The sequence below is a fragment of the Xenopus laevis genome, chromosome 5L, assembly GCF_017654675.1.
Source record: "Xenopus laevis strain J_2021 chromosome 5L, Xenopus_laevis_v10.1, whole genome shotgun sequence".
In the NCBI taxonomy this organism is placed as follows: domain Eukaryota; kingdom Metazoa; phylum Chordata; class Amphibia; order Anura; family Pipidae; genus Xenopus; species Xenopus laevis.
The window spans coordinates 148,736,404-148,808,492 of record NC_054379.1 but is presented as its reverse complement, the minus strand read 5'-3'; the positions used below and the strand labels follow the sequence as shown (position 1 = coordinate 148,808,492).

Below are 72,089 nucleotides of genomic sequence, written 5' to 3'. Positions count from 1 at the left end.
CCCTTGTGCAACTACAAGGTATATGCTGGCCTTTGCCTGTTGGTGTTGCCTAACGTGCAAATGTGAATTACACATATATTAAGGAATGGCATCTACATGCCTCCCCTCGCCCCTTATAAATACAGCTCTGCTAAAAATGGGCAGCACTGTATTCATGGGACAAACAATCATAGGTCTCTGCACTCACAGACCTGCAGCAATTCTGTGCAAAGTGAATAAAACATGGTAGATTGCTACTCTTTTCTTGCACTTTGCATCCTCCACTGCAAGTATTAATGGACTTGCTGCAAGATCATACATATATTAATCGATGTCTGTCTGTGCCTTTGTTTATTTCTGTATTTAGCTCAACCCTTCACAGTGTCAGACTGGACCAGCCCAGTCCCGCTCTCCCAATCAGCCGTCCCCTGAAGAAAAGAAGATTACTGGCGCGGCACGACGGCGTACATGCAGAGGGGGGGTGAGTTTGGAAGTCGTAAGGGATGCCCCAGTGGCTGCCAGGAGAGCCCTTGGTGCTGCAGCCCTGGTGGGGCTCCAGTGCGACGCTGACCCTTCAAAATAAAGCCATGCGCATGGTGGTCATAGACGTAGAGATCCGCTCGTTTGGCATTGTCGCCAAACGAGCGGATCACTCCCCAATTTGCCCACATTGAAGTGGGCGATATCGGGCTGATCATATCATGAGCCCTAGGGCCCAACAATCGAATCAGAATGATCCAATAGGGGCGACCGCATAGAACCTGCCCGATGGAGATCTGGCCGACTTTCGGGGCCTTTAGTTTAATGATGATTGTCTGATCGTCCAATTTACTGACCAATTTCATTGTTTCACAACTAAAATTTTTAAACCTGTCTGTTGGAACGATGTGGTCTGTAAATTTTACAGTGGTTGCCACCCCATTGATGTAGACAATTTTATCTGATCATCCTAAAGCTGTAATTTCACAGAACGGAATCTACCCGTGTATGGCACCTTAAGACAGGAAATTAAAGTGGATGTCAAAGCTGATGTGTGAAAGGGAAAACCCCCACAAATCTCTGAAAGGTGTCAGCAAATACAATTCTGGTAGGGTGTATGCATAAAGCATTGAATTCCTGTAATTCTGGCTCTGTATCTGCTACTGGAAATCTGGTGAATCTGAGATCAAATTTCAAGTCCTGGCCCAGTTTTTCAAGATTTGACAGGTCCTTTAAAACAAAACAAAAGAATAAAGCACACCTGATTTATCCTCTAAACAAGTTTAATAGCTTCAAGACTATTTTAAATGATCTTTATTGTTTTTTGCTTGGGTGGGACATTTTGCCATTCTCACTGATACTCACTAACCTAAATACCATTTATCCAGGGGCGTAACTACAGAGGAAGCAGACCCTGTGGCTGCAGGGGGGCCCAGGAGGTACAGGGGGCCCCATGAGGCTCTCATTGATGAGCAATTTCAACATATATTGTTAAAACAGGACAAACACTGGATATGTTATGGGCCCTAAAATTAATTTGCTGTGGGGCCCAGCAACATTTAGTTACGCCACTGCATTTATCTCACTTTAAAACCAAATTGGAATCCTGCAAAAAGTGCTGGGATTTGGCCAAATCCTGGATTCAGTACATTCATACGCCAGTTTGTCTAGTTCAAAACTGGACAGGGGGAAACCTTACCTGGGTGACATTCCCTGTGAGCAACTTTTTTTCTGGTCCTGGGAAAATACTAGGCTTAATTTAAAGAGGGATAATGCGCTCCGTATAATGAGCTCCTCCTTTACCCTCAACTAGTGCTAGTTTTTCCTCTCCATTATACTGGGAAGGAAAAACTACTAAATATATAGCACCCAGCATGTTACACAGCACAGCACTTTACAATTAGGGATGCACCGAATCCACTATTTTGGATTCGGCTGAACCCCCGATTTGCATATGCAAATTAGGGGCAGAAAAGAAAAAAGTGAAAAAAAATCTTCTTTTGTGACAAGAAGTCACGTGATTTCCCTACTTGTCCCTAATTTACATATGCAAATTAAGATTCAGATTCAATTCGGCCAGGCACAAGGATTCGGCCGAATCCGAATCCTGCTCAAAAAGACCGAATCCTGGCCGAATCCCGAACCGAATCCTGGATTCGGTGCATCACTATTTACAATAAATATAGCAAACAGGGCTCTTACAGTAATTGAACAAACAAAAGTATATATATATATGTGTGTGTATATATATATATATATATATATATATATATATATATATATATATATATATATATATATATATATATATATATATATATATATATATTGGGGGGATGAAATCAATAGAAGGACATGCAACAAGGTATGGGATTCCTTATTTGGAAACCAGTTATCCAGAAAGCTCTGTTATGGGAGGGTCATCTCCCATAAAGTCAATTTTAAGCATACAATTCTGTTTTTTAAAAGTGATTTCCTTTTTCACTGTAAAACGATACCTTGTACTTGATCCCAACTAACCTGCATGATTGGTGGCAAAACAATCCTACTCAGTTATATTTCATATTTAACTTATTTTTAGCAGACTTAGGAATTGGTGACCCAAATTGCAGAAAGAATCCTTAACCAGAAAAATATCCAGTTTACAAAAATATTGAATAATGGATCCAATACATGCATATTGCCCTTATTGCCTATTACTACTCTGCAGAAAGCTTCTCTTGACTGCTCAACTAAAACGTTTTGGAGAAATAGCCTTTTTACATACATACATGCCATTTACTGTAATTCATATATTAAGAACGTCAGCATGGTTTAAATGAATTACATCTGACAGATCGCTGCTGCAATTTCAGCTAAGAAAATTGGATGGTGTAAAAAGAATCTGAGAATATAAATGGGGTAAGTACAAGCAGGATTTCATTGTAATTGTCAGGAGTTGCCAAGAGAAATGCATTGGACACTCTGGTGTTTTGTTCTAGTATCCCATCCTCTTTGCCCCCTGGGAATCATGGGAGATTTAACTGTTAGCCTTTATGAGATCCCGGTTATTTCTGGGATCCCTGCTGAATCTCCCCATGCACACAGCAGCCCTCCCCCAGCATACCCAGCAAGTATTCAATAGGCATTTGTAGATAAGCTGCCTCACCAGTACATGAGATTTCAGACATTCCTGTGACATCAGCCATGAGTTATTTCCAGACACTTACACTATAACAGCTGATTGAAACCTTGTTGTAATGGAAGTCTCCCTTCTGCTTTGTTTTACAGAGCTAAAAATACGACTGCCTAGACCAGGAGTGTCTCTCAGTCAATAAAATGTGTGGAATTTTTAGCTCTTTCTTGCAAGAGCCTGGAAACTTACGCCAAGGGTGTAATGGGCAATGCAAGAAAACAGGGCTCCCAGTTGAAAAATGCAAATTCACAAATATTATAATAGTCTGTAAGTTTTCTATGTAGACAAATCAACGGCCCTCCCTGCGTCCAGGGCCCCTCCACAAATAGACCCTGTGCTCACAGGCAAAACCAGGGTCAAACTGGGCCAGCGGGACCCCTGGCTTCATGACCCAGTTCCGCTGTCCATGGCACTGCAGATGCTCCCCCGCTGCTCCCTCTCACCACAAGTTGGGGTAAAACTTGGGATGTGAAAGGCGAACGCCAGGAGAGGGGGCCTTTGATGTTGCAAGGGGGGCCTTTTGGTTGCAGACACAGTGGGCCCAAAACAACCAGTCCAATATTGAGCAAAACTAGCTGATGTACAGTAGATACCAAAGCCAAAGCAAGCATTTCAGCCTTTTTTAAATCTTACTGCATTTTGGTTAAACTACTCAACTACATAACTACTAAACCCCCAAGGCCAAGACTGACTTTCATTGCCATTCATGTATTTATTTATATGGTGCCAGCAAGTTACACGGGGCTTTACATTAATTTAACAAACAAGGGTTACATTATATAAATGGGATTAAATGGGCCTGCTCCCGAGCACACCCGAGCCTCCTCAGAAATCATAGGGACCCCTAACTATAGAAATGGAAACTGTTATCCAGAATGCACGGGACCTGGGGGTTTCTGGATAACAGATCTCTCTGTAATTTGGATCTTTATACCTTCAGTCATCTAGAAAATCATTTAAAAATTAAATAAACCCAATAGGCTGGATTTGCTTCCAATATAGATTAATTACATCTTAGTTTGGATCATGTACATGGCACTTTTTTATTATTACAGAGAAAAAGGAAATCATTAAAAAAATTGGATTATTTGTATTAAATGGAGTCCATGGGAGATGTAATCTGGAGCTTGACTAAATCTCCCGAATCTTTGCATGTGTCTCTGCCCTTTGCAAGAACCGGAGTAGTCCTTGATGCCATACATGCCTCTAGCATTTTTTGGAAACGTAAAAGATTCTTAGTTTAGAGCAACATTTGGGGGTTGGCTATGTCTTCCAAGGTGGCCATATCTGTTGTTCTGATAAAGAGGCACATGCGTGTTTGGGGAAGGTACCGGTGGTATGTTGGCAGTTATGCTAGAAAATAAATACAAGAGTGAATGGAAGATTGAGCATGCATTGATGCTCTTCACAAAAAAGTGTGCTTCCATAAATATGCTCCTAGCAACTTGCAGTTAGCACCAGTTGTCTATTGACTCTATTGTAATGATTTAAGTGCAACTGTGCAGATAGACACTAAGGGGTATATCTATCAGAGTGAAGTTAATAGTGAAGTTCCGCCACTACAGTGAAATTCCGCCGCTCTCCATTCATTTCTATGGGATTTTTATAGGCGTATTTATCAAAGGGTGAACTTTCACTTTCACCCATTGATAAATACGCCTTTCAATATCCCATAGAAATGAATTGAGAGCTGCGGAATTTCACTCTAGTGGCGGAACTTCACTCTTTGATAAATTTACCCCTAAGGAACCCAGGAAATACTGCCAACCTGGCCTTGACAGCAATTACAGGGTTCCCCTAGTAGGAAAAAAAATCACCATATATTAAGGGGCAAATATAAGCTCTACTTGCTGGTGTGGCAATGGGTTTTTACAGAAGGGCATTACATATGATTTATCGGATTCTGGAAAAGCACATTCCAAAAATGGAAAGCTAGCAAACAATGGAGCTAAACTGACTCGATCATCTGAGCCAATATGTGTGTAAATGTACATTTCCCCCCAGGCTGTGCTCAGCAGTAAGTTCAATAAAGCTCATTTTACATTGGATGGAAGTCAGACAAGAGTGCTAATTATTGGTTTGCTCTACATTCACTCGTGCATTAGCGCTGCACCTAGAATCAGTTGTAGCAAAATGCACCGAATCCAGCATTCCGTTTGGGGTTTGGCCTTTTTCAAAAGGATTCTGAATCGGCCAAATCCAAGTGCCTGGCCGAACTGCATCCGAATCCTAAAAATCATGTGACTTTTCACACAAACAATGAAGTAAAAAAGTATAATTTGCAAATTCGGATTCAGTTCAGTATTAGGCTGAATCTTTTGTGAAGGATTCAGGATTCGGCCGAATCCTAAAATATTGGATTCAGTGCAACCCTAGTAGCAAGTGGTTTTTAATGGTTTGTGCTCTACTAGATCTACTGCTTCCAAACTAATATCATTGTTATCCAAAGCAAGATGGCGGTGCAGTAGTTAAAGAAGAAGTAAACCTTAACAAAATACTACACCCAAGCTTCCATGCCAGCACAAATATACCACAGGCTTTTAGCAGAGAAGATGACCATCATCTTTTGAGTGTCAGTGGCACTGCACATGCTCAGTGTGCTCTGGGCTGCTTTTGAGAAGCTAAGATTAGGGTTTGTCTGACATCATCAACACATTAACAGAAAACAAGCTGACATTTGTCATAGAAGATGATACTACAGGACTGGACTTAGCAGCCCAGAGAACCTTGTGCATGTGCAGTGTCACTGGTACTCAAAACATGGCAGGTCCAGTGTACAACCTTGAACCCCTGGATTACTATTACAGGTCTGATGAACTTCTGGGTTGTTACAGTAAGCGTACTATAAAAATTCCAGCATTTCTAGTCATATTATCTTTGGAATTCTTGTTACGTAAGGAATCCCAAAACCAGAACAAACCCCAAGGTCCCAGCCGCGGCTCACTCTTCCGGCTATAACCGCCACCTTTCGCTTCGGGAGGAGCCCTCCGCTACTTGGATGCTGCCAGAGGACCAAGGGGTAGTTCTTGGCAGACATGGGAACCAAACGTAAGCAGGAGGAATGGTAAATAAGGAGAGTGGTTGTGGGAAGCTGGGTCAAATACAACAATAGCAAAGTACAAAATTGTGATCCAAGTAGTCAATAAACATCAAAGGTCAGGACAGGCAGCAAACTAGGAATGGTTAGGGACAGGCAAGATCAGGAACAGGCAAGACTTACAAGAAATAGTACCTAGGAACTATGAAAATAGACCTATGATGGGCAGTGAGTTATTGCCTGCAGTCCCTTTAAATATTCAAAATTTCGTGCAAAACGCAATGACGCCAGACACAGCGCTCGAGCATAATCTGTAACTCCATTTTGATTTAAGGTGGAACTGACCAAATGGTGCAAATGAATTAAGGCTAGATCATCTAGATGGTGTAAATCCACATATAATGCAGTATGCACAGTATGATGACTCAAGTTAAATGGAACAATGGAACAAAAGCAAAGCGTGTAATAACACAATATAGTACAATAGAACAGGGAAGGCATGGTTGTTGATGCAGCATTATTTTTAAAAAATGCTTTCCTCAGAATGTTATTGACAGGCATGCAGTTCTTAAACATAAGGATGACACTTCTTGAGCCATTGTTTGAAACAAAAAGAATGTTCAGGTCTAGAAAATGTGAAAAGTCACATAAATGGCCTGTGCCGAGCACACACATTTTTCTGAGCAAATTCATAATTACATCACATTAATACAAACATTAATATCATTGGCCAATATCCTTACTGGAACCTACTGGGCCCCAAAGCATCTACTTTCTTCACTGAACACTCTATACCAGGGGACCTTAATAGTGATGTGTGGGCCGATCCGTTTCCCTCGGGACCCGCAGGTGGGGCGGGTTTGGGTCGGCCACGCACTGCTCCTCGCGGGCGGGTGCGGGTTGAGCTCTTCTCCTGCTCTCCCCGCCCGCCACCTTCAAATGCTGGCATCCGACTTTTATGTTTTATAGTCTCGCGTCTGCTCGCCCTGCCCCTTTTGTGATTTCATTGTGACGTCATCAGCGGGCAGGTCAGCGCAGGTCTATAAAAGGACACCCGGAAGCACGGGTGCAGGCGGGCTGCAGCAGGGCAGGTTAGGGTCGGGTGCGGGTAAGGATAACCCTGACCCGCACATCACTAGTCCTTAACCTTTTTTTACTCGTGAGCCATATTCAAGTATAAAAAGAGTTGGGGTGTAACACAAGCATGAATAATGTTTCTGGGGTGCCAAATGAAGGATAAGATTTGCTATTTGGTAGCCCTATAGGGATTGTAAGCCCATAGGAAACTCTGTATCTATAATTTTGTTAATAGTGCAGGTAAGTTAAACCAACTGTCAATGTGTATGCAGCCATGTCGGCCACTCATTAAGTCTTTCTCTCTCCTTGGTCAAAGTAAACAATAGGCAGATATTAGTATTGATCTATATTTCCAGCCACATGGGATGCTACAAACAGTGGTCATGTTGGGACTGGGTTCTATATGTGTATAAAAGATCTGTATCTGGTGGAGCAAACCAATGGCTGAGTAATTTAATTATTTATTTAATCACAAGACTCATTCCTTTCCTTAATGCCTTTCACCACATCATCACAGACTAAGGGGGTTATTTATTTATTATTATTATTTATTTATTTATTCTGGTCCGACTTTTTGGGGCAAAAACTAAAATTTTCAATTTTTTAATTTATTATGCTGCAAAAAAGCCTGAATCCAAAACCAGGAATCTCAAACCTGTTGAGGTCATGTATAAGTCAATGGCAGATGTCCCTACCCCAATTTGAACATATCGTGGTCTGCGCTGGGTTAAGACCAATAATCCAAAAAATGTGGGGTTTACAGTTCAATGACCCCACAAAATCCATCAATTTGTGAGTAAACTCCAAAAAATGTATACACTCATGGATGGTATTTGGTAAGCTTTGTTTAAATAAATAGATTAAATAATTCAATTAAGTAAATTTGAATTTTAGTAAATAACCCCTGAAGTGTCAGTGACTTGTCTATAACCCTCTTTCCTAATTATTTTTAATGTAGAAGGGGCGGGTGTTGAAAAAAGCCAGAATGTTATACTGTTCCACAGCCTCCAACTTGCTCAGCCAAACAAAGTATGCTCATTTTTACCTCTACTGCATTCAAGCTGCTACTTTATCCTTTGCACGCCATGGTGGGTCATTAGTTCCAGTCCATGGTTTACCTCATCCCTCTACTGCAGTGCTTGGGAAACATATACAGTAAGTATTAGATAATGTGAAATTACTGTGTTTACGAAATCCTACACGGATGGCTTGGCCTACTGCCGGAAGATGCATATCCTCTTTGTTTGCTTTAATTTCCCACACAGTAACTTGTTAATTAAAAACCTGAAGCTTCACAGAATTCCACGCTTAACTCATTAGAGTAAAGTCATCATCATTTTCTCTTATAACCCAACTGCAATGCTGTATTAAACCTCCCAGGATTGGCATTACTTTCAAAAATTCCATGCAGAAGGTTACTCATTGAGCCATTTTAAAGGAAGTAAGGAAACCTATAATGACGACAATAATTGTAACATTATATGGTATAATTTGTCAGTAATAAAGCAAGTAGAGTTCTAAATGAATGCCCAGCCCAGTGTTTGTAAACGTTTGCTTTGATTGGATAGAACCATAACGGTTCATATTTGTCACATAAATCTATCTATCATCTATCTATCCATTATCTATCTATTTATATATCTATCCATTATCTATCTACCTATCATCTATCTATCCATTATCTTCTGTATCTATCTATCTATCTATCTATCCATTATCTATCTATTATCTATCTATTTATATCTCTTTCCATTATCTATCTATCTATTAGCTACTGTATCTATCATCTATCTATCTATCATCTATCTATCTATCTATCTATCTATCATCTATCTATCCATTATCTACCTATTATCATTCTATCTATTTATATATCTATCCATCATCTATCTATTATCTATCTATCTATCTATCAGCTATCTATCATATATCCATTATCTATCTATTATCTATCTATCTATCTATCTATCTATCTATTAGCTATCTATCATCTATCTATCCATTATCTATATATTATCTATCTATTTATTTATTTATATATATCCATTATCTATCTATCTATCTATCTATCCATTATCTATCTATTATCTATCTATTTATATCTCTTTCCATTATCTATCTATCTATTAGCTACTGTATCTATCATCTATCTATCTATCATCTATCTATCTATCTATCTATCTATCATCTATCTATCCATTATCTACCTATTATCATTCTATCTATTTATATATCTATCCATCATCTATCTATTATCTATCTATCTATCTATCAGCTATCTATCATATATCCATTATCTATCTATTATCTATCTATCTATCTATCTATCTATCTATTAGCTATCTATCATCTATCTATCCATTATCTATATATTATCTATCTATTTATTTATTTATATATATCCATTATCTATCTATCTATCATCTATCTATCCATTATCTATCTATCATCTATCTATCTATCTATATATCTATCATCTATCTATCCATTATCTATCTATCCATTATCTATCTATCTATCTATCATCTATCTATCTATCATCTATCTATCATCTATCTATTATCTATCTATTTATATATCTATCCATTATCTATCTATCTATCATCTATATATCCATTATCTATCTATCTACCTATCTATCTATCTATTATCTATCTATCAGCTATCTATCATCTATCCATTATCTATCTATCTATCTATCTATCTATCTATCTATCTATCTATCTATCTATCTATCTATTAGCTATCTATCATCTATCTATCCATTATCTATCTATTTATTTATATATATCCATTATCTATCTATCTATCATCTATCTATCCATTATCTATCTATCATCTATCTATCTATATATCTATCAATTATCTATCTATTATCTATCTATTTATATATCTATCCATTATCTATCTATCTATCTATCTATCTATCTATCTATCTATCTATCTACCTACCATCTATCTATCTATCTATCTATCCATTATCTATCTATCATCTATCTATCCATTATCTATCTATTATCTATCTATTTATATATCTATCCATTATCTATCTATCTATCTATCTATCTATCTATTAGCTATCTATCATCTATCTATCCATTATATATCTATCCATTATCTATCTATTATCTATCTATATATATATATATATCCATTATCTATCTATTATCTATCTATTTATATCTATATCCATTATCTATCTATCTATCTATCTATCTATCTATCTATCTATCTATCTATCTATCTATCTATCATCTATATGTCATCTATCTATCATCTATCTACTTAGCTATCTATCTCTTCTGTATGAAGATATTATCATCATCATTTATTTATATTAGGGATGCACCGAATCGGTTTGGGATTCGGCCTTTTTCAGCAGGATTCGGATTCGGCCGAATCCTTCAGCCCAGCCGAACCGAATCCTAATATGCATATGTAAATTAGGGGTGAGGAGGGAAATCACGTGACTTTTTGTCACAAAACAAGGAAGTAAAACATGTTTTCCCCTTCCAACCCCTAATTTGCATATGCAAATTATAATTTGCATGTGCAAATTAGGATTCGGTTCTGTATTCGGCCGAATCTTTTGCGAAGGATTCGGGGGTTCGCCGAATCCAAAATAGTGGATTCGGTGCATCCCTAATTTATATAGCGCCGACAAGATACGCAGTGCTTTACCTTAGTTATAACAAACAGGGAATAAATGGAGGATAACAAACAAGGGATACAGAGTACAATAGGATTAGTAGGCCCTACAAATGAGAGTTTACAAACTAAAGGTTAGGGTACAATTGAGACATTGGGATTTTAGAAACAATTTTGTGATTTTGTTACAGCAATGATTGATAAATTAAGGTACATTGAATAAGCTTCTTTAAACAGGTGGGTCTTTAAGGAGCGCTTGAAGGTTTGGAAAGAAGGAGAAAGTCTGACAGCTCAAAGCAGAGAGTTCCAGAGAAAAGCAGAAGCCAGAGAGAAGTCTTGTAGACGAGAATGGGCAGAAGTGATCCACACAAATAGACTAGCAAACCTCATACCCACACTAAAACCAGAAGTTGAAGATATGACACAAGGTGAGGCTAAAAGAGAAAATAGCAAAGGCAAAAGAGACATTTTGCAATTGGTTTTAATTTTTTTAGTTATTTAGGTTTTTATTCAGCAGTTTGCAATTTCTGCCATCTGGATGCTAGGGTCCAAATTACCCTAGCAACCATGCATTGATTTAAATGAGTGACTGGAATATGAATAGGAGAGGCCTGAATAGAAAGATAAGTAATACAAAGTAGTAATAACAATAAATGTGTAGCCTTACAGAGCTTTTGTTTTCTAGGTGGGGTCAGTGACCCCCCCCCCCCAATTTAAAAACTGGAAAGAATCAAAGGAAGAAGAATTGGCTACTAAAAGTTTCACCCCTTAAAGGAGACAACTATATACCCATGCCTTTATAATTGTCTCCCACTTACCAGTGTCATAACTAAATATGACTTGGCCCCACAGCAAATTCTTTTTCAGGCCCCAGGTTGACTGCCGGGTCTGCTTCCTCTGTAGTTACACCGAATCCAAGATTGGATTTGGGATTCAGCCTTTTTCAGCAGGATTCGGCCGAATCCTTCTGTCCAGATATGCAAATTAGGGACGGGGAGGGAAATCACGTGACTTTTTGTCACAAAACAAGGAAGTAAAAAAAGTTTTTCCCTTCCCACCCCTAATTAGTAGCAACCTGACCCCATAGGGCACAATAACTAAATAGTAAGAACAACAACACTGCTACTAAAATAGAATAACAATAACTGTAAAAAACAAATCACTGTAAAGGGAAAAGCAGCACAAAGTAGTAGGAAGTGCACCAAGTAATTAATATTGAGACAGGTAATAATTATCCCCCTTATGAGCACAGCTGCTTCAGGGAAAGAGTCTCACAAATTTGCAGCTTCCACTGTAAAATAAAAAAGACATTTTTGCACCTAGGGAAAACGGCACAGGCTATGGATGCATTAGCATTACGATTTTTACCCCTGATTTCTATGGCAGTTGAATGAACAAATGTTTTACCTACATCAACACAGACCTGCTGCTTTCACTTCTTGGGCAGTTTTACCATTTCTCTGTTTTCTGTTCTAGGCATAGGAAATATTTGGTGCAAAAAAGCGACTCCCAGCCTCTGTGTATTAAATGCCAGGCATAATTGTAAGGCACTAACTAAAATCAATACAATGATCTTGGCTTGAATGCTGTTGTTAGAAGAAAAGGTCAGACTTATGCAGACTGGTCTGGAAGAGCCGGGAGCTATAAATGCTGTGAACAGGAGGAGATGATAGTGATATCGATCCATTTTGCTCACCTTTCCTCTTTAGATTTTATTTGCTGTTTTGGGTTTTTTGTGTGTTTTATTTCTTTATGTTCAAAGCACATAGAACACAAATTCACAAATATAACTGTAAATGCAGTGAGATACAAAATTCACTGCGCATTAACAATATCAGTGTCAGACATGCCTACCGAGATTCCTGTAGGCGCAAGTGGCGTTGGTACCTCCTGCCACTAACCAATTTATCTATTTCAGGTCATTCCCTATTTCTGTATGGGAACAAAAAGGCTAGAACAGAGTATAGTATGTGAACATAAGAGGCTAAATTAAGGGGGTTATGTAATAAACGGCACTAAGTTTGCCCAGGAGCAGTAACTCATAGCAACCAATCAGCAGCTAGCATTTAGTGGTCACATGTTTACAAACAAACATCTTATTGGTTGCTATGTGTTACTGCTCTTAGGCAAACTTAGTGTATTTTATTACATATGGGGTAAGGGGGTCATGTAATAAAAGACACTAAATTTGCCCAGGAGCAGTAACCCATTGCAACCAATCAGCAGGAAGCATTTACTGGTCACCTGTCTAAAAGCAAATACATATTGGGTGCTAGTGGTTATTTCTCCTGGGCAAACGTAGTGCCTTTTATTATTATGGGGGGGGGGTTTACCAGAATAAGCTTAGAGATTGGAGAGTAGGCCTGTGGTCTAAGGTTTGTGCACCCGGTGCATCCCAGCTGGACACCACTTCAAGTTACTTCTGAAGAGTAGCAAAGCACCAGCCCAGCCTCCTCTAATGAACAGTGTGCCTGTCCAACCTTGACATTGTGGTAGTCCCAGATTTCCAATAGTGGGTTCCATCAATAGCCAATACTGTTTTGCAACAAGAGTATCTTGCATTCCTGCCTTTATTAATGTCATGCACAATGGCACGTTCAGGCACAGGACCTAAATGCGCCCACATTTGCGGAGATGATGTCACACGTACAACTGCACATGATGTCACTGCCACTACGACTGACATCACGGCCGTACGGATCGCAGGCTGACCCCCATCACCCCCCCCCAGCTCCGCCTCAGGATTTTTGCAGGTAATCTCTAGCGGTGGCTGAGGAGGGTTATCCAGAATGCTCAGGAACTGTGGTTTTCCCATATAAGGGATCTTTCTGTAATTTGGATCTCCATACCTAGTCTACTAAAATATCATTTAAAATGAATTAACCCCAATAGGATTGTTTTGTTCTCCAATAAGGATTCATTATATCTAGGGATGCACCGAATCCACTATTTTGTATTCGGCCGAACCCCCGGATCATTGGTGAAAGAGTCGGCTGAATACTGAACCAAACCCGAATCCTAATTGCATATGCAAATTAGGGGTGGGTCGGGAAAACATTTTTTACTTCCTTGTTTTGTAACAAAAAGTCACGCGATTTCCCTCTCCACCCCTAATTTGCATATGCAAATTAGGATTAGGATTTGGTTTGGCCTGGCAGAATCCTGCTGAAAAAGGCCGAATCCTGGCCAAATCCCAAACCTAATCCTGGATTTGGTGCATCCCTAATTATATCTCACTTGGGATCAAGTACAAGGTACTGTTTTATCAGTACAGATAAAAAGCAAATCGTCTTTAAATATTTGCATTATTTGATGCAAATGCAGTCTATGGGAGAATGCCTTTCCGTATTTCAGAGCTTTCTGCATAATGGGGTTCCGGATAATGGATCTCATTTTTTTCTTATTTGTCTTATTAACAAAGCTATCTGTAAAAAGGAATGTCCAACCAAAAACAGTTGTTGGGTTATTTCCATATAAGGAAAGAAAACAATTCTAAGTGACTTTTCTATGTATATTTATTACAAATCATAAATGTAATTGCAGTTGAAACCACTTTTAGGTTTAGGTTTAGTCAAAAGGGCACTTTTGCCCATGCTTTGGACTTATATGTGCATATGTGGCAATTAAGGGTATTGCAAGAAGGGTGACTTTAGGGTACCAGAGGGTTTAGTGGGGCCCACTACCACACAAAAAAACGTGTAAAGGCAGGTAGACTTCAATATAGTAAGACAGTCAATGAAGAAATAGTCTATTCTTACTGATCCATGGGCGTGCCACCCTGAAGCAACAGCCATAAGATAATGTAAACCATAAAGTCAAATGTAAACACAATACCTACAAACTCCATTAAGGCTTGCGCTTGATGAAGTAGGGTGGAACCAAAACTGCTTACAAAAGCAAAATCACTAATGTTCCCTGTAGATTCTGGTTTGGTTTTGGACAGTTTTCCAAATGGACATGTTTACACAGAGCGCCTCTTCCCCACAAACAAACTAACACCACTCACAAAATACGGCACTCCCTGTCTCTGCCATGAGCTCTGGCAAACAAGCTTAGACATTAGCCCAACAGGATATCCATGGCTAAAAGACGCGGGCAGACAAGGTAATATCTGCCATTTACGAAAGTACCACTGCACTGGGCTTGACTATTAGTTATATATATATATATTTGTATAGGAGCACTAAGATTGTTGATAGTGGCCCTGCCTAAAGCAGTACTTCATTATTACTAAATATCAAGGAAAATCTAAATTGTCTTTGATTTATAACATAGGAAAGGTACATGTGCTTCTCTTTGGCAGCACCGGGCTTGTGCGAGACAGCCAAAAGTTTTATCAGGTTGAGTCAGGGTGAGATCATAATTACTGTACTTGGCAAACGAAGGACAGAGCAGAACTGACTGTGATACCTGAGGTGCACACAACTGATGAAAGTAGCAAACTATAATAGTGATCAAGATAAAGGTATAGGATCAAAAAGCAGATATGTGTGTATATTAATTTTAAACAGAAATAGCCTCTCTAAATAAATTGCCCTTATTGTACTGGCTTGGACTGTGCACAAAGGCAAGGGGTAGTAGCTAAAAACACATGATAAAATACAGAAAAATAAGTTTACGCATATCCAAAGGAACTTTGTTACTCATGACAACCATCAGCACTGAACATTTACTTGTTTAATAGACTTAGAATAATAATAGATCCCATTGGTTTACAAGTCTACAACAAGTATATAGGTCAGTTCTTATAGTCCTGGAGTTATTATTCTTCTCTCTCTGTCTTGTAGAACTGATTTTTTGAACAGGTATGGGACCTGTTATCCAGAATGCTCGGGAACTGAGGTTTTCTGGAAAACAGATCTTTCCATAATTTGGATTCATACTTTAAAGTGATACTGACACAAAAAATGTTCTTTTCAAAATATCTACATTAAAAGTTATATATAGGTAACGTGGATAATTTTTTGCTGATAGTTCTGCTTTTGTAAATAATTGTTACTTGAAGTTCCTAAACCTGACTGTTTTGCCAACCTGACTGTCCCATCTCAGTCTGTCAGTTAGAGTTTCTAATGCTAACCGACTACTGTTACACAAATATGGCAGCCCCCTCATACAGGAACATGGGGGTAAGAAAGGTAATGTAAAAATCAGGCACATACTTTTATGGCAAAATTATAAATAGCATTCAAAGATAATGTTATAATAGATGTAAAAAAAAGGCTATTTTCTGGTGTTAGTATCTCTTTTAAGTCTACTTGAAAAAATTAACCCAATAGGATTGTTTTGCTTCCAATAAGGATTAATTATATCTTAGTTGGGATCAAGTACAAGGTATTGTTTTATTATTACAGAGAAATATTAAGAATTTGGATTATTTGGATAAAATGGAATCTGTGAGAGATGGCCTTCCCGTAATTCAGAGCTTTCTGGATAATTGGTTTCCGGATAACGGATCCCATACCTGTAGTTATCTAGCAGTTATGGCTCTATCTTCCATCTTTCATGAGCTAGCAGTTAGCACACTAGTGACCAGGTTTCCCAGGTATTTAGGTAGCTTTATGTTCTACTTTTTATTTCTTGTTGCCCATGCCAACTCACTCTTTAGGTGTTGCCCTTTGTCTTTTACTACCACTTTCAAGTTATCTTTCATCCAAAATATCAGCTGCCCCCATTATTACATTTCACCCTTGATTTTTACGCCCTTCTGTCCTCGCGGTTGCCCTTTCTCCATCATTGTCCTTCCCAGGACATCATTTTCCATGCTTGTTATTGTTTCAAGACAGTTTCTCCCTTCTATGATGGACTGTGTAATATGGTGTAGGGTAGCATGGTGTTAAACTGCTTTTCTGTTTAACAACTCTCTTTTTTTATTATATAATTTGTTGCTGCATTCCAATGGAAGTGTAAGTCTTCATAGGAACAGCAGAGATTGTCCATTATTCACTATGATGCTGTAAGTTAACACAATACATTGACCAATTTCCAGCAGTGAAAAAGTCAAATCTAAAAATAATAAAAAATTATTAAACATAATTAATAATTTTAAAAGGCTTGTTCACCTTCCCCTTTAATTCACCTTCCAATCCTTTTTTAACCCAGACTTTTTTCCGATACTCTATTTGTGACTGTTTTAAAGCTCAAAGGGGTAGTTCACATTTAGGTTAACTTTTACTATGTTATAGAATGGTTAATTCTAAGCAACTTGTCAATTGGTGTTTTTCTTTATTATAGATTTTTAACTATTTGTCTTCTTCTTTTGACTCTTTTCAGCTTTCTAATGGGGGTCACTGACCACATCTAAAAACAAATGCTCTGTAAGGCTACAAATAGAGTTGCCACCTGGCCGGTATTTTACCGACCTGGCCCGTAAAAATTATGGTTAATCCCAATTAAAAGGGAAAAAAGATAAATATACAGGAAGGCCGGTATTTTTTTCCAGAAAAGGTGGCAACCCTAGTTACAAATGTATTGTTATTGCCACTTTTTATTACTCATCTTTCTATTCAGGCCTCTCCTATTCATATTCCAGTGTCAAATCAGTGCATCCAAATTACAGTCAAAATTACCCTAGCAACCAGATTTCTGAAACGGCAAACTGGAGAGCTGCTGAATAAAAAGCTAAATAACTAAAAAAACACAAATAATGAAAAAATGATCTCAATTGCAAATTGTCTCATATTATCAATCTCTACATCATACTAAGGGGCACATTTACTAAGGGTCGAATATTGAGGGTTAATTAACTCTCGAATTCGACCCTCGAGGTAAAATCCTTCGACTTTGAATATCGAAGTCGAAGGATTTACCGCAAATCCTACGATCGATCGTACGAAGGAAGGATTTTAATCCATCGATCGAAATTTCCTTCGATCAGAAAAAGCTTAGAAAACTTATGGGGAAGGTCCCCATAGGCTAGCATTGTAGCTCGGTAGGTTTAAAGTGACGAAGTATGTAGTCAAAGTTTTTTTTTAAAGAGACAGTACTTCGACTATCGAATGGTTGAATATTCGCACGATTTTTACTTCGAATCATTCGAATCAAAGTCGAAGGTCGAAGTAGCCTATTCGATGGTCGAAGTACCCAAAAAAAACTTAGAAATTCAAAGTTTTTTTACTTCGGATCCTTCACTCGAGCTTAGTAAATGTGCCCCTAAATGTTAATTTCAAGGTGAACAACCCCTTTAAAGTTTTAATTTTCACCTTATGTCTTTCTGAAGCACTTCTGGGTCACCCACTCTGTAACTTCTAAATTAAAACATTAATTGTATAATTTCCTGATGCTGCTAATAAGTGTATCAACTAATTTAACAAATTGTAGCAATTCAGCACCTGGATTACTGAGCTGCCAGACTGAAACAACACCGAAACAGGAACATTAAACTTTAAACTTCAATTTTAGAAAAAACAATTGAAAGCAACTCTGATGGGAAATCTGAAAGCAACTAAACTGAAAAAGTATTTGGAAGTAAATCCAAAATACACTGATAATTAAAAAACAATACTTGAAAAACAATAGTTAAAATATATAAGTAGCTAATTAAATTATGAACAAGCACTTTTTGAAAAAAAAAAAAAATTTTTAAACATACCTGTATGGCAGGTGAATGTAATGTAACAAATAATAAATACAGTATAGTATACAGTATATAGCTTATATGTGGAGTCTCAATATTACTTAGTGAAGAGAAACTAGGATAGGTAGGGGATAAAGGGATGACAATGCAGAAAATTAAGAAATGAGCATTAAGGAGAAGGTGACAATTATTAGTTTGAATAGGTGCCGTAATGAGCTGATTATATAACTTTATAACCTCTTTTGCTAGGCCGGCTTATTATTATCAGAATGAATTATATTATTTGTAGATAGCGCTGGAGGCTTTATTAGATTGCTCAATAGTCTTCTTACCTTTCACTTGTAGCCAGGAAAAATACAGCAGCCTTCAATGTAGAATCAAGCTAGGATTGCCAGACATAAAAGCTTCCTACACAAGTTTACAATTGTGATGCAGGGATGCATCATTTTAGCTTAACACTGGTCGGTTTTTTGTTTACTAGTATCCAGTTTAGTTTATTCTCCAGATGCTGTATGGGAAGCTAAGGGAGTCAGTCATAATATTGATATAATTCCTTTGGCTGCAGTCCATATAAGGGCTATGGCGGCCCTAGTATCATAATGAATATGAGGAATTCCTTGTATGTAAATGTGCCTCCTCTAGATATATCTCTTCCACAAATTAATAACTTTAGGACAATGCCACCATATACAAGTATGGGATCCCTTATCAAAAAGGCTCCAAATTATGGGAGACCATTTTCCATACACTCCAAGCAAAATAGGAAAAATAAAGCAATACTTGATTCTTATTAAGCTGCATTGGTGCCAAAACAATGGTATTGGGTTTATTTAATATTTTGAATTTAAATTAGTAGACTTAAGGTATGGTGATCCAAGTTATATAAAGATCCCTTCTCTAGAAAATCCAGGTCCCAAGCATTCTGAATAATAGATCCTTTACCTGTATGTAGTGCCCTTAAGCAGAATAAACTGTATATAACAATGTTCACCTATCAGTAACTTTAAAATGTATTTCTCAACTGGAGACACTCTGGATGGAGAAAACAATAGTATTTTTTGCAACTGATGACATTACTAAGCACCATTTAGTACTCTACCTTGTGAAATATATAGAGTGCAGGAGTTCCATGACCATATAAAGGTGCCAAAGGCAGAGTGCTTTTATATAGGTCATGCAAGGTGAATTCCAGGGTCATAGTGGGTCAACCCAGACCCACTCCCCGTGCTGCTCCCATACCTCCCCTCCTTTCCTGATCGTCTTGCATCTTGAAGGAGGAAAGGTACACGCAGGCCCATTGGAGATGGGCTGTGGTCTCATGTTTCTTCTCCGAAATCCACCCCAGTGTGTTCTCGCCAGAGCCGACACAAGGCTTCCAGACATGAACAGAGATGAGGATTCTGCTAGTGGTGAGGGGCTGAAATCTGTCTGTGGATGTCATGCCACACCAGAAAAAGTTTAAATGCTTACCTGCCTGGAATTTAACATTTTATGGCCCTGGCTGTCAGGATTTTCCTGTGACATTTGTGATGTGTTTCTATTAAACTCATATGACATGTGTCTTTACTAAAGTGGAAGACCTACATCAGGGCTGTCAAATCTATTGAAGATTCAAGTGTTTTTGATATCCATAATGCAGGAATTATATCTTATGCACAGGATCTCACTGAAATGAGGGTTTCTGATTTACAAAAGTTGGTTCCAAACTGCAATCTGCTTCCAAATGGCTACTAAGAAAATAGAAACTTAAAGCAATGATCTGGCTCGTTTTTACAGTATAACATCTTTGTCTGTAAATAAGCCCTATTTTCAGCCCAGTTTTTTAAATGAAGAGTTGCCATGTTTATTGTGAGCAGAAAATCTACAGAGAAGATTCAAACTTTATAAATAATCAATGATTTACATGCCTTTCTCCATCTTGGGTTACCAAATTGAGCCACGCATATCAAGTGTAACACAGTGCATGCATATAATGGAACAGGGATGTGTGCGTAGAAGCTGCAGAAAATGGGCCTTATTTACTAAAAAAAAGTACAAAGTGCGAAGAGCAAAAAAAATGGTGCCCTCCACCATGGTTTTTCCCCATATTGCAGTATTTTGCCCCATAATTCTAGTGTCTTTGCAGCAACTGCAATTTGCTTTAATGAGCTGTAGCTGTGTGGTTGCATGTTCTATTTTATGTTGGTAATAACACAATACAGTACCAAGGTATTGTATTAATAAAAGGTACACAGAAAGACAGCATACTGTATTTAGACCACGGCAAAGTTAGCAGTGAGTTTGGTCCTGTATTTAGCCATAAATGCTGCTGTAGCTCTGCCACTGAAAATTTTTTGTTTAAAGATATCTATCTTAAGATTTCCCAAGTATATTACATATATTGCTTCTTGCACTGCCAGCTCCTGATCTTGTACCTATATTTTCATTGTAATCATTCAAGCAGGGTATTTACTAGTAACTGGGTAATTTTTCATGTAATGCGGAGTGATGCAGTTGCTTGCATTTTCTCTCTTTCTCGCTGTCATGCTGTGTATCTTTAAAAAACACATATAGAAGTACAAATTACCCTTCCTGCAGACATGGCTATGCCCTGGGCTTTTGTGCCAGAGTTTTAAAAATGCACTGAGTGAGCATTGCAGCATCCTTTAGTATTTATACTACAGCATCAGCTCTTCATGAATATATTAGCAAGACCTTCTGTATGCTGCCATCTGTATTTATAGCTTTGCTGGGTTGTCTAAGATTAGTGTTTTTAACTATTTGGGGCACAATAATGCACCACATTCTTGTCTTTTTGACTGTGCAGGCAGGGCAAAGGTTCCTAAAATAACAGGGAAAATAGCCTCTGAAAAGTGACTGTAACTGTTGGAAAACAGATATAGTACAGAGAGATGGTGCCTATAGTATCAGTGGGTATAATAGTCTCTGGGAAGGGACTAACTGTGGCTGTGGGATAGCTGGTATAGTAGGGAGAGATGGTGCCTATAGTAACAGTGGATAATAGTCTCTGGGAAGGGAGAGTGACTGTGGGATAGCAGGTATAGTAGGGAGAGATGGTGCCTATAGTAACAGTGGGATAACAGTCTCTGGGAAGGGAGTGTGACTGTGGGATAGCAGGTATAGTAGGGAGAGATGGTGGCTATAGAAGCAGTGGGATAATAGTCTCTGGGAAGGGACTGTGGCTGTGGGAGGTATAGTAGGGGGAGATGGTGGCTATAGTAACAGTGGGATAATAGTCTCTGGGAAGGGACTGTAACTGTTGGAAAACAGGTATAGTAGGGAGAGATGGTGCCTATAGTAGCAGTGGATAATAGTCTATGGGAAGGGACTGTGGCTGTGGGATAACAGGCATAGTAGGGACAGGTGGTGCCTATAGTAGCAGTGGGGATAATAGTTTCAGGCAAGGGACTGTGCCTGTGGGATAGCAGGTATAGTAGGGAGAGATGGTGCCTATAGTAGCAGTGGGATACTAGTTTCTGGGAAGGGACAATGGCTGTGGGAAAGCAGGTATAGTAGGGAGAGATGGGCCTATAGTAGCAGTGGGGATATGGATGTGGAATAGAAGATATAGTAGGGAGAGACTGTGCCTATTGTACAATAGGGATAATAGCCTTTGGGTATTTGTTGGATAGGTGGTTTAGTAAGGCGAGGCAGGAGCTTGTAGCAATCAAGATAATAGGTTCTGGACATGGCTGAACTGAGAATCAAAATACACCCTGTGTTGGTATAAGCTTTTGTTGCATATACTTTCAGTGTTTGTTTTCATTACTCTTAAGGATATGGGCACCTTTGGCCTCTATTCAGCTCTGCCCTCAGGCAGAAAAAAGTGGCAGGCAGAACATTTCCATCCACTAGTCGCAAAGCTTCCATTGAAATGCACTAGGAGAACTTTGGAGCTGTCCACCCCTCAGAAAGCCAAATTACCATTTTGACCTTTGCTATTTTCCAAAGCCTTGTGCTTTGTGAAATTACCTTTTGCTTTGTTTTTGCTTTACAAACAATGGAATTATGCATTATTTCCTACTCAGGTTTCTGCGTTATTGGCATTACTTTGGATGGTCAGTTCATTGCCTGACTGCGCTAGCACATGTGTTGACTGCTCATTTCAAATTTAAAAGAATGGGGAGCACAAAACTGTATATATCTTACAGTTGTCCCTTATGGGGGTTGATGATCACAGCACCACAACACAAAACCATTAAAATATTTTCTGGGAGGAGTGGCCTGCAGGCCCGAACTGGCAATCTGTGGGTTCTGGGGAATGCCATAGCCTAGGACTGCAGTAAGGTGCCATAGAAAGTCAGTATTTAGTGCGCTGGTGGGGGCTGTTTGTGTACACAGGGACGGATTTACATAGTCGGCACCCCTAAGCCCACTGCCGTTTGTCACCCCTGTCCCCTCCCCTTTATTCTTGCATATTTTCATCATCTGGATGGGAGCAATGGCGATTGGTGCATGGGCGCAATTTAAAAAATGATTGTATCTCCATCGGATCACCTGTGATTTTGAACCAATGCGGGTGTGGTTGGGCAGCATGCCGCCCCCTAAAATCCTGCCGCCCTAGGCCCGGGCCTAGGTGGCCTTTCCACATATCCGGGCCTGTGTGTACATGAAATGCCAGGGCCTATTTTGATTCTCAGTCCAGACCTAGTGGCCTGGGATATATCCATATATAGCATTGGCTACTTGCGACTTACACAACAGGGTCAGGGCCTTCGCCAAGTGGAAGCTATCCCTTTAAGATGTAGTATAACTGCATAACACAGGCTATTGCATATAAAAATATATTGATTGGACGCCAGGAGGTTCTTAGTGAAACAAAAGAGTTGTATTTATTGTAGACAAGGCACAATAAAAGTGACGACAGGTTTACTCACGCAGGAGTTGTAGCAGGTATAGCATATCACAGAGGAGGAAGGATAGCAGAATGATGATGCAGCATGATAGAGACAGTCACTCCCATAGTCAAATAGTCAAGAAGACCTCTGTCCCAAAGACCGATATACCAGTGAGGGGATCGGGATCAATCAGGTAAGGTACAGGCAGTCCAATGCTAACCTAGATTCCCTATCACTGAGTTCCCTGCTCTAAAGGCAAACAAGAAGCCTTTGGGAAGCTACTCCCTGCTATTGTCCTTGATGGAGCACACAGCTGCTCATGCTACACAACGCTGACTATCTCTCTCTCTTAGAGAGACTATTACAGGTCTGCCCAAATGATAGCTACTCCTCATTCATGATATTGCCTGGTTCCCGACTTCAGCACCAAAGGTACAGGTCTCTTTGGGGTAAATGGCTTTACTGGGGCCTTGGTGATCCCAGGCTCAATGGGAACACCTAGCTGCACAGACACCAGGAGCCAAAGAGGAAGAGGCCACTCCCTGCACAACAATATATAGCAGTGTGGCAGGAAATGGTATTGCATCCTTTGGCCTATAGCTATAGCTGTTACACTTACATGTCATAAAAGCTTTTGCCCAATAAACAACAGCTATAGGGAATGATACAAGAAAGGTAGGTAATTCTATTGGAGCCTAATAGATCCTATAGGTCCCTACAGTACTATGCTGGGAGTCAAAATAGGCCCTGGCATTCCAAGTACAGTGAGGCCCAGACAAACCCGGATTTGTGGGCAGGTCACAAAGGCCCAGGCCTAGGGTGGCAGAGAGGCATGCTGCCTGCTGGCTGCATTTGAACTGGGGACTGAGCAGGAGATTTGGCAGTTTTAATCTCCCGCCCATCTAGTCCCCAGCGCTAGCTAACATGGAACTACCAAAGTGATGGAGGTGAGCAGTGGGGCTCTGCAAGCAGAGTAAGTCGGGTATGGGGGATAGGGTTGCCACCTTTTCTGGAAAAAAATATCGGCCTTCCTATATATTTTACTTTTTTCCCTATTAATAACATTGGGATCAGCCATCATTTTTACCGGCCAGGCCAGTAAAATACTGGCCAGGTGGCAACCCTAATGGGGGATAGGGTTGCCACGTGGCCGGTAAAAATTATGGCTGATCCCAAGGTTATTAATAGGGAAAAAAGATAAATATATAGGAAGGCTGGTATTTTTTTCCAGAAAAGGTGGCAACCCTAATGAGGGAGCAGGTCGAGAGTGGGTCTGGTGCAGGGGGTATAGGGTCGGGTGCGAGTGGAGCAGGGGCTGGAGAGGGTTGCGTGGCCAATGGGCACACAGTTTCTAAATCCAGCCATGGGCCCAAACAGCCTTCACCAGCCAAAAGTGACTGTCTATGGCATTTGTCAGAACTCACTGATTATCAATCTGAGCCTGACCAAGACCCATAAGGTTTATCACCTGTTCTTGTGCCATTCATATTATAGAATGTCTTGTTTTTATCACAGACTAAAAAGGGAGGGACCCTAAACTGTCATTTTGCATTATTGTTATTGAAAGGCAATGATACAAAAGCTAGTATTTTCTTCAACAAAATGTGACCACCCTAGACTATAGTGCCCTGATATTAATGATTAAAAAACTCAGGTTGTGCGTGTGTGTGGTGTTACAATGACAGAGCATAAAGCACACATGGTGAACACCTCTGCAATAGGAAAAGCGCGCCACTCCCTTGCTGGGGCTGCTCAGGGTGTGTAGAGAGGAAAGGCAAAAGGAGGGGGGTTAGCAGCAACTCCGGTTGCTACGGAAACAGTGATGTCATCTCACCCTGCATCTTATTGGAGGAAACCCCGTGGCCCAAGCCGCAGCCTGCTGTTCAACCTAACCCACCCTTTTTTCCTCCACCCCATACTCCCGCCTAACACTCCCGCGCTACAGCGCCATTGGCTGTAACAGCTCAGGAAACGCGGAATTGACAGGCGCCCCCGCGGCTTCTGATTGGTCCTGCAGATGAGAGTAGCATTCCTGTTTGCCAACGCCTGGTAGGCAGGTTTGGTTGCGCAGGACAGGGTTTCTTGTGCGCTGCGCCCGAAGTCGCCGCCTGGTATTTCTTGTCCTCAGTCTGCCGGCCGCGTTGGGTGAGGAGCGCAAGGTGAGTTCGGCTCGGAATCTCTGCGTTATTCGACGTGGACGGTGGGGGGAGACTCGGGTTTGTGTCCGATTTACAGCATATTGTGTGTCTGCAGCTCGCCCTTCCTTATGTCTATGGATTCTGCTTATGATATGGGCGATACCATTAACTAGGGGCAGTGATTGTCACTAGACAGCCCGTCCTTGGTATTACATTATCAGGGCGGGCAGCAGTTCCCTCAGTTCTGTTAACTGGTGAAGGATTATGGGAATTGTAGTTCTGCAAGGGTTCTAGTTGCCTTTCCTGGAAGCAGGTAGAGAATCTGAAACACTGCAGTGAATGGGGTGATGGATTATATAGTGTTATCATTGATTCGTTTTATTTTTAATCTTATAATTATGGCTGGGTATGACAGTGGTGTAACCCTCCCTTTGCACATGCTTCTCCTCTTTATCTACTTCCTTGAGGGACCCGTGTGCTTTCATTGAAACTGCATTTCTAGGAAGAGCCCACTATATATACATTTATATCTGTCTCGGCTTTGATATTCCTTTGAAAATTCTCATCTTGCATCAGTGGAAACAATTGAAGCCCTAAAATAGTATTTTGCATCAGTGGATACAATTGTAGCCTTTGTACAGTATTGCTGGGAGGCTTGAGTCGCTATTGTATGGCTGTGGGCAGCGATGAGATGACAGTTGCGTGAATATGTAGCGTGTAACTGGGCAAGGCAGATGCCGTGTCTGCTCCGTGACACTATGCGGTGTCTTCTTGACATTGGGATGTGACATCTCTCATTGGTGCCATGTCTGATTCTGATGATTGCTTTTTTTTTTTTTTTTTTTGGATGTACGTATATAAGGTTTCGTATATTTGCCGTCGGCTTTTAGTTATGGGCTCAAAAGACCTTTTAGAAACCTCAGTCTTCTGGTGTGGTATTGGGTGCTGGTCTTTTCTTGCCAGAGCGGTTGAAAAGAATCTTAGATCTAGAAAGGACCCAGCCTAGAGTATTTCCTTTAAAGAGAATAAAAAAAAAATCTTGCATGTTGCAGTGCTGGGAAGCCTGGTTCCCTTGAAGGGAGGGAGGAAAAGAGGGAGAGGCAGCCAGGGCGGGGAAAACTAGGAGCCTCCAGACAAAAGGAAGGGCATCCTGATCCATTCCTCCTCCTTTCTACGGTCTAATGTTCATTGCAGGGCTCCTCCCTCTACACTTCTCTCTTTCACCGCTCTCTAGCTGCAAGGAGCCGTCTTCTCGGCCGGGTTTTCTTGAATTTTAAGCGCACGTCTGCCATTGAAGCTCTGTAAAACTTGCCTAAGGGCCTTTTGTTTGAAGCAAATACCCTGAAGTTTTAATCTCCCCTTAGCATGGTGCGGAGAATGAGGATTAGAGAGAGGCCGGCTTGGGTGTGGGTGCAGGTCAGTAGACCCTGCTGATTTGATCTTTGATGGAAGAGATATATTTAAAGGGATTCTGTCATGGTTTCTATGATTTTAGTTTTTATTTCTAAATTACACTGTTTGCACAGCAAATAATTCACTCTACTATATATAATTTCTTGAACCAGAAAGTGTGTTTTATTTTAGTTGTAATATTGGTGTGTCGGTGTATTTCAGGTCATTTTGCCTGGTCATGTGCTTTCAGAAAGAGCCAGCACTTTAGGATGGAACTGCTTTCTGGCAGGCTGTTGTTTCTCCTACTCAATGTAACTGAATATGACGAAGTGGGACCTGGCTTTTACTATTGAGTGCTGTTCTTATTATTATTCTGTTGTCTTGTGTTAAGCTGGCCATGCACTATAAAATTTGCTCGTTTGGCAACATCGCCAAACGATATGCCCATTAACGGCAGGGCTATATTGGGTTAAGACAAACGTTCAGCCCTAGGGCCGAACGATCGGATTACAGGAGCAATGGGCTCTGATGGGTCGATTGCCTGAAAAATTTAAACTTCCCGATATATATCATGGCCAGATATCCCCCATACACAGGCAGATAAGCTGCCGAATTGGTCTAAGGGCAGAGACAGGCGAGAAGATTCGGGTAGATTTAGACCTCGTGAGGCGACTTTGGAAAACGAAGCGCACAGAGTGCCATCCCACTGGCGATTTAGATTCTAGACGGTGAGGAGGCAGTTCAGGGAGATTAGTCACCTGAAGAAGAGTCGATTTGTCGCAGGGCGACTAAATCTCCCCGAATCTTCTCGTCTGTCTTTGCCATAAAGGACCGATATTGGCATCTTTAATCTGCCCATGTATGGCCACCTTTAGGGAGCTGCTACCTGGTTACCTTCCCATTGTTCTGTTAGGCTGCTGGGGGCGGAAAGGGAGGGGTGATATCACTCCAACTTGCAATACAGCAGAAAAGAGTGACTGAAGTTTATCAGAGCACAAGTCACATGACTGGGGGCAGCTGAGAAACTGACAATATGTCTAGCCTCATGTCAGGTTTTAAAATTAAATATAAAAAAATCCATTTGCTCTTTTGGGAAATGGATTTCAGTGCAGAATTCTACTGGAGCAGCACTTTTTAGGGAAAAAAACTGACAGTATCCCTTTAAAGTTTTTAACACCATTACTTATTTTTTTTTTCAGGTTACAGCTGTCCGCGCATCAGATTCACCTAGAACAGCTCTTGTCGGTTGGCAGACTTCACCTTTTCCCTCCTTTCCGCCTATCTGACTTCCTCCCTCAGCACAGCCATGGACAGGACCGCACAAATCCAGAAGGCCAAGCTAGCAGAGCAGGCTGAACGTTACGATGACATGGCAGCCAGCATGAAAGCCGTGACAGAGTGCGGCACGGAGCTGTCCAGTGAAGAGAGAAATCTCCTTTCTGTTGCCTACAAGAACGTGGTGGGCGCAAGAAGATCTGCCTGGCGTGTCATCTCCAGCATTGAGCAGAAGTCGGACAATGAAGAAACAAAGCTGAAGATTGCCAAAGAGTACAAAGAGAAAGTGGAGAGTGAGCTACAAAGTATTTGCGAAACTGTTCTGGTGAGTTAGTTTAATAAGCACTAACTGTATCACTAGGCAGTAGAGTAAGTATAGGCTCTTGCTAACCAAACAGACCTGCATTTAAAGAAACAGTAACATCACAAAATGAGTCTATATAAGTAATACAAATATAATTCAGTGTTGCCCTGCGCTGGTACAACTGATGTTTGCTGCAGAAACACTATTCTAGTTTATATAAATAAGCTGCTGTGTTGCAATGGGGGCAGCCATTCAAAGGAGAAAAGGCTCAGGTTACACAGCAGATAAGCTCTGTAGAACATAATGGTGTTATCTGTTATCCACCATTTAACCTGTGCCATATAGCCTTTTTTTCAATTTCCGACATTGCTACTCAGCAGCTTGTTTATATGAACTACAGTAGTGTTTCTGAAGCAAACACATCAGTTTTACCTGTGCAGGGCACCAGTACACTTTCATTTTTTTTTTTAGAGTTACTATTCCTTTAAATTTTGGTCCCCTACCAATCACAGGTCCTACTATTCCTGACCTTACAGGAAACCACAGGTATTTAATAGGGTTTTTTTTTTTGTTTTTTTTTACAGCATACATACTACTTTAAGAAGGGGACTGCCTCTTGGCAGTTTAGTCCTTTGCATAGAGTAATCTATAGGTATATTTCATAAACTATGCTCACCTGTTTACTGGACCATATTTGGGTCTCATTTGACAACACAGAGCGTGTATAAGAATGTATTCAGGGAATGTGTTGGGGATCATCATTCCTAGAGAATTAGTTGTCTTGAGTTCCTTCTGTCCATGTGCAGAAAGTCGCATACATAAATGTATTCGACTAGGACCAGACACGGCCAAAATGAGTTTGCTCAAATCTGTAGGCTGGTTTCAGACCCTCACTGCAAGCAGTATCCTCTTCTTGCGCATCTGGAACACTCGTCTGATCTGGCACAAACACACTCTGCTGATTGAAGTTGTTTCACCGGGTGTTTACGCTGGAGCCGACACAAGGACACGGATCTCTATGATGATATAATAGCTGTTAAGGGTAAGGACACACGGCAAATTGGGGGGAGATTAGTCGCCCCCGGACTGCATTCCCCTTCCTTCCCGCCAGCTATAATGATAAATCACCAGCAAGATGGCACTCATGGTGCTTCGTTTTTGCGAAGTTTCGAGCGACTTCGGAAAACGAAGCGCCGCAAGTGTCATCCCGTTGGCGATTTTTCATTATAGCCGACGGGAAGGCAGTTCAGGGAGATTGTTGCCCTGAAGAAGAGGCGATTTGTCGCCTGGGCAACTTATCTCCTGAATCTGCCTGTGTGTCCTTACCCTTATAGCTAAAGATAGTTATCTTCTGTTATCTTTAAATAGGCAATGAGTGAATAGCTTGTGTGCAGACAACCTTTCGCCAAAGATGAACACCCAGCATTCCTAGGTGCTTCGCTGTCAAGGGTTTCCCTTGACTGTAACATCAGGTACCTCAAATGGTTTTTACAGTTCTAATTTGTCTGTTGTTCGTCTGCAGCTGCAAGCAATGCTGCAGATCATAGCTATAGGTAAAGTTGCAAATTAAATTATATTATAAGGTATACGGTTTACTCAAGCATTTAACCCCCTCCCACCACAGTTTGCTCGATCGCTAACCGCTTTTAGTCCTATGTGGTAAGTATGTACTCTCTTTGCATACTGGAAGTGATTTGAGGCTCATTCTTCCAGCCAAGTTTACTCTAGTTTGTTCAGGGTAGATGGGTATTGCTAGTGCACCTCAATTTTGAAAGTTATGTATTTTCAGTTGTATTAAGATCAGGACTTTGACTCGCTATAGTAGGACCCTCACCTCAGGCACTCAGGTGTTCTTTTGCCCTTGGATGTGGGATCATTGTCTATTAAATAGTGAACATTTACCCAAGTTTCAGGTGAAATTACAGCATTCCTAGACCAGGCCAATGAAAAGCAAGCACACTGTATTTTTAGCAGTCATCTTACTGTACATGTGCTATTTGGAGTAATGGCTTTATTTATGTCACCCTTTTGTCCACACCAGGGTATTGCAGAGTTTCTGGTATGAATGATGGTGGGCTTTTACGTTGATCGTACATGGGCTGATAAAACCTGGTGACTTGTTAATAATATGTTGAAGACTTGGTCAGGTGGGAACAAGTATTTATAAAATGCCAACAGTGCTGTACAATATATGAGTGTATATATTAAACATAAAGGATAACCCACAAAAAACACCATTACCCAACACAAGAGGTAGAGAGGGCCCTGTCCAAAAGAGCTTAAAGGAACAGTAACATGAAAATAGTGTTTTCAAGTAATTTAAAATATAATGTACTGTTTCCCGGCACCGGTAAAACTGATCTGTTTGTTTCAGAAACACTACTTTTAATTTAAACAAGATGCTGTGTAGCAATGGTGGAAATTGAAAATAGGCTATATGGCATAGGATATAAATAGTAGATAACAACATTGTGTTCTACAGAGCTTATCTGCTGTGTAACCTGAGCCTTTTCTCCTTTAAATGGCTGCCCCCATTGCTAAACAGAAGCTTATTTATATAAACAATAGTAGTGTTTCTGAAGTAAACCCAGCACTTTTACATGTGCATTGCAAAACTGCAATATATTTTTATTACTTGAAAACGAATATTTTTTTTTTGTTACTGTTCCTTTAAAATCTAAAAGGAGAACGGGTTAAGACACGAGGTGTGGGAATTAGCCAGATCAGAAGTCAGCAACGAAAGAGATGTGAAATTGAGAGAGCATTTAGCTAATTTTGCTTCTGTGGCTTATGAGATCTTGGAAAGAGTGATTGGGAGAAAGTCAGACAGACTATGGGAAGTACATATATGAGCTCCTTCTGATACCCTGCCCAACTGGATATCTTTCGGCATGTTTGAAAGTCCTGTCACTTCTATGTGGCTAATGAGTCTGCTTGCCAGCCAACCATAGGATCAGGCAAAGATCTCCTTGTATGCGACCCTTGCTAAACGAGCAGATAAATTGATATATGAACCCTATTCTCAGCTGCGGAACACTTTCTTTACCTCAGTGTGATAATTGGCTTCTCTTTGGATTCTCATACAAGGTCTGCTGCGTTTTGAGCAATGGCTTTTCCAAGGCTGTGCATGTGGATTCCGCCTTTCTGATAATCCAACCAGTATTGGTCACTGGAATAACATTTGCTATGCAGTGCTGTAACCAGTATAGTAGTCCACTATTGTATTTGTTGCTCAGACCCTTGGCTAATGACATTATTTTACTGGATACTTTTTTAAGGCACTGCATTTAATCCTGATCATTCTATGTCTATATCAAACTACATTCTAATTGCTTCTATGAAAAGGGTCTCCTTGTGGCCCTCCAGCCTCCCTTTACCAGCCTGTAGGGTTAGACATAGTGACACAGATCCTCTTAAAACTGGAACGTGCTGTTTTTACTGATGGTGAATTCAGGGCTATAATATGTAGAGCACTTTTTAATTTTTTTTTTTTTAATGAAACTGTGTTTAGAACTCATGGCTTACATGTAGTATGCTCATTGCCTGTACTGGGGCACAACAAAAGCAGTTTAGCATATGTGTTCCCCATGGCTATTATATTGTCACATTTTTGTTTTATTCCAGTCACTATCTGCTCATTCTGAAAGGGCAGAGACACACGGACAGATTAAGGGAGATTAGTCATCCAGCAAAAAATCTCCTCTTCTTCGGGGCGACTAATCTCCCCGAACTGCCTTCCCGCCGGCTAGAATGAAAATCGCCGGCGGGATGGCACTCGGATCGCTTCATTTTCCCAAGTCGTCCGAAGTTTCCTCGTGAGGCAACTTTGGGCGACTTGGGAAAATGAGTTGCTACGAGTGCCATCCCGCCGGCGATTTTCATTCTAGTCGGTGGGAAGGCAGGGTAAAACAGTCCGGGAGATTAGTCGCCCTGAAGAAGAGATTTGTCACTGGGCGACTAATCTCCCCGAATCTGACTGTGTCTCTGCCTAAAGCTGGCCATAGATGTTGAGATTATTAAAAGATCAGATCGTCATCGTGAGACCACGATTATCTCGGAACGATCGTACGAATTGTCCATCAATTAAAAAGACCAATTTGCCAGGAAAACAAAGGGCAGCTGCCTGCTTGGCCCTGCAAACATAGATAGATTGCACTGGGACCGACAAAGATTTTTTAACCTGGCCGATCAATTTCCTGACAGATGTCGGCCGAAAAATCGTAAGATGTTCGATCGTTCGAATCCCACTAACCGCACGATAATTTCGAAGTATTGGTCGGACTTCACTAAAATCAGTCGTTCGGCAAGAGAAGTCTTTGTGTCTATGGGGATCCTCTCTAAGCTTCTGTATTGTGTGTAACCAGCTTTAGGTAACATTGTTTGCTCCATATGTAGTGCCCTCTGCTGGTCACAAAGTGACAGTTGTAATGTAATGGTTTGAACTGCAAATCCTGTTGGCCATTAAACATGCTGCATAAATTTATGTTCAATGGGAAATGGTAAAGTCCTTCCTGTTCCTTTTTGAGCCAGTGGCTAGGCCTGTTGGTAGATTTTTTTTTTTTTTTTTTTTTTTTATGTGGGTATGTCTATCTACATTTGTCCAGAGTGCTCATGATCTGATTGATTAAACACTTTGAGTTGAGTGTTAAGTTGCTCAGCATCAGCTGTTTGGGGCCAGCCACACACACGTGCCTTTCATGGTTTTTGGAAGGTTATTCTTTCATGTTACTTTTGTGCACACAGGGATTTTTGTGGGGATCTAGATGTGCCCACCACAGTCCACTGGACGCAAGTGATTCTAGTTTTGTCCTGCTCGCACAAACAAATCTGCTTTAGAGCATTTTAATGGGGTTGTACACCTTTAAATTAACTTGTAGTACGATGTAGACGGCAATATTCTGAGTTAATTTGCAGTTAGTTTTTATTTGCGTTTTTTGTGTTATTTAGCGCTTTATTCAGCAGCTGTCCAGTTTGCTATTTCAGCTATCTGGTTGCTAGGGTCAAAATATCCTAGCAACCATGCATTGATTTTAATAAGAGACTGGAATAGGAGAGGCCTGAATAGAAAGAAGTAGTAGAAAGTGGCAATAACAATACATTTGTAGCCTTATAGGCAATTATTTGGAGACCTATGACCAACCTCCATAGCTCCCTTTTACTAGAATGTGGAAATGCACTTCAGCCCAAGAGTGAGAGATTTTCAGCCTGATGACTCCTTAGAGCACTCACCTTTGTCCTGCACATTTCTCAATTAAGTTAATGTAAATCTTGGCAGGCAGTTGTGCTTTTCAGCCGTCTGAAAGTGATGCATGCAACATTGGCATGTTCTTTTTATTTTTTTGAGTTGTAATATTGGTGTGTAGGTGCATCTCCGGTCATTTTGCCTGGTCATGTGCTTTCAGTAAGAGCGAGCACTTTAGGATGGAACTGCTTTCTGGCAGGCTGTTGTTTCTCCTACTCAATGTAACTGAAGGTGTCTCAGTGGGACCTGGATTGTACTACTGAGTGCTGTTCTTAGATCTACCAGGCAGCTGTTATCTTCTGTAAAGCTGGCCATAGATGTGAAGATTTTTAAAAGAGCTTTTCGTTATCGCGAGACCGCGATTATCTTGAAATGATCATTTAAAATGTACGATATGTCCATAAACTAAGAAGACCATTTCAAGTGATATTGCCAGGACAACTGAGGGTAGCTGCCTGCAAACATATATTGCACTGGGACCGATACATTTTCTGATCAATTTTCTGACAGATGTTGGACGAAAAATCGTAAAATGCATGATTGTTTAATTCCCACTCAACTCATGATAATTTGACGGATTGGTCGGATTGCACTGAAATCGATCGTTCACCAACGAAAAATCTTTGCATCGATGGGGAGCTGTATTATGGTTACCTTCATATTTTTCTGTTGTTAGGCTGCTGGGGGGGAGGGGTGACATCATTCCAACTTGCAGTAAAGAGTGACTGAAGTTTAGTAGTACGCACAAGTCACATGACTGGGGGCTCCTCAGAAACTGACAATATGTTTAGCCCCATGTCAGATTTTAAAATGAAGTATCCATGACAGTATCCCTTTAAACGGTTAAAAAAAATTGCTAGTATACAGAATACGTAGTATTGTGCTGGAGAGGTTTGACAGAATATATTTTGAAAAGGCTTTTAGCCACTAGTACTAGGGAGAATGTACTGCCTCTGTGTATGGCCTGCTATTGTGTGTGTGCAATTCGTTTTTCCACTTAAAGTGGTTGTTCAGCTTCCAAGAACCTTATTTCTGGTGAACAATCTGAAAACGGAACCGAAAAAATAATTTTTTTTTATTCTAATTACTTTACATTTTATTTTTTACAGTTTTTCCAAAATTGAAGTCTTCATTCCTGTCTCTGGTGTTTGTCTGGCAGCTCAGTGATCCAGTTGCAGATTGTGAACTGTTACATTTAATTGTAACGATTGTTCTAAGTTGCTATATTAGTTGATACATTTGTCAGCTGCATCGGTGAAATATTAGCAACTATTGTTGCTATTAAAGGGGTTGTTCACCTTTAAATGAACTTTTAGTATGATGTAGAGTGATCTTCTGAGACAATTTGTAATTGGATTTAATTTTTTATTATTTAAGGTTTTTGTACTATTTAGCTTTTTATTCAGCAGCTCTTCAATTTGCATGTTAAGCATTCTGGTAGCTAGGGACTAAATTACCCTAGCAACCATGAACTGATTTGAATAAGAGACTGGAAAAGGAGAGGCCTGAATAGAAAGTTAAGTAATAAAAAGTAACAATAGCATTACATTTGTTTTTTAGAAGGGGTCAGCAATGCCCATTTGAAAGCTGCAAAGAGTCAGAAGAAAAAGGAAAATACCTATAAAACTATAGAAAATAAATCATGAGGCACAATTGAAAAGTTGCTTAGAATTGGCCATTCGATAACATACTAAAAGTTACCTTAAAGGTGAACCACCCCTTTAATGAAACTTGGGGATTTTGCTTAGCAGGGAAAAATATAAGAACTAAATGTATCAATTTATATTTATTAAACAGCTTATGGTCTAGGTCTAGGTTTTTTTTTTACCAATGAGCCACATTCAAATGTAAAGAGATCTGACATGGGGCTAGACATTTTGTCAATTTCCGAGCTGCCCCTGGTCATGTGACTTGTGCCTGCACTTTAGGAGAGAAATGCTTTCTGGCAGGCTGCTGTTTTTCCTTCACAATGTAACTGAATGTGTCTCAGTGGGACATGGGTTTTTACTATTGAGTGTTATTCTTAGATCTACCAGGCAGCTGTTATCTTGTGTTAGGGAGCTGCTATCTGGTTACCTTCCCATTGTTCTTTTGTTTGGCTGGTGAGGGGGAAAAGGAAGGGGGGGTGATATCACTCTAACTTGCAGTACAGCAGTAAAGAGTGATTGAAGTTTATCAGAGCACAAGTCACATGACTTGGGGCAGCTGGGAAATTGACAAAATGTCTAGCCCCATGTCAGATTTCAAAATTGAATATAAAAAAATCTGATCGCTCTTTTGAGAAATGGATTTCAGAGCAGAATTCTGCTGTAGCAGCGCTACTAATTGATTCATTTAAAAAAAAAAAAAAAAAAATTTCCCATGACAGTATCCCTTTAAGGGAGCAATACATGCATAACAAATATTCCTGCGTGGTACAAAATAAGTAGGGATGCACCAAGGATTTAGTTCGGTATTCGGCCAGGACTCAGCCATTTTCAGCAGGATTCAAATTTGTATTCATACGAACATTTTTATTGTTATACAAAGTTTTTTGGTTTTATACAGACAGACATACATACATATATATGTATTTTTCATAAAAAACTGGAGTCTTCTGTAGGCTGCCAGTCCACATAGGGGCTACCAAATGGCACTTATTTTTAGGGACGCACCAAATCCACTATTTTGGATTCAGTTGAACCCCTGAATTCTTTGCAAAAGATTTGGCCGAATACTGAATCCTAATTTGCATATACAAATCAGTGAGGGGGAGGGTAAAAGAGGCGCACACTAAGTTTTATTTTTACTTTTGTTTTGTGACGAAAAGTCACATGATTTTAAGGATTCCGTTTGGTCAGGCACAAGGATTCAGCAGAATCCTAGATTAGAGAAAAAGTGTGGATCACACCTCCTTTAAAAAAAGTTTCTCCTTTATTGTTGGAAAAAGATTACATAAAAACATGTAACTCCAGTGTCATGCCTGACATGTTACAGTACACATTGTTTTTATGCAACCAAAAATGCCAAACTTGCAATTAAAATACAAGAAGCTGCTTTGAGGCCACTGGGAGCAAGGGGTTGGCGAGACGCATGTTGGTCTGGTAAAAGTAAAGAGCATTCCAGTTTATAGCCACAGGAGGGCAGTATATTGTTGGTGCCTAAAGGCAACTAAACCAGTGGCAAATTGTAACAAAACACCCTATGGGCCGAGGGGCTAAATGAAACCCCGGCTCAGCCCATAGGGGCTGTTACAATTCGACACTGATTTAGTTGCCTTTAGGCACCAACAATACACTGCCCTTCTTGGATCCATGCGTTATCAGTGGAGTTCTTTGTGACGCAGTCCCCTTCCCTAGTAGTTCCATTACTGCTGACTTGTGGGACATAGAATTACACTGGAAATATTAATAAAGTGATAACAAATAAAATAAATGCAGATGATCATGCTTTAATTTTATTAAATGTGATGCCTGATAATTCCACTATACTCGGGCAGATTTATCAGGGGTTGCATTTCACATTCAGAAAGTAGTTTTTTTATTTATTTATTTTTTTTTTTTTTTGGGACTGTCTTTATCTGTAATAATAAACAGTTGCATGTGCGGTTATGGGATCAGTTATCCGGAAACCCGTTATCCAGAAAGCTCCGAATTACAGAGGCCAGCTCCCATAGACTTTCATCCAAGCAATCACATTTTTAAAGATTTCTTTTCTCTGTAATAAAATGGCACCTGCTATGTGATCCCAACTAGCATATGATTAATCCTTATTGGAAGAAAAACCAGCCTTTTAATGTTTACATGGTTTTCTAGTAGACTTAAGGTGTAAAGATCGAAATTACAAAAAGATCTGTTATCCGCATAACTACAGGTCCCGGGCATTCTGGTTTATTGGGTCCCAGGCAGTCGGGTTAACGGGTCCCATACCTGTACTTGATGGTAACTAATCTGCATCAATCCATATTGGTAGCAAAATAATCTTATTGGTTTATTTAATTTTCTTTTCTTAACAGATTTAAAGGAATTGTTCAGTGTAAAAATAAAAACTGGGTAAATAGGCTGTGCAAAATAAAACATGTTTCTCATATAGTTAGTTAGGCAAAAATGTAATGTATAAAGGCTGGAGTGACTGGGTGTCTAACATAATAGCCAGAACACTACTTCCTGCTTTTCAGCTCTCTTGGTTTCCACTGATTGGTTGCCCTAGTTACCAGGCAGTAACCAATCAGATTTGAGGGGGCGGTCACATGGGTCATATCTGTTGCTTTTGAATCTGAGCTGAATGCTGAGGATCAATTGCAAACTCACTGAACAGTTATGTCCCATGTGGCCCCCCTTACGGTCACTGAATGTAAATGTGTTTTCAAAATCTTACTCCAGGAAGACCAGCTTAAAGGGCAGTTACAGTATGTAGGAAAGCAAAAAGGTATTCTCCCTTAAATAGGTTGAACTTTTAGTATGATATAGAGGGATCTTCTGAGACACTTTGCAATTGGATTTCATTTTTTATTTGTGGTTTGGCTTTTTTTTCAGCATCTTTCCGGTTTGCAAGTCCAACAATCTAGTTGCTATGGGCCAAATCACCCTAGCAACCATGCACTGATTTGAATAAGACACTGGACTATGAACAGGAGAGGGTCTGGATAGAAAGATGAGTTATAAAAAGTAGCAATAACAATAAATGTGTAGCCTTAAAGAGCATTTGTTTTTAGATGGGGTCAGTGACCCCCCATTTGAAAGCTGGAAAGAGTAGGAAAAAGTAAACAATGAAGACCAATTGAAAACTTGCTTAGATTTAGCCATTCTATAACATTCTAACAGTTAACTTTTAAAGGTGAACCACCCCTTTAATCTTTCATCATCTATTCTTTGGTCTTGGCTTGCCGCCCCACCCCCCCATTAATCGAAGCCCCCTTGGCCTGAAAGCAACTGTAAGAAGCCACTGTTCACCCTATCGTAAAACTCTGTATAAATAGAATTATTGCACATTGATTGTTTGTGACATGTTTATTATCTGTGTTCTACAGAATATACTGCACAAAAAATGCATCAAGCTTTAATTTGCCCTTTCTTTTTTAATTTTTAGAACCTCCTTGACAAGCACTTAATAAGCTCTTCAACTTCGACTGAAAGCAAGGTATTTTACCTTAAAATGAAGGGCGATTACTATCGGTACCTAGCAGAGGTGGCAAGTGGAGAAAACCGAGCTAGTAAGTATTTTTCCTAATCTAGACTTGGAGGAAATGTCTTGTCTGTTCTGCATCGATTAACTCCAATTTAATCTTATCAACCTACTACTTCTATATCCGTTACCTGACTTGTGTTTGCACCTGGGTGACCCATGGCAGCCAATCAGTGATAAGCCTTGTAGCTGCAGGTAGAACAATGAAAGCAATGATTTGATTTGTTGCCATGGAATACTGCACTGGGTAAAATTTGCTCACAGTTTGTAAACAAACCCCAGTTCATATTTCATGGGAAAAAATGTTTTTTTTTTTCTTTTTTCAAAATGCATCAGTTAATAGCAGAATTCTGTACTGAAATCCATTTCTCAAAAGAGCAAATGTTTTTTTATTTTTTTTAATATTTACTTTAGATATTTTGGGCATTTCCCAGCTTCCCATAGTCATGTGACTTGTGCTCGGATGAACTTTACTTTTCAGTCACTCTTTACTGCTGTACTGCGAGTTGGAGTGATACCACCCCCCCAGCAGCCTAACTACAGAACAGTGGGAAGATAACCAGTTAGCAGCTCCCTAACACAAGATAACAGCTGCCTGGTAGATCTAAAAACAACACTCAATAGTAAAATCCAGGTCCCATTGAGACACATTCAGTTACATTGAGTAGGATAAACAACACCCTGCCAGAAAGCAGTTCCATCCTAAAGTGCTGGCTCTTTCTGAAATCACATGACCAGCCAAAATGACCTGAGATGCACCTACACACCAATATTACAACTCAAAAATTAAATTTTACATGGTAGAGTGAATTATTTGCAGTGTAAACTAGAAATAAAAACGACATCATAAAAATCATGACAGAATCCCTTTAAGGAAATCTTGATTTGTCTAAATACCAGCATATATCAACTGGCAAAGCCATCCACTAACTATCCCTTTGGTTTAAAAGTTGATCCTTAAGACTAATGGCATCTTAATTTTCCTGTTCATGTACTTAAAATGTTTCGTATTTCACCCACAGAAACAATAGAAGATTCACAAGCCGCCTATCAGGATGCATTCGACATAAGCAAAAAGGACATGCAGCCAACACATCCCATTCGTTTGGGTCTAGCCTTGAATTTCTCTGTGTTTTATTATGAAATTCTCAATAGTCCAGAAAAGGCCTGTGCACTCGCTAAAACCGTAAGTGGCTGAAATGTGATATTTTCCTAGTCTGAATGACTTAAAACGTCCAGTTATTATTTTGAGAATGTAAAATTTAAAAAGATTGATAATAGGGGCCCTTTGATTGCTGCAATGCTGACTTTATACCACTGGAGAGATGGTAACATGATCTGGCTGGATTCCTGCACCCATGCAATGTGTTTAGTTAAAAGATTTTTTTGGGGGACTACTCCATATCCATTTTGGTGGGGGAGGGGGGTAGTCCTCATTTATATGCTGCAAATTTCATAAAGTAATAGCAGTGGAAAATATCCTTATGCACAGACATATGCTATTTAGGATATCTTTTCTTTAATAGCAGATTACCACGTCTATTAAACAAAAAAAAAAGTAATAGCTCTGACTCCTGATACAGTTTAGTAGAAGCGTCTGGTTAAAGGAAATCTAAAACTTAACTAAAATGTCTTGCTTTGTGTTTCTATACCAGCCCAAGGCAACCACAGCCTTTAGCAGTAAAGATCTGTGTCTCCAAAGATGCCCCAGTAGCTCCCCATCTTCTTTTCTGCTGATTCAATGCACATGCTCTGTGCTGCTGTCACTTACTGAGCTTAGGGACCCACTCACAATATACAGCACACATAGAATAGAAATGTTACAATATATGGCTGATTAGTAATTAATACAGATAATTACTACATGGCAGCACAGAAACCAGTGCAATTAGCATCAGAATTTAATAATCAGCCCTGTAGCATCAGCTTATATTACAGACCAACCTCATTTTCTGCTGGATAATTTGACGACCCGTAAGCTTAGCTTCTCAACAGCTGCTCAGAGCCCACTGAGCATGTCACAGACACTCTTAACAAAATTGTAGATGGAAAACTCCTGTGACAAGTTTGAAGGCCTGAAACACAACTACTATAGATATGCTGAACCTTTAAAAGGGCTGGTTCATTAAGTTTAGTATATAAAATATTGCATTTCTACCCATATTAATTTCTAGGGTTTAGTTCTCCTTTAAAAGACCTGGTGAAGAACCAAATTCTGCTGCAAGTCGGAACCATAGAACTGGGATAAACAAATCACTTTCAACTGTGATAAAATTTACAAATGGCTTTAATTATACATTTTTAATTTTGTAATTACTTTATTTATGCAAAAAAATGTATTCACTGGATGAGCCCTTTAATAGTTTTAAGAATCACGTAAAATGTTGAAAGCTGAGGTAAAGTGTGTAATTTACAGGTGACAAAGCTGCACAAAAATTCTTGTGAATATTGATTTAATTGTGCTATGTTTTGTACAGGCGTTTGATGAAGCCATTGCAGAACTCGATACTCTAAATGAAGAGTCTTACAAAGACAGTACCCTTATCATGCAGCTGCTTAGAGACAACCTAACAGTGAGTATACACAAACACACCATCATCAATTTTTTGTTAGTGAGTTATCTGCTGTGATTTTCTGGTTACAGACTTTTCCTGTTCAGATTACTCCAGTGGGAAGGAGGATATGTCTGTCTGCTCCTCTCTCTCCCTCCCACTGAACAAACATGTTTTTAGGGCAAAACAATAATTGACCCTTACCCAGGATGTCCACTGTCACAGCATGCAGCTAAATGAATGCTAACTTGGAAACATGGCACTCTTTTTAAAAAAAAAAAAAAAAAAGAAGGGGGGTGGGAGGATGTTAACACCGCTATTAGCCGTTATCCTGACACCTTTTTTTTTATGCAGTGAGAATATAAATAATAAACAGCTGGTTAATTCCCCCCACAAGGATGGCAGTATTTTGAGTCCTTTACCCTAATAAGAATCATTAAGATGCTTAGGGAAAAATTATATAGGGGAAACGTGCAGAAAACAGATATTAGTTGGAAAAGAATTATAGAGAATGAGATATATAAATCAGCATATCCGTTGCACTATGTAGACTTCATTTAGAGGTGCCAGATTCATAACATGTAAACTTACTTTTTAGGGATGCACCGAATCCTGGGTTCGGGATTCGGCCTTTTTCAGCAGGATTCGGATTTGGCCGAATCCTTCTGCCCAGCCGAACCGAATCCTAATTTGCATATGCAAATTAGGGGCAGGGAGGGAAATCGCGTGACTTTTTGTCACAAAACAAGGAAGTAAAAAAATGTTTCCCCCTTCCTACCCCTAATTAGCACATTGGGTGATAATGCTAAAATGTTATAAAGCAGCAAGGAAGGACATTTCAATTTTGTTGCTGGGATAAAACTAAAATACTTTTAAAGGGGAAATATAGAGAAAATCAAAATGTAATATAAGCTTCAGCATACTGAAATAAGAAACTTTCTAAATACAATCAATTAATTTTGTACCGTTTCTAAAATAATCAAATTTATCTTCACTATCTCTCTCTCAGCATCTGTTTCTCTTCATTCTGTCTTCATTCAGGAGTTGGGTGTCAGATAGTCATTGACCGTTAGATCCAATATATCTTAATGGGGGGCTCCTTTTGCCTAGAAGATGTATTAGAGCTCACTCTATTAAAATCACCAGAAATCCTGTCTCTCTACATGCAGGATTAGTGCAAAAGGCAGTTATTTTGTAAGATTTTTCATTTTTTGTTAGATCAGTCATTTGAGTGAACTCTAATACAACTGCTAGGAAAAGGCAGCCCCCTATTCGACATAGTGGATCTAACTGTTAATGACTATCTGACACCCAACTGCTGCATGAAGAATGAAGCGAAACAGATGCTGAGAGAGGAATAGTGAGAATAAACTTGATTTCAGAAATGATGCAAAATATTTAATTGATTGTATTTAGAAAATTGCTTATTTCAGTATGATGAAGCTTATATTTTCGCGATAGTTCCCCTTTAATAAAGCCCCAAACCCCAGGTTTAACATGCAAGATTACCCGAGTATTGTAGCAAATATTTAGGATCCTTGCAGGTTGCATAATGTAGAGCCAGACAAATCACAGGCGTACGTCTTGTCTCCAGTATTGGGGCAGAACTTTTATCATTGCACAGCCTTACTATAACTTGTTGCCTGATCATGTGAGTAGGTTCTGCTGGAATGTCCTCTTCTTATCCTATATGATTGGTCTGTGGCTTTTCAGTCAATGGATTCTGATTAGCCTGTTTAAAATAATCAACTGAAAAACCTTTTGCTGTGTTTGCTTTTCTAGTTATGGACATCGGACACCGCATGTGATGACACCGACGCTGTAGAGCAAGGAGAAAACAACTAAACCGAGCAACTGGCACATCTTTATTCCTGAACCCTTTTTACACGTCTCCATTCCTACGCTCCACGTGGATTTCTTAGAGCAAAAGAGCCCATCCATGTGTAATGGAAATCAAGTTTATAGTCTTTTCACACTGCAGCTTTGGGGAAATTCCATTCCTTATTATTATTTTTTTTTCTCCCTTTTTAATGTGTCCATCCTTCTGGTGTGTGGTTACTGCTGTAGAGAAGTATTAACAGTTTAACCTCATTTAAAAAAAAACACAAATGAGAATAAAACATAAGTAACTTGGAACACTTATGTTGAGGACTGAAAGCCTGTGTGGTATTTAAATAAACAAAAAAAAAAAATTGGAACTATGCTTTTCAGAAAAATTCCTTTTTTTTTTTATATCTATCGTAAAATAAAGTGAGGGAAATTGTAGTTAACTGTTGAATCCAACTATGTCTGTCATTTTTTTTTTTATTTGTAGCTTTTAAAAGACCATATTGCCCTGTGAGGGGAGAACAAAAACAAAATGATGATGGTATACTGCAAGTGGTTAACTTCCAATTTTAAGAACTACAAATGTCAGACTTCTGGTGTATGTCCAGATGGATAGGACCCTTATTATAAATTTGGCTGCTTTTTTTTTTTGTTTAACCAGTTTTGCAGTTGGCAAGTGTTAAACGTCATCATCCATCAGCGGCTCCTGACTGTTTGTGGACAACTTGACTATTTTTTCCAATGTTTGCTGCTTCAGTTGACATTTGCCTCCTTCAGTAAATCAATAAATTGTCATTACACTCCTTGCCTGGTCTCATAGTGTTCCTTAAAGCTCTCAGAAATCATTGTGTGGCAGTATAAAATAAAGCTGCCTACATTAAAGGGATAGTGACATCTATAGCATTTTTATGGCTGATTTGGTAATGGCTACATATGAACCAGGTACATTCATAGGAAATTAGATGCCACTGAAGTTAAATAGTGTCAAGTGCTCCATCCAACAGTGGTGGGCTTCTCCAGGTCCACTTAACAATTCAATTTTATTCAACTACACTATCTATAAACCAGTCTAACTTGCACTGACCTTTTACCTTCCATTCATATTTTTGATCAGATTATTAACAGCGGACAGGAATTTTTCTTTTTAACAGTTGAATACATTCCTGGAGGTATATGACATGTATTTTATTGGTGGTAAATTCGAGAGAATATATAAATACATTTTGGAACACTAAGCAGGTAACAGATTTTGTTTTAACTCTTACTGGCAGAACACCACCTATCCCATTAAAGGAGAAGGAAAGCCACTGAAGCAGTTTATTGCCAATAGGTAACCACTGCAAGCTATAACCCTATATTTATTTTGCAGAATGCTTTACCATACCAGAGTAAATGGCTCTAGAAGCTCTGTTTGTTTAGGATAACAGCTGCCATATTAACTTGGTGTGACATACTGTAACTTTCTGCCTGTCTGTCCCTGCTCACTCATAGCTCTGGGCTCAGAAAACAGGAGGGGGGGGGGAGGGAAGGAGGGAGGGAGGGAAAAAGGAGCAAACTGAGCATGCTCAAGCCCTAGCCCTGTAGGTTTATGCTGAAAACAGGAACTGTGATACAGAAGCCCACGTGTACACAATAGAAGGAAAGAAATGCTGTGTTTATTTAGACAGAAGACTCAGAGCAGAATTACTTTGAGCATTTACTGGTGTATTTATATTGACCTTTTTGATAAAGCTTACTTCATCTTAGCCTTTCCTTCTCCTTTAATAAATAACCCCCCTAACTGTCAGGCAAACTTAAAGGGGCCTGAGCACAGTTGTTTCAAGAGGAAAGTTCGAGCAAATTCGGAAAACGAATCGTTCCAAGTCTAGCTGGCAGGAAGGCAGTTCGGGGAGATAAGTCACCCGAAGAAGAGGCGATTTGTCGCCGGGCCACAAATCTCCACGTGTGTCTCTGCCCTTAAGAGTAAGGCGCTTGATGGGCTAGTAGAAAAGGTAGCAACACTGTCTGGTCCTTTTAAGAACCCATCGGGTTGGAAGGTGCATAATGACCGTTTGGATTTTAGTAAAACTAATAATGGGACCCTAACATTGATGCCTCTTCATGGAACAAAATATTGGATGCATACTTTACAGACCATGTGTGATTTGCATAAAAGCCTAACATTTCTTGAAACTGTTTCACCATTCATCGGAACGACTTCTCAATTTCAAACACCAGGTCATTACAAGCCTGATCTGGTCTGATTAAAATGGAGCCAAACAGCCGAAAGGTCTGGGTCCCCCCAGTGAAAAAAAATAAAAAATAGGCTGACCCTCTGCTATAGGGAAGAAGCTACAAGTCTGGCCTCTAAATTATGTGAGACTAAAAAGCTTCTTCCACAAGATAAATGTTTTCTTTCTCTGTTTCTTCGTTAGTCGAGCACCCAGAGTAAATGTGGGTCGAGCACTCAGTCTAGAAGCTCATTTCTTGCCCACCAAGGTCCCCAGCGACAAGAACAAGTTTCCTAAAAAGGATTTGAGATGTCTTTACTTCCCATGTTTTGGTTCCAGTCCCTCCAGGAGGGCAAAGGCATTTATTCTTAGGGTTTTTTTTAGTACCAAAGCATTGCCTAATCACTTCATGAGGCTGATCCAATTTAAGATTAAGGGGATCAGATTAGATGTTTCAGTCTTTGAAAGAGGCAACTTCATAACCACACTCAACCTTCAAGATACCTATTCATGATGTGTGGTCCAGCCTGAGACTCACGGAATGGGCAGGTTCGGCCCGACCTTGTTGCGGACAGGTTCAGGTTGAGCTCTTCTGCCTGCTCTTCATGCCCACAAACTTAGACTGCTGGCTTCTGGTTTTATAGGCATGCACCTGCCCCGCCCCTACTGTGATGTCATTGGCAGGCAGGTCTATAAATTGAGGGAGAAGCCGGGCACAGGTTGGCTTTAGGGCTGGCTTTTCTCCATCCACACATCACTAATACCTATCTTCATATCCATATCTGGCACACACAGCAATGACTAAGATTGTGATCAGTTTCAAAACAAATCATTATTTTGTGTCTCTGTCTTTCATTCTGTCTCCCTGGGTCATCACCAAAGTTCTACTAGTTGTAGTAGCTTACTTGAGGACTCAAGGGGTTCCGACTGTTTCCTATTTGGACAACAGGTTGATAAAAGCCTTTTTTAAAAACTGGGCCAATAGATAGCCTGTGCAAAATAGAAAATGTTTCAATATAGTTATCCAAAAAATGTAATGTATAAAGGCTGAAGAGACTGGATGTGTAACATAATAGCCAGAACACTACTTCCTGCTTTGCAGCTTTCTTGATTTCCACTGAAGCAGTAACCAATCAGTGACTTGAGGAGGGACCACATGGGTCATAACTGTTGCTTTTGAATCTAACCTGCATGCTAAGGTTCAATTGCAAATTCCCTGAACAGTTATGTCCCATGTGGCCCCCCTTAAAGTCACTGACTAACTCAACGTTAGAGAGCTGAAAAGCAGGAAGTTGTGTTTCGTTCTGTTAGATATCCAGTCACTCCAGCCTTTATACATTACATTTTTGGCTAACTAACTATATAAGAATATTTTTTTTATTTTGCACAGCCTATATATCTTTCCAGTTTTTGCCGAACTGTTCCTTTAAGTGGTGGACAAAACCCATTGTGACCAAGGGAGTTCCTTGGATCATAGTCTACAAGGTGGTTCTTCCCAACGATGCCAGCAGGCAAGGGTGGGGGACAACTCTGTAGCAAAGAGACTGGCAATGTGCCTGGTCTCAACAAGAGGCAAACTTTTTTCCAATCACCAGAGCTCCTGGATGTTTGGAAAGTGTCAGACTGGCCAGACCCCCTCTCTCCATTTTGAAATCCTCCACAAAAAAAAAATTGGCGCTGCGCAGCACCACCTGTGCATGCGCCGTTCGCAGCAGCGTGCCTGGGCGCCGGCTGCGCTTAACAGTAGGGGCAGGGAGGCCGGAGGGGGGCCCTGGACAAGCAGTCCCGGTGGGCCCTTCAGCCCCCCATTCTGACCCTGCCTGAAGGCAACAGCTAAACTTACCAAACAGGTAGTATTAAAGACATTCACCACAGTGGGATTCCATATAAACAAGCAAGGAGGAACATGCAGTCCCAGTCCTGTTCTCTATAACCCCCTATGATGCCTCCACCTCCTTCATGTGTATAACACTTCTCCATGTCTTCTCTACGTCTCTCCTAGCAATCTTTTTTATTATAATTTATATGCTCTTTTTTCTTGTGCTTTTTTAACCTCTCTATTTGCCTGCAGGAAGGTAGAGGAGCAAAAGAAAGCTCTGGTATTACAATAAAAAAGTTCCAGGATTCAAAACTCTTGCCTCCCCCCCTAAGGGGATACTATTTCACAGAAATGAAGCAGTGGAGGGATACTGTCCCTACACAACCCTCCCCAATGCCTGAAGGAAATCTAAAAATTCTTACCTGCAAATTGCATTTCCTTCAGGTCCCCTCCGGCAACACAGAGATTTTCTCCCAAATAAAGTACTGTTCCTTGAGCAAAGCAGCCTGCAGTGTCTTGGTCTTTATTATTATAATACACTGGGGATAGCAGGGAGGGGTAGTATTTAATTAAAAAAAAAGGAATTTGGATTTCATGTTTAATTTGAAAAGGACTTTTATTATACAGCTTTTTATGTCTGGGTGACAGGTCCACTTTAAGGGCATGACTAAGCTGTAAATAAAATACATGTGAAAATGGAAGTCTACATGTTTTTAGAGATGCATTCGACCATTCTATAGGGGTGACTTTTAAAGGGGAACTATTGCAAAAATGAATATGTAATATAAGGCTTCATCCGTCTGTGAATCAAAGTAAGAAACTTTCCAAATAATTATCAATCAATATTATTATTACAAATTCTGTAACAATCAAGTTCATCTTCACCATTCCCCTCTAAGCATCTGTCGCTCCTCATTCTCTTCTCATGCATGATTCATTTGTACTGTCATCCTCTCACTCCTCTGACTCTCTCATCTACTGAGACTGTCACCCTCTTGCCCCTCCGACTCTCTCATCTACTAAGACTGTCACCCTCTCACTCCTCTGACTGTCACCACTGTCCGACTCTCACATACTGAGACTGTCACCCTCTTGCCCCTCTGACTCTCATCTACTGAGTCTGTCACCCTCTTGCCCCTCCGACTCTCTCATCTACTGAGACTGTCACCCTCTCACTCCTTTGACTCTCATCTACTGAGACTGTCACCTTCTTGCCCCTCCGACTCTCTCATCTACTGAGACTGTCACCCTCTTGCCCCTCCGACTCTCTCATCTACTGATACTGTCACCCTCTTGCCCCTCTGACTCTCATCTACTGAGTCTGTCACCCTCTTGCCCCTCTGACTCTCTCATCTACTGAGACTGTCACCCTCTCACTCCTCCGACTCTCTCATCTACTGAGACTGTCACCCTCTTGCCCCTCCGACTCTCTCATCTAATGAGACTGTCACCCTCTCACTCCTCTGACTCTCATCTACTGAGACTGTCACCCTCTCACTCCTCCGACTCTCATCTACTGAGACTGTCACCCTCTCACTCCTCCGACTCTCATCTACTGAGACTGTCACCCTCTTGTCCCTCCGACTCTCTCATCTACTAAGACTGTCACCCTCTCATTCCTCTGACTCTCATCTACTGAGACTGTCACCCTCTGACTCCTCTGACTCTCATTTACTGAGACTGTCACCCTCTCACTCCTCTGACTCTTATCTACTGAGACTGTCACCCTCTCACTCCTCCGACTCTCATCTACTGAGACTGTCACCCTCTCACTCCTCTGACTCTCATCTACTGAGACTGTCACCCTCTCACTCCTCTGACTCTCATCTACTAAGACTGTCACCCTCTCATTCCTCTGACTCTCATCTACTGAAACTGTCACCCTCTCACTCCTCTGACTCTCATCTACTGAGACTGTCATCCTCTCACTCCTCCGACTCTCATCTACTGAGACTGTCACCCTCTCACTCCTCTGACTCTCATCTACTGAGACTGTCACCCTCTCACTCCTCCGACTCTCATCTACTGAGACTGTCACCCTCTCACTCCTCCTACTCTCATCTACTGAGACTGTCACCCTCTCACTCCTCCGACTCTCATCTACTGAGACTGTCACCCTCTCACTCCTCCGACTCTCTCATCTACTGAGACTGTCTTGGGGGGGGGGGGGGTTGCTGCTTTACCTAGAATATGTACTATTAGTGCTCACTCTTTCAAAATCACCAGAAATCCACTCAGTCTATACATTCATTTGTACTGGTCAGTTGTTCTATTTGTTTTTTGTTTGTGCTGGATTCAGTTATTTCAGAGAGCTCTGATACATCTGCTATAAAAGAGACCCCACACCCAAAAGTAGATCTGTCAATCAAACTGACACCCAACTCCTGCATGAAGAGTGACAGATGCTGAAAGGGGGACAGTGAAGAGTAAATTGATTTCAGAAACGGAACAGAATTTTGTTATTTTATTTAGTATGTTTTTTTTATTTCAGAGTGATGAAGCTTCTATTTTAAATTAAATTTTTAAGAAAACAGTCCGTGTTGGGGGCATGGTGTTTAGAGCTTAGTCACTAGGCCTGGGCTTTTGTTGCCTGACCACAAATCCAGGCCAGAGACTGTATTCTTCAAAATAAGGAGCAGACTAAAAAGATGACTTTTGGTCTATGTAACTCAGTCTTCTTCTAAATGACCCCTTCTTCAGTCTATAAACTGCTCTAAAGCTGGAATATGGAGGGCACACGTGACCAATGGCCATGCTTGAAAGAAAATCATTGGGCTTCTCACAAAAAACACCGGACCTCATGTTCATTTCCCACAAGGCGGCATTACAAGCAGCAACACGAAGCGTGTGATGTGACGTCATAGTCTCGCGAGATGAGAGTAGTGACGCCTGGATTAGCTGCCCGGCAGGAATCCAGAAACTGGACGGTAAGGGCGCTGCGGGACTTTTAAACAACGATCCGGGACTGCGGGCTGTGTTAGGAGCATCGGAACTGTCCTGGGTAGAGGAATTATTGGGCGGTATGAAATTCTCTCATCTTTTACTTTTATTTACATCCTCTCACTCTCTCATCTACTGAGACTGTCACCCTCTTGCTCCTCCGACTCTCTCATCTACTGAGACTGTCACCCTCTCACTCCTCTGACTCTCTCATCTACTGAGACTGTCACTCTCTCACTCCTCTGACTCTCATCTACTGAGACTGTCACTCTCTCATCTACTGAGACTGTCACTCTCTCACTCCTCTGACTCTCATCTACTGAGACTGTCACTCTCTCACTCCTCTGACTCTCATCTACTGAGACTGTCACCCTCTCACTCCTCTGACTCTCATCTACTGAGACTGTCACTCTCTCACTCCTCTGACTCTCTCATCTACTGAGACTGTCACCCTCTCACTCCTTCAACTCTCTCATCTACTGAGACTGTCACCCTCTCACTCCTCTGACTCTCTCATCTACTGAGACTGTCACCCTCTCACTCCTCTGACTCTCTCATCTACTGAGACTGTCACCCTCTCACTCCTCTGACTCTCTCATCTACTGAGACTGTCACCCTCTCACTCCTCTGACTCTCTCATCTACTGAGACTGTCACCCTCTCACTCCTCTGACTCTCTCATCTACTGAGACTGTCACCCTCTCACTCCTCTGACTCTCTCATCTACTGAGACTGTCACCCTCTCACTCCTCTGACTCTCTCATCTACTGAGACTGTCACCCTCTCACTCCTCCAACTCTCTCATCTACTGAGACTGTCACCCTCTCACTCCTCTCACTCCTCTGACTCTCATCTACTGAGACTGTCACCCTCTCACTCCTCTGACTCTCTCATCTACTGAGACTGTCACCCTCTCACTCCTCCAACTCTCTCATCTACTGAGACTGTCACCCTCTCACTCCTCTGACTCTCTCATCTACTGAGACTGTCACCCTCTCACTCCTCTGACTCTCTCATCTACTGAGACTGTCACCCTCTCACTCCTTCAACTCTCTCATCTACTGAGACTGTCACCCTCTCACTCCTCTGACTCTCTCATCTACTGAGACTGTCACCCTCTCACTCCTCCAACTCTCTCATCTACTGAGACTGTCACCCTCTCACTCCTCTGACTCTCTCATCTACTGAGACTGTCACCCTCTCACTCCTCTGACTCTCTCATCTACTGAGACTGTCACCCTCTCACTCCTCTGACTCTCTCATCTACTGAGACTGTCACCCTCTCACTCCTCTGACTCTCTCATCTACTGAGACTGTCACCCTCTCACTCCTCTGACTCTCTCATCTACTGAGACTGTCACCCTCTCACTCCTCTGACTCTCTCATCTACTGAGACTGTCACCCTCTCACTCCTCTGACTCTCTCATCTACTGAGACTGTCACCCTCTCACTCCTCTGACTCTCTCATCTACTGAGACTGTCACCCTCTCACTCCTCCAACTCTCTCATCTACTGAGACTGTCACCCTCTCACTCCTCTCACTCCTCTGACTCTCATCTACTGAGACTGTCACCCTCTCACTCCTCTGACTCTCATCTACTGAGACTGTCACCCTCTCACTCCTCTGACTCTCCCATCTTCTACTTAACATATATAAGTTACAAACTTTCTTTTTAATGATTTTAAGGCGTGAGAGTATGGACCTAATGTTATTTGTTCTCCACTTTAATCAGGTTATAGAGCCGGTGAAATGAATGAATGAAGAAGGACTATTTTATCATTCGGCTACAATCAGAAACTTGGATTATGCTGTGGGATCTGTGACTCTTTGATCCTAGAGAGTTCTGTGTGTGTTCTACCAGCGGTCCTTACAAATAAAATGAAGACTCTAAGGCCTTTGGGTCGGCTGAGTCTGGTTGAAGTTGTGCTTGTTTTGCTTCTTTGTCTGGCGGGGGCTGAAGCTGAGCACATTCCATATGGTAACCAGAAAGAGATGCCTGCCAAACATCAAGGTAAGTGGAGTCATCCTGCCATTGGAAGTGATAGAAACAACATCCTGGAAGCAAAAAAATCTAAATGCATGTAAGTACAGGTATAGGACCTGTTATACAGAATGCTCGGGACCTGGGGTTTTACGGATAAAGGATCTTTCTGTAATTTGGATTGTCATACTAGAAAATCTTATAAACATTAAATAAACCCAATAGGCTGGTTTTGCTTCCAATAAGAATGAATTATATCTTAGTTGGGATCAAGTACAAGCTACTGTTTTATTATTGCAAAGAAAAAGGAAATAATTTTCAAAAAAATTTGGATTATTTTGATAAAATGGAGTCTATGGGAAAGGCGTTTTTCCGTAATTCGGAGCTTTCTGGAGAACCAGGTTTCCGGATAATGGGTTTCATACCTGTACTGGATTATACCCTTTTGCAAGTGGAATGGCTTTAGTGTTGTAATATTTGCTGGCCTTTTGTATGCTATTTTTTGGCACAAGTAGCTATTTTTATGGTGGGGGCAGGGTATTGTTTAGCCCAATTCTCATTAAAATGCTAATATGGGGACATATTTAATAAAGAGATTTTTAAACTTTTCTTATGAAAATCTCCTGCATTGGCTTTTTCACAATAATCCCAATTGCCAGAAACAGCTGCTACTGACAGGGAGATTTTAGTTGCTTTCTTGGTTGGTGTTAAATATGGGGGTTGGGGTGCAAGACTATATCCAACAACAAAGAGTAGATCACTCAATTTATACCATGCCTTGTGAAGTGTGGGGTTAAGTGTGAACCCCACTGCCAGGCGCACAGTGTACTCCAAAGAAAATGATGCTAAATTGTGGGGGTTTTTTTTGTTTTTGTTTTTTTACACCATTTCTTCACCATTTCAGAATGTTGCAGCACCATTTTCGTTTCGTTGTTACTTATAACAATAATACAGGTGGTAAACTTCTAGTATGTTTCCATTACATATTGGAAATCATATGACGGGGGCAGTACATTTCACAAAGCTTGAGTGAAGTTGGCACAGGTTTTAAATAATAGGGTGGTGTTCTGAGGGCAATACCTTTGGTATGGAAGAACTTTAGGTTTATTGTAATCCGTGAAGGCTAAATGTTCAGACTGTAAAAGCTACCTTTAGGTTTTCCTAGTAAGGAGGATATAACCACAGTGCTACTTTCAGACACCAATGATCTGATTTGCTGTTTACTGTATAAGTCGTGAATGTCCAGGTATCCCTTAACAGAAGCAGTCAGAGAGTTGTAGTTGAGGGACCACCTCTTAGACTGACCAGGCAAGTTCATCTGCATTAGATGTTTGGTATCATTAGCTGACAAGCATCTTCTCTTTGTTCCAGTCTGGATGCACATGCACAGTAAAGTCAAACATGGAAGATTTAAGCTGCCCATTCAGACTTAGTTGGCAACATATCTGCCCATGCATGGGGCCCTCCGAGGGTCCTGCTAGACCAGTATTGGGGCCAGATGTCGATGGGCAGGTTTAAAAATACGGCTCATTGATGCGGTCCTTGGCCTGATCCTCGTCGCTATGATCCAATTGTTGGCCCTAGAGCCAGATGAGTGGATCTTTTCATGTATAGCCAGTTTTAGAAGCATAATGTCTGCTTTTCACTCTACTGCACATGTGCACTGGCCTGGGCTAGAGAAAAGAAAGGTGCAGAAGAAGGTTGCGGTGTGTTCCTCCTACAGAAATGCCCTCGGCTGGTGCAGTTTTACCTGAGTCCGGGGTCTCAGGCAAGCGATAATTATATAAATATATATATATATATATATATATATATCTATATATATATATCTATATATATATATATCTATATGTAGTCAAATACAAGAGTCCTCTGCACTCAACCCATTATCAATATATTTAAGACAGCGACATTTTGTGCATACTGCTACTAAAAAATGCCTTACCCTTTAAACAAAACAGGGATTGTTTGTCCATATATTGCAATATATTTAAGCTGGTCAACTACGTCAAAGTCATCCCATATCTGGCCAGTCCTACACTTAATTTTCATCTGATTCATTAAGAATTCTGTTGCTTCATTATACATTTTACAAAGGGACTTGGTTTTACCTGCAACTTAACTTGCTGCTTTCAAAGTAAACCTCCATACTTGGCTGCCCTTTTATTAGACACCAGTGGGATCACCTGACTATAGCTGGGAAGGGTGGGAGCTACAACATGGAGCTGGTCACTGCTCCTGTATAAACTATAACAAACAAGGGAAAGTTGTGCTCACCACTATATATATATATATATATGAATATCTTGTCAATTATATCCTTATAAATGGTGACTAGTGATGTCATCAGTTATAAACGGTGAGTAGTGATGTCATTATTGTCACGTGACTCACTAAAACTTGTGTATTATAATAAATAAAGTACCCTTTTTTGAAAATATAAGGATATTAGAAGTAACCTCGGAGTTCCATGTCCTGTATAAAAACACTCTGCCTTCGGCCTTGTGTTTTTATATGGTCGTGGAACTCCTCAGTGACTAATAATATCCTTATATTTTACAGTAAGGGGTACTTTATTCACTATATATATAGGTATAGGATCTGTTAACTGGAAACCCGTTATCCAGAAAGCTCTGAATTACTGAATGAGCGCATAGGCTCTATTTTATAGAAATAATCCACATTTTTAAAAATGATTTCATTTTTCTCTGTAATAATAAAACAGTAGCTTGTACTTGATTCCAACTAAGATATAATTAATCCTTATTGGAAGCCAAACCAGTCTTTTGGGTTTATTTAATATTTACATGATTTTTTAGTAGACTAAAAGTATGAAGATCCAAATTACGGAAAGATCTGTTATCCAGAAAACCCCAGGTTCCGAGCATTCTGGATTACTGATCCCATACCTGTACCCTTCTTTTCCTTTAATACAATGAATTGCCTCAGCTTAAAAAAGTGTTATTGTTAGTTATTATTATTATTATTTAAATGTGTAATTAAATGGCACCAGGGCACTTTTGGGTGCTTTCAGTCCACCCTGAAACCACCCCCATAAATTTGTATTGACATCGTCTGCAAGTGCATTCAGAGGTTTTCAGCCCAAGTCTGTTTGGGTAGATTTAGGAACTTGGCCACCATGATTGTTGCTGCTCGTGTGCATACATTTCAAAAATGTTTTTTATTCATGTGTTTATGGTTTTAACATTGCTAAGCCGCCATATGCACACGTCGAGGTAAACTCCATATTCTGATGTTGTCTCCATAGACTTAACAGAATCCTTTGCGAAGGGATCTTTGGAGTAACGTGTTTGTAAATCTTTCTCTTTTGTGTGATTATTGAACTGTCCAAAGTCATGAGCTGGAAGATCTAAAAGCATTTCTCGAGTGGGATGGCGTGCATTCATGCTAAAATGGGTTTAAATGTAAGAAATGATAATTACACGTCGATTTGACCTTTTGTCGTGTAGATGAGCTGTCAGCCGTGACTTTGGTTATATTGAATGGCACTGAGAATTGCATAGCTATACAAAACATATTGCACTTCCCTGGCTATGAAAGGAGACTGAGTAATGCCTAGTTTTGCAAGTTCCTGTTGTGCTTTTCAATTGAAAGTACATTATAGCCTCATTCACTAATACAGGTATGGGACCCGTTATCCAATAAGCTCCACATTACAGAAAGGCCATCTCCCATACACTCTATTTTATCCAAATTAAAAAAAAATGATTTCCTTTTTCTCTGTAATAATAACATCGTATCTTGTACTTGATTCAAACTAAGACATACTTGTAATTAATCCCTATTGGAGGAAAAAGCAATTTATTGGGAATATTTAATGTTTACATGATTTTCTAGTAGAAGATGAAGATCCAAATTAAGGAAAGATCTGTTATCTGGAAACCCGCAGCTCTCAAGCATTCTTCTGGATAACAGGTCCCATGCCTGTACTTGGTAGCATGTCTGTTTGCTCTCGCAAGAAAGCTCAGTTTGGTGGTCAGTTAGGGTGATATTTGGAGTAAACAAACAATGTTTACCCGTATCGTTTGCCTTGTTATCAGTTTAGGGGGGGCACTGACCAGAGGTTGACCCTCCAAGGTAGTCTTGAACCGAAATAGTCTAGCAACCACTTACAGCAAAATTCTAGCCATGACTGAATGTAACATATTTGGAGGGCAGATTTGGGAAAGGTTCAGATGTTTACTCTTATCTCCATCTTAACTAAACATAGTTAAAGGGGTGGTTCACCTAAGAAGAGGAGATTTGTTGCCGGGCGACTAATCTGCCTGTGTGCCCTGACCCTCACTATGTTATAGAATGACTAATTCTAGCAATTTATCAATTGGCCTTCATTATTTATTTATTTTTATAGTTTTTGAACTATTTACCTTCTGTCACTGACCGCATCCAAAAACAAATGATCTGTACACATATATTGTTATTGCTACCTTTTATTACTCACCTTTCTATGTATGCCCTCCTATTCACATCCAGTCTCTTATTCAATTCAGTGCATGGTTGGTAGGGTAATTGGGACCCTAGCAACCAGATTGCAGAAATTGCAAACTGGAGAGCTGCTGAATAATAAGCTAAATAACTCAAAAACCACAAATAATAAAACATGAAAACCAATTGCAAATAGTCTCAGAATATCTCTACATCATGCTAAAAGTTAATTCAGAAGTGAACAACTTTTAAGTTTGGTTGAAATAAAGGCCAAAGTCCCTCCAAATGAACCCCCAGTGTGTCAGGTTTGGCCACAGGTTTGTGGCTGGCAGGTGGGAGCCTATTTGCTGTGTAACGAGGGTATAACAGGATCGGGGCTTGATGATAAGCAGATGACATATCATGAAGAAAGGTGATTTATTATAGAAAAAGAAAACAATGGGCCGTTCAATGCAAGCTAACAAAATACACAAGTCCTTTTACCAGGTCAGTGGTCGGAGGCAGGCAGCTGTCCAGGAGAGTCCAATAACAGGCAGATAGGTCCGAGCAGGCAGCAGGCAAGGAAGGTCCAATACGCAGGCCGAGGTCAGTACCAGGAGGTCAGTCATAAACAGGCAAGGATCGGGAATGGGGGCACAGGAACAAGGCAAGAACTCGGAGCTCAGAAGTCAAGGCAGGAATCAACAGGAACCAGATATTTGTAAAGCAAATGCAGAGCAAAAACATATTTCAGTTCCCGATTGATGAAAAAGACAAAGTAGCCAATTATCATAGCTTGGAATGGCTGCATTAAATTCTTAAAAAGCACAAGTAGGAACAACATGTAAAGGGCTGAATCAGGCTAGTAGGCTTCAATGATCGAGCAGCTGTTAGTTGCATGGAGCAGGTTAAAGGGATACTGTCATGGGAAAACATTTTTTTTTCAAAATGAATCAGTTAATAGTGCTGCTCCAGCAGAATTCTGCACTGAAATCCATTTCTCAAAAGAGCAAACAGATTTTTTTATATTCAATTTTGAAATCTGACATGGGGCTAGACATATTGTCAATTTCTCAGCTGCCCCAAGTCATGTGACTTGTGCTCTGATAAACTTCAATCACTCTTTACTGCTGTACTGCAAGTTGGAGTGATATCACCCCCTCCCTTTTCCCCCCCAGCAGCCAAACAAAAGAACAATGGGAAGGTAACCAGATAACAGCTCCCTAACACAAGATAACAGCTGCCTGGTAGATATAAGAACAACACTCAATAGTAAAAACCCATGTCTCACTGAGACACATTACATTGAGAAGGAAAAACAGCAGCCTGCCAAAAAGCATTTCTCTCATAAAGTGCAGGCACAAGTCACATGACATGGGGCAGCTGGGAACGTATTATGAAAGGAATGTTCTTTGAGGGCATTATCTCTGTAGCTTTCACCTCCTGCAATGGAGAACAGGGACATCCTATTGTTCCGTGGTAGATCTACCTGTATAGCTCGGCTCTCAGCATGTTGACTGTTGGGTTCCTAGCCATTGCCCCACATTGGCACACTTAAGGGCCCTTTAGTGGTGATATAAATGGCTTTAGGGTGACTCTATGTGGTTGTTTAAAGGAGACATATCAGATAAGTGAAACCCCCCTAATATTGTAGGCAATAATGAATACTATATAGTGCTGGTTTTACTTTGGCCTAAAAATTCATATTATTTTTTAAAAATGTCCCTTTATTGGAGCTCCCTATAGATCTACAGTGCAGTGGGCAGAGTGCCGACGCTCCGCTGTACAGCCTGGGATACACAATTTTTCACCGCACATTTCTTCTATATTTAAAAGAGTATAATGCACTGTTACTGTTTTTTTTTTTTTTTTTTTACCTAATATGTCTCCTTTAAAACTATTCTTGGTGTTAACTGGCCTCCGAGTTACAGGCATATGCCCATTAGTTAGGAATCCCTGGCGGGGTGAACTTTTCACTTAAACACATTAAACGTGTGCGCTTCGTTTTCCGAAGTCACCCGAAGGTGAGGCAACTTCGGGCGACTTCGTAAAACATCCCACCGGCGATTTCGATTATAGCCGGCGGGAAGGCATTGTGGGGAGATTACTCGCCCGAAGAAGAGGCGATTTGTTGCGGGGCGACTAAATCTCCCCGATTCTCCACGTGTGTCTCTGCCCTAAGGGCTGCGAGAGGTGATTGAGCTGCAGATCCGCCACCATTGTATTTAACAAAGATGCTTACTAATTGATGGACCGATAGATATGTTAGCATACATTGCTCAAAGGGATTCCTAGCTCTTCTCTAATAAAGGGCCGTGGAGTCAATACATAAATCCTTTGATTCCGACTCCTCTGGTTTTAAAGGAACAGTAGCGCCAAAAACCGAAAGTGTATCAAAGTAATTAAAATATAATGTACTGTTGCCCTGCACTGGTAAAACGGGTGTGTTTGCTTCAGAAAGACTATTATTGTTTATATAAATCGGACTAGTCCCTGGATCAACTTGGACTATGAGCTATCTCCCATAACCCTGTATTCCCTCACTTGCTAAACACCATCCAACCCCTTCTTAAAGCTATCTAATGTATCAGCCTGTACATCTGATTCAGGGAGAGAATTCCACATCTTCACAGCTCTCACTGTAAAAAACCCCTTCCGAATATTTAGGCGGAACCTCTTTTCTTCTAATCAGAATGGGTGACCTCGTGTCAGCTGGAAAGACCTACTGGTAAATAAAGCATTAGAGAGATTATTATATGATCCCCTTATATATTTATACATAGTCATCATATAACCCCTTAAGCGGCTCTTCTCCAGCGTGAACATCCCCAATTTGGCCAGTCTTTCCTCATAGCTAAGATTTTCCATACATTTTACCAGCTTAGTTGCCCTTCTCTGTACCCTCTCTAATACAATAATGTCCTGTTTGAGTGAGTGATGGAGACCAAAACTGTACGGCATATTCTAGATGGTGCCTTACCAGTGCTTTATACAGTGGAAGAATGACCCCTCCTCCCTTGACTCTATGCCCCTTTTAATACAGCTCAAGACCTTATTTGCCCTTGATGCTGCTGACTGGCATTACTTGCTACAGCCAAGTTTATCATCTACAAGGACTCCAAGGTCCTTTTCCATAATGGATTTGCCTAGTGCAGTCCCATTAAGGGTATAAGTGGATATTTTTACATCCCAGGTGCATGACTTTACATTTATCAACATTGAATCTCATTTGCCACTTAGCTGCCCAGATTGCCAGTTTGTCAAGATCATGTTGCAAGTGCCACATCCTGGATGGAATTAATTGGGCTGGATAATTTTGTGTCATCTGCAAACACTGATACATTACTTACAATACCCTCCCCTAAGTCATTAATGACTGTTATTTGTTTTATCTGTTATTTTATCTGTTATCTGTTTGTGCAAACACACAGGCTAACAGTATATTATATGTTAATATAATATGTTAATAATAATATTAATTACTTAAAAACACTTTCATATTTTGGTATTACTTTGGTAATTCTAAAACAAAATCAAAGTTAAATTACATAAAACAAAAACAATTAGAAAACCTAAAACAACATATATATTAATGGAACCTGGCCTTTAGCTGTAGAATAGCTGTTAAATACAACCCAAAATCAACTAAAGTATTGTTCTTAGAAACAGAATTACTTCTGCCAGATTATTTTCATTGCTTCTATTTAAAGTTATTAGGAGACGGAATCGGTACGTTTTTGGCGACTCCAACTGCAGATACCCAACATTTGTTCCACTCCACAGCTCTGCTGTTATATTTCTCTTGTTGTGTTTCTTGAATCCAGAAGCCATTCACTTCTAAAGCTTTGCACCCACACACGCTCCTCTCCCAGTGCCTATCCTGTAGTTCACGTAGACACTTGATATTAAAATATTTTTATGATTGCTTTCTGTTAAAGTTGTACTTAATGACCGTTTTAATTAATTATGTGTTTTAATGAAAGGACTTTTTTGTGTCTTTTCGCAGGTCTCGACTCCATGCTTTCAGAGTATGACGTCTTATCTCTGTCCAGCATCCAGCAGCACTCCCTTAGGAAGAGGGATCTACAGACTCAGTCTCAGGTTGAAAGAATGCTGAGCTTTACTGCACTCCAAAGGTAACTGGATCTCCTCCTGCCATCAGCTCTGCCACCTCCCTCTTATTCTTATCAACCAAGATGGAAAACAGGGAAACCCTTTAGCTGTAACTAAGGCATCTCCCAGAATAAACGAGGGATGGTGGAAGCTAAACATTCTCAACACATATATTTTCAAGAGAGTGATGGATGGCTTTTTAGAAAGTCACTGGGGCTCATTTCTAAACACTGGGCAACTTTGCAATTGGGCAGTAACCCATCACAACCAATAAGTCACTGGCTTTTTTTCTTCCACCTGCAGGTTGCACAAAGAAAGCAAAAATCTGATTGGCTGGTATAGGTTACTGCCCAGCAAATTTGCCCAGTGTTTATAAAAGAGTCCCAAAAAGCAGAATTGGTTAGTTAAACACTTTTGTCTTGATCACCTGTGTAGGTGTCGGGTGCTTATATATGGAAGACCCTAGTATGTTGGCCCTCTCCTAAGTTACTTTTAACTTTGTCCTAGTTTTGTTATCAGGGGTTTGGGATGAAAATCTCTGGTTGTTGTGTTTCTTTTTTAAAGTGGACCCGTCACCCAGACACAAAAATCGGTATAATAAAAGTCCTTTTCAAATTAAACATGAAATCCAATTTCTATTTTTTATTAAAGCATTCATGGCTGTTGAAAGCTCATTTAAAAATCTCAGCTGTCAATCAAATATTGTCTGCCCCGCCTCTATGCCTAGGCATAGAGGCAGGGCAGACAATTGCTTTCACTTTCCATTCAGCACTTACTAGATTTCACTGCTCTCCCCACATTCCCCCGTTCTCTTCACCGTTAGGCAGCAGAACCGGGGGGGCCACAGGGGCCATGGCCTCCCCAAAAAAAAATTCTCCTGGATTTTTTTTTTTTTTTTTTTTTTAAGAATTCTGCTTATAACAGCTTAAGCAGCCTTTTTCAAAATACTTGCGCCAAAACCAGACGCCATTATCATTTATTTTGGGGCTGAAGAAGCCGAAAGCTCTCATGACTAAAACTGGCCAATCGCGTTCGCTTACACGCTGATTGCTGAGAGAGAGAATCTGGTGTTTCCTTGTTAGCAAAAATTGCATTTGTGCCATTTCTGGGGATTTTTATTCATGGAATTCATCCTTTAAGTTCTGGGGTGTTATACATGGAATTGCAAATGTGTCTTTTGGCTTTTATAAAATAAATTGCATTATTAAAAAGAAACGTTTAGCTATCTATATATTCAATATTTTTCTTATAGTGGACATGGTCAAAGGCACAATTCAGGAGGAACAGTCCCTAAGTTTGCTCATAGTCTGTACAGAGAGATCCCATAAAACTGTGGCAGCATAGGTATTCCCTTGTACTAAGCACAATTCAGCAGGAACAGCCCCTTAAGTTTGCTCATAGTCTGTACAGAGAGATCCCATAAAAATATGGCAGCATAGGTATTCCCTGTACTAAGCACAATTCAGCAGGAACAGTCCCTAAGTTTGCTCATAGTCTGTACAGAGAGATCCCATAAAACTATGGCAGCATAGGTATTCCCTGTACTAAGCACAATTCAGCAGGAACAGTCCCTAAGTTTGCTCATAGTCTGTACAGAGAGATCCCATAAAACTATGGCAGCATAGGTATTCCCTGTACTAGGCACAATTCAGCAGAAACAGCCCCCTAAATGTGCTCATAGTCTGTACAGAGAGATAACAGAAAACCATGCCAGCATACGTATTCCCCTGTACTATTTACCATACAACAGGAAGGTTTGATGGTAAATCTTTAAAAATGCACATATACTGTGAAAATAAATTCCTGCGTTTTGTATGCAGTTGAACTCTAGAAATAAATTAGTGAAATGTAGTGAGTAATTATCATGGGACAGGAACCCTGTGCCAGATGGCAAAACTCCATTTAGGGGGCCCCACCAAAATGGTTCCAATTGGGCCCCGCAGTTGTTAAGACTGGCCCTGCCTTCACCTCTTCCATGTGCCTCATCGATGGAGCGGCCGCAGTGAGCTGGCTCTGGCTGCGGCTGCACATTTGCAGAAGATGATGCCATGGTGACACAGGTGCAAGCTGCGACACCTGTCAGCATGAGTGAGCCCCCCACCGCTCGGTGCCCAGCTGCTTCATGAGTGCATTCAATAGTGGGCTTAGAACAATCAAAGGGCGGGGGAGGGTACCATTGCCACTGGTACTCGGTCATTTTGTCCTTAGCTCTTGGAGGACTACAAGTCCCTACTTCCATCACCATTAATTACAGGCTGCCTGATGTTGGGAGTTGTTGTGCAAATAGAGCTGCTAGGCTAGCCTTTAGCCTAGCAATCCAATAAGCACAATGGGGAAGCCGCAACTTCCCAGAAGTTACATTCATTGCACATCATTCGGTGGGAGCTGTGAATGATGTGCAATGAATGTAACTGCTGGGAAGTTGCTGCTTCCTCATTGCTGCTCATAGGATTGCTAGGCATGCATTTTGATGATTTGCTGCCCTACTGTTGTTTACTCTTTCAGTGCCACAGTGATGGGCACACATGCTGTTAGTCCTTAAAGGCCTATGTGTGTCATTTGTGAGGGGTAGGGTCTATGCCACAGGTCACATTAAATTTCCACTGTGCCATTCAGTCTGGGGGTATTTATACATAAAATTTCCTGAAATGTGAAATTAAAATTGAAATTCCCTGAAAATTCAGTGAAAACACATGGGAAAGTGGGTGGAGTCAAAGGGGAGTGACTAAAAGGGTGCGTGGCCAAAAAAAATTTGCGGCGCGCTACGCGCGCCTGAATTGCTCCTCGTCCTGGCCCCCCCAGCTGAAACCATCTTCTACTGCCTATGCGTTTAATTGTGTAACCAGAACATGGGGATGGACTTCAGGTCCCCCATTCTGGTGCACAAACAAGATTCTGAGATGATACAAGGCTTGTCTTAATAACAGTGTCCACAAAATGGCTGCTGCCTGCTTGCTATAATCCCAGACTGAAGGAAACAAGATTCAAATAATGTATATAGTGTAATTAAAGTTCATTTTGCTTGACTAATGTGATAAAATAGGATTTTGAATAATTTTTTTGGGTGACGGGTCCCCTTTAAACATTGGGCATATTTGGATCACTGCAGTTGCTTACAGCAACCAATTAAATACAAGTATGGGACCTGTTATTCAGAATGCTTGGGACCTGGGATTTTCCGGACAACAGATTGTTCAGTAATTTGGATCTTCATACCTTAAATCTACTAGAAAATCATGTTAACGTTAAATAAACCCAATAGCATTGTTTTGCTTCCAATAAGGACTAATTATATCTTAGTTGGGATCAAGTACAAGTTACCTGGAAATCGGTTTTAAAAATTTGAATTATATGGATAAATTGGAGTCTATGGTAGATGGCCTTCCTGTAATTCAGAGCTTTCTGGATAACGGGTTTCTGATTAACTGATCCTATACTTGTATTTGCTTTTAGTGCCCTACCTGCATAAGGGTAAGGCCAGACGAGGAGATTTTGTCGCCTGGCGACTTATCTCCACGTCTTTTGCACGACTATCTCCCTGAACTGTCTCAGTGTCTTTTCCCCATAGGCTACAGAGCAAAATCGCCTGCGCTAATGCACATGCGGCGATGCGTTTTCTTTAGTCGCCCAAAGTTGCCTCAGGGCCTCAGCGTCTTTTTCCCCATAGGCTACAGCGCAAAATCGCCTGCCCTAATGCACACGCGGCGATGCGTTTTCAATAGTCGCCCAAAGTTACCTCAGGGCAACTTTGGGCGACTATTGAAAATGCATCGCCGCATGTGCATTAGCGCAGGCGATTTTGCGCTGTAGCCTATGGAGAAAAGGTGCTGAGGCAGGTCGGGGAGATAGTCGCGCAAAAGACATGGCGATAAGTCGCCAGGCGACAAAATCTCCCCGAATCTCCTCGTCTGGCCTTACCCTTAGTCTGATTAGATCAAACTGCTGATGGTTTGCCCTGGGGCAAATTAGCCCAGTGTTAGCCCTGCTCTCTCCAGCAACTGTGAGGCTATAGTTTATTTTAAATCATATTTTCTATTGCTTGTTTTTCTGTTCGCAACATTTTCTTTATATCTTCCATTCTTAATATTAAACAAACAACTTTTTGGCTACTTAAGCCGTATTGATTAAAAAGTGTCTGTGCCAATTCGACATCAGCATAGGCAGTATTGAATCCCTGGTTGTGGGTGTTTATACTTAAAATCAGAGCTGTGGAATCAGAAGCAATTTTGGGTATCTGGAGTCAGCTGCCAAAAGTGTTCAGACTCCTAATAATACAAATACTGAAAATAAGATTTAGGCTATAGGCCAGGTTCCATTAATGTATAAGTTGTTTTATGTTTTACAGTTGTTTTTCTTTAACAAAGTTTAACTTTGACTTTGTTTTCGAATTACCAAAGGATAGGGTTTATATTTTTGAGCATTGGCTGTGATAAAATACCTTGTATGTTGTTTACTTAACAAGTAGTCATCAACATATAATATACTGTTAGCCTGCACTGGTAACACAGGTTACAAAACAGATAAAACACCATTGTATTGGATAGAGCTTATCTGTTATGTGCTATGTAACCTGTGCCTTTTTTCCAGCTTGAATGGCTGTCCCCGTAGCTACACAGCAGCTTGTTTATATAAACTATAGTTGTATTTCTGAAGCAAACACACCAGTTTTACCAGTGCAGGGCAACAATACATCATATTTGAATTACTTTGATATACTTTTGGCTTTTGGTGCTACTGTTCCTTTAAAAACAGAGGAGTCGGAGCAGGTCTGGACTGGGAGTCAAAATAGGCCCTGCCATTTCAAGTACATAGAGACCCAAACAGCCCTCAACCAGCCCACTAAATATTGACTTTCTATGGCATCATACAGCAGCCCCTCTGGCATTTGCCAGAACCCACAGATTGCCAGTCCGGGCCTGAGTCAGAGGTGCAATAAAACAAGGGTTTTATGTACTGACTCCACATACCTGCTTAAAATCATACGCTTGCTGCATAAATTGGCTTTAGTTCTCAATAAGGAAATGAACAAAGGCTTCAGCTATCTCTCTCTCTTCCTGTTTGGTATCACCTAGTATTAGAATACAGTCAGTCGTCACTTCCCTAAAGTATTTCTGTTTCATGTAAAAGACAACTGTGTGTTTTTCCCCTTCCATTTTTAGGTGCATTGCATAGAAAAGTGAGTAATTATTACAGTAACCCTGTGATGTGTTGGACTACTGCTGACCCATTCAGAACTTTAACACTTTCACAGGGACCCAGCTGCTACAATTCAGAATATTCAGAATACAGAGAAAGCTACAGCCATTGGAAACTGCTGAAATGGCACTATTCAGAATATCTGATATCAAACTGCAATAATAATGTAATAGGGTTGTAACCCTCAGTCTGTCCTACTGCTGCTTCTTGTTCACTTTCACATAGGTGACCAGAAACGTAATTATCTAGCTATCTAGCTATCTAGCTATCTAGTTATCTAGCTATCTAGCTATCTAGCTATCTATATATATTATTAATTTTTATTTTTTTTATTTTAACATTCCATTCAGGTGCACTCAAAACAAAACATCTGCCTGGGTGCAGGTTAAAAAAATCAATACATAGTTCACAAAGAAGCCGCACTCCAAGGACTTGGTAAGTGAAAAATTAAAGTTGGTTTATTTTCAACGTTTTGGCGCCTATACTCGGGCCGAAACGTCGAAAACCAAAAAAATATAAAAATAAAGGGCCCGAGTGTAGGTGCCGAAACGTTGAAAATAAACCAACTTTAATTTTTCACTTACCAAGTCCTTGGAGTGCGGTTTTTTTGTGAAATATATAAATATATATATCATCCAAGAAGGTAGCCACACTCGCAGGACTTATAGTGGACAAAAAATGCTTTATTGCAGGTAAGAAAAACTGACATTTCAGCTGATACACCAGGCTTTTTCAAAGTGATCCAGCAGTACAAACATCAAACTAAATACAAGATATGGCACAAAAGCCCCAGGAAACGAAAAGCAAGAAAATAAGGAAATAAAACATCGCAAAAAATAAAAAACACATAAACAATATGTACCTCCAATAAACCTCGCTAAATTAAAATATGAGCACCTACTAAAAACTTTGTGAAACAATCGTATCATTATTGTGTCTCAGATGTTAAAAGCAAGTCACTCCTACGTTAAGGAAATCTTCAATTAGCGATTGTTAATATTGTAACATTTCTAGATAGTGAATGAAACAATGTTACCTTAATCCCCCCTGCCTGGAGATTGTTGTGAAAACAGTGGATAAATCAATAAAAGTACACTTTGAATGCTTTCAGCTTGTCTGTGATACGCAACTCTCGTAAATAATTTGATATGTCTTTTACTGTTCGCGTACGGAAGAAGAGTTGTATCGTAGTGAAAGTCAGTCACCCTCCCCCCTGCCTTCAGAACTAAACCTTGAATTGAGCACAAAAGAGGGAAGAATTTAAGGGATATTCTCGTCAAGACTGACCCTAAGAAATGTTACCAATCTGGAACAACAACAATGTGGCTGAACACACAGAAAAAGGGTTGCTACAAATGCCCATCATGCTCAACATGCAATAATCTGATCGCCGGTGCCTCTTTCAACCATCCCCATACTGGCAGAGCGATCAACATAAACCACGAGCTACGTAACTTGCACTTCAAAATTCCTGATATACTTCATCAAGTGCCATTGTGGGCTGTTCTATGTTGGAAAGACTGTAACAACCTTTCGTGAAAGAATGGCGAACCATCGTTCTTCAAGAAGAACAGCACTGGATACAGGGAAGGCTGACACACCAGTAGCCCAACATTTCCTTACTCTCAGACATACACTGGCAAGTTTGAGATGTATGCTGATCGATCATGTACCACCACCTGAAAGAGAGGGAAATCGAGAAAAACTACTGCTCCAGTGTGAACTCCGCTGGATTCATAGATTGCACACAATCCACCCAAATGGACTTAATGAACTAGTGTCATACACCCTCTATTTCTAGGGATGGGATAAAAGTGGTTATATAACGTGTTAGTCAATATACAGTATACAGCAACAGTAATATATGTAAATATTGTTTATAAGAATCAATTAAGGTAAAGGAATTCATAGGTAACATATACAACAGTTAATGGTTCATTGAAACAAACATTATACACCAACATATGACCTTTAAATATTATTGCTACACTAAGCACATTAAGAACTATGAACATTACTTTCCATAATGGTCTAAGGTTAAATCGTATGTTAGTTTAAGATCATAAGTCAGAGGGGTAGTATATAAACTAGATGGTCTTATATCTTATAATTTACAGGTAACGCTTGCAATCTTCTTACTTCTTTCTTATACTTTTTTACAAATTTCAGATCATGTGATATCGAATCTGTATAAGCATCTCTGCAGTTGAATGCCTACACACGACTATACACTTGATGGTCAGGTTGTCGATACACAACAAACTCCTTTGATACTCTCTAGATCCTGGCAAATTACTGAGCTTCTAATGGGTGAAATATTGATTATATATACATATAAAAATGTTTCATTTTCCTTCTTTATCTCTTTCTTTCTTTTCTCTATTCTTCTCTTTTTCTTCTTTTCTTCCTTTTTTCCTTTTTTTTTATGAATTTTTTTCCCCTAATTATGTTTACTTTTTCTATTTTTCTACTGATTTTTTGTTTTGGGCTTAATCGTGGACCGAACATAACTACATGCACGAAGTTAATTTTTTGGTGCAATAAGAACTAACAGTAATCATATGAAAGTACCCTAGCAACAAATCAGTGAACCCTTCAATGAGCAACTGTTGGAGTGATTACACACTGACTCCAAATAATGTGACATAGCAATAGGAAAACCTAACTATCTACTAATGAGAAGAAATAAGTGACATAACAATGTTGATAGCGGCTCAAGAAGCACCGCCACTCAGAACGGTAAAGCTAATTAATTGACAACGGATTAGCAACATACATTCACAATTCCTCCACCATAGATTGGTGTCTGGAGTGATGGAACTAGTCCATTCACTGTTTACCAAGTAGAACAACAGAGTGTCACTATCCAGCCTTAGCCAATAAGAACAGTTGAGGGTTACCACGGGTTACTCTAGGGAACGTATTCCTTGATTAGTTTTTATTTTATTTTTTCTTATGTTTTTCTTATTTGCACTATGTCCGGTTCTACGCCTTTTCAATTATTTTATACATTTTTTTCTTGCTCTAAAAACCTTGTTTTCCTTGGCAATGGATAACGTGATGAATTGAATAATGATAATGCTTTTGGCCTAATATGGCAATTCACTGAAGCACGTAGAATCATCTGTCCCACGTGGGGGTTAATACTGAGTTGATATATATTTTTTATACTTTATTTTTTATTATTTTTGCTTTCTATTCTGTTTTCCTGATTCCTCTACTTTCATATATACGTAAACCCATTATAAGAGATCGGTGACCTGATACAACACTTTTTCATAATCTATGAACCAGTGTTACGAGTAAATGGTTGCACTGGGAGGACAATTCATTCCTTGTCAAAACATAGATTATAACTTTCTTTGTACTACACACTATAACTTATAGCAACTGACTTTCGCTACGAGATTGCATACAACTCTACTTCCGTACGCGAACATTAAAAGACATATCAAATAATTTACGTGAGTTGCGTATCACAGACAAGCTGAAAGCATTCAAAGTGTACTTTTATTGATTTATCCACTGTTGTCACTACGATCTCCAGGCAGGGGGGATTAAGGTAACATTGTTTCATTCACTATCTTGAAATGTTACAATATTAACAATCGCTAATTGAAGATTTCCTCTTAACATAGAGACTTGCTTCTAACATCTGAGAGACACAATAATGATACGATTGTTTCACAAAGTTTTTAGTAGGTGCTCATATTTTAATTCATGAGGTTTATTGGAGGTACATATTGTTTGTGTTTTTTATTTCCTTAAATGTATATTGCTTTATTTCCTTTTTTTCTTGCGTCACATCCTGGGGGGGGGGGTCACTCGGCTTTCGCGCCATATCTTGTATTTAGTTTGATGTTTGTACTTCCGGGTCACTTTGAAAAAGGCTGGTGTATAATCCGAAACGTCCGTTTTTCTTCACCTGCAATAAAGCATTATTTGTCCACTATAAATCCTGCGAGTGCGGCTACCTTCTTGGATGATTCATACGATTTTGGAATTGCACCCAGGCAGTGACCGAGTACAGCGTGTGGCAGTTTTTATGTCTTCCTTTATTTCAGTGGTTGTTACCTTCCCCCCCTTCAGGGCACCCATTTAGATTCATGACCCAAAAATTGGTTAAGAACCATTTGCTCCCCTTGTTTGTTTGAATCACTATAATATCGGATTACTTAGGTGACCCATAGATTAAGAATCTCTGCCTTATATGATGTCACATGGGATTTTCCAAGATAATTGGTTAAACTGACCATTCACAGGCAGATTGGACAGTTTATTGGCCCATGTCTAGAATCAAACAGCCTTCCTGACCATTATCTGATTTTAGCTTGATCAGATATTGATTGCAAATTTAAAATCTCGTCTGGGTTGGATTTCAGTGGGCTGTGGATTTGGGCCAAACAATCTCCCCACCTTCTGGGTAAACAAATGGATGCTTCTGTGTTTGCTCACCTTAAAGGGAAAATTCAACTTTATATTTAATTTATGTTGCATATAACCTTTTTTTTTTTTATGTTTAAAAACAACTTTTCAGTTGGTCTTTATTGATTTTGTAGGGTTTTTGAGCAATCACCTGTTCATGTTCCATCCTGACATACAAACTACTTTCTCTTGTCAGTGCACTGTGAGAAGGAAAACATGAGCAGTTCCGTTGTGCCAATGAATAAAGACATTAGAGCTTCTCAGTCCCTTGTGGAATCTGAAAAACTGTGGCACGCCTGGACTCTCACAGACAATCTCCTGGTTTTGGGAGGGGGTAACAAATTCTTTGTGCTGTAGCAATGGGAAGTTCTCAGTCAAGTTTTGGACATACACTTTGTTCCAGTGCTATAGCCTCAAACTAAATTGCTCCAGTTTACCATGGTGATGTATTCCATCCTTACACATCTTTATTATTATTTGCCATTGTGCAAGTAGCAGGTACTCATCTCCTTGCATGACATTCACTGCAATGAAGCTTTCGATTGGTCTTAAAATTCTAGCCACCCGCAGCCATTTTACTCCCTTGGTGGAAGTGGTGCATCAGCATTTGCTTTTTTTTATTACATGGGCCAATATTGACACTGCAGTTTATTGGTCAGTATATTGGGCCAAAACAAAGTTTGCCCTACAAATGTCTGCCCTACTAATGTAACATTGGGTGAGCACTTAATCTGTTGTTTGATGGCCATCTTGAGGCTGGGTGGAAAAAAAGGCCTATGATGGTCCTTATGCTGGTTAGGAGGGGTTTGTATTGTCCCCCCTGAATTCATTAAACAAATTATAGTTTCACCGCAAATTACCTGAACTAATTGGTATCTTGTGGGGGGGGGGGGGGGAGGGTTAAGTAATACAAGTAAAGTTTTCAATGGTTAATACAGTTGGTCATTATTTATACTGCATTTTAGGACATTCTGTTATTTATCAGGTTCTTCTGGTATGATAGACATTGAATGCCAACCTTTTTCCTTTGGCAATGTATTAGAGCAAAGACTTTTCACTTTCATCCCCTGCTAATGAAAGCAAGAAATGATATATTCACATATGTATTCACATGAAAGAAGCAGTAACACCAAGAAGTGTTGTACACAATGCAAGTGGAACCACAAGCAACCCTATGAAATGTCTTAAAGGAGAAGGAAAGGCTAAACTTAAATAAGCTTTATCTGAAAGGTCTATATAAAACAGCAGTAAACCCTCAAAGTAATGCTGATCTGAGTCCTCTGTCAAAAGAAACATCATATCTGAATCAGACTTCCTGTTTTCAGCTTAAACCTCCAGGACATGGGCTTGAGCATGCTCAGTTTGCTCCTCTCTCCCTCCCTTCTCCCCCTCCGTCCTCTCCTCCCTGCTGTAATCTGAGCCCAGAGCTATGAGTGAGCAGAGATAGACTCAGGTAGGAGTGATGTCACACCAAGCTAATATGGCAGCTGCTATCCTAAACAAACAGAGAGCTTCTAGAGCTGTTTACTCAGGTATGGTAAAACATTCTGCAGAAAAAATATTGAGTTATAGCTTGCACTAGTGTGGCTAATCTAATGGAAATAAACTGCTTCGGTAGCTTTCCTTCTCCTTTTAGCTACAAATATTCAGAGAGTCATTTGTGTGTCTTTATTATCTAGAGCAGTGGTTCCCAAATTCTGGGGCTGACCCCCATTTGGTGGGGCACAGCTCAGTGGCCAGTTACGATGAGAATTAGGGATAATGACCATTTGCTCTCCTAG

At 40.2% G+C, this 72,089-nt stretch overlaps 2 protein-coding genes across 2 annotated transcripts in view; both read left to right on the top strand.

Annotated features, from left to right (window-relative positions):
- Nucleotides 1-25,283: 25,283 nt before the first annotated feature.
- On the top strand, nt 25,284-44,002 carry ywhaq.L (tyrosine 3-monooxygenase/tryptophan 5-monooxygenase activation protein theta L homeolog). Its single transcript, XM_018264007.2, has 6 exons — nt 25,284-25,465; nt 28,036-28,436; nt 38,725-38,848; nt 39,843-40,006; nt 41,298-41,393; nt 43,155-44,002. Exons 2-6 carry the CDS (start codon nt 28,143-28,145, stop codon nt 43,215-43,217), a joined length of 741 nt encoding a protein of 246 aa, XP_018119496.1. The 5' UTR covers nt 25,284-25,465; nt 28,036-28,142; the 3' UTR covers nt 43,218-44,002.
- Nucleotides 44,003-50,142: 6,140 nt separating this feature from the next.
- The window catches only part of adam17.L (ADAM metallopeptidase domain 17 L homeolog), a gene marked incomplete at its 5' end in the record, with an annotated part of 63,242 nt that continues 41,295 nt past the window's right edge, over nt 50,143-72,089 (top strand). Inside the window, 3 exon segments of the mRNA NM_001095661.1 lie at nt 50,143-50,248; nt 51,901-52,179; nt 60,581-60,710. Of these exon segments, the coding sequence (NP_001089130.1) occupies nt 52,047-52,179; nt 60,581-60,710 (263 nt within the window).

Coding starts and splice junctions, on each gene's coding strand:
- ywhaq.L (XM_018264007.2), top strand. CDS start 28,143: ATGGACAGGACCGCACAAATCCAGAAGGCCAAGCTAGCAGAGCAGGCT. Junction 28,437..38,724: donor GTATTTGCGAAACTGTTCTG/GTGAGTTAGTTT, acceptor TTTAATTTTTAG/AACCTCCTTGACAAGCACTT. Junction 38,849..39,842: donor AAGTGGAGAAAACCGAGCTA/GTAAGTATTTTT, acceptor TTTCACCCACAG/AAACAATAGAAGATTCACAA.